The sequence below is a fragment of the Vigna umbellata genome, chromosome 5 (genome assembly GCF_029865625.1).
Source record: "Vigna umbellata cultivar VRB3 chromosome 5, Vumbellata_1.0, whole genome shotgun sequence".
NCBI lineage: Eukaryota > Viridiplantae > Streptophyta > Magnoliopsida > Fabales > Fabaceae > Vigna > Vigna umbellata.
In genome coordinates, this window is record NC_142169.1 from 60,789,166 (window position 1) to 60,844,463 (window position 55,298).

General features: G+C 32.6%; 6 protein-coding genes across 8 annotated transcripts; 3 read left to right on the plus strand and 3 right to left on the minus strand.

Moving 5' to 3' along the window:
* Positions 1–9,149: 9,149 nt before the first annotated feature.
* LOC124830136 (peroxygenase 2-like) lies at positions 9,150–10,778 on the minus strand. Its single transcript, XM_047303775.2, has 6 exons — positions 10,467–10,778; positions 10,137–10,286; positions 9,903–9,988; positions 9,731–9,825; positions 9,539–9,664; positions 9,150–9,442 (listed from the first exon to the last, which is right to left on the minus strand). The coding sequence occupies exons 1-6, from the start codon at positions 10,576–10,578 to the stop codon at positions 9,289–9,291; spliced, it is 723 nt and encodes a 240-aa protein (XP_047159731.1). The 5' UTR covers positions 10,579–10,778; the 3' UTR covers positions 9,150–9,288.
* Positions 10,779–13,197: 2,419 nt separating this feature from the next.
* LOC148198763 (uncharacterized) lies at positions 13,198–19,762 on the plus strand. Its single transcript, XM_088114813.1, has 3 exons — positions 13,198–13,477; positions 17,775–17,930; positions 19,105–19,762. The coding sequence occupies exons 1-3, from the start codon at positions 13,373–13,375 to the stop codon at positions 19,249–19,251; spliced, it is 408 nt and encodes a 135-aa protein (XP_087970939.1). The 5' UTR covers positions 13,198–13,372; the 3' UTR covers positions 19,252–19,762.
* A 3,985-nt stretch (positions 19,763–23,747) lies between these two features.
* Positions 23,748–27,129, plus strand: LOC124830133 (protein PHR1-LIKE 1-like). The gene is made up of 8 exons (XM_047303772.2): positions 23,748–24,018; positions 24,545–25,097; positions 25,502–25,646; positions 25,735–25,811; positions 25,900–25,939; positions 26,237–26,294; positions 26,539–26,608; positions 26,681–27,129. Exons 2-8 carry the CDS (start codon positions 24,567–24,569, stop codon positions 26,999–27,001), a joined length of 1,242 nt encoding a protein of 413 aa, XP_047159728.1. The 5' UTR covers positions 23,748–24,018; positions 24,545–24,566; the 3' UTR covers positions 27,002–27,129.
* Positions 27,130–27,966: 837 nt separating this feature from the next.
* PEX12 (peroxin-12) lies at positions 27,967–32,424 on the plus strand. Of its 2 annotated transcripts, none has more exons than XM_088091389.1 (9): positions 27,967–28,262; positions 28,339–28,478; positions 28,569–28,806; positions 29,007–29,116; positions 30,131–30,205; positions 31,244–31,330; positions 31,682–31,768; positions 31,971–32,108; positions 32,212–32,424. In XM_088091389.1, exons 1-9 carry the CDS (start codon positions 28,049–28,051, stop codon positions 32,236–32,238), a joined length of 1,116 nt encoding a protein of 371 aa, XP_087947515.1. In that variant the 5' UTR covers positions 27,967–28,048; the 3' UTR covers positions 32,239–32,424. The 2 variants fall into 2 exon arrangements, with proteins under 2 accessions (XP_087947515.1, XP_047159727.1); XM_047303771.2 differs by having other exon boundaries at positions 27,969–28,262; positions 32,234–32,424.
* Positions 32,425–32,670: 246 nt separating this feature from the next.
* On the minus strand, positions 32,671–34,772 carry LOC124830131 (uncharacterized). 2 transcript variants are annotated; one of them, XM_047303770.2, is made up of 4 exons: positions 34,538–34,772; positions 34,380–34,465; positions 33,137–34,301; positions 32,671–32,828 (listed from the first exon to the last, which is right to left on the minus strand). In XM_047303770.2, exons 1-4 carry the CDS (start codon positions 34,613–34,615, stop codon positions 32,739–32,741), a joined length of 1,419 nt encoding a protein of 472 aa, XP_047159726.1. In that variant the 5' UTR covers positions 34,616–34,772; the 3' UTR covers positions 32,671–32,738. The 2 variants fall into 2 exon arrangements, with proteins under 2 accessions (XP_047159726.1, XP_047159725.1); XM_047303769.2 differs by having other exon boundaries at positions 34,380–34,474.
* A 2,293-nt stretch (positions 34,773–37,065) lies between these two features.
* Positions 37,066–41,574, minus strand: LOC124830130 (Ankyrin repeat family protein). The gene is made up of 3 exons (XM_047303767.2): positions 41,191–41,574; positions 38,913–40,920; positions 37,066–37,826 (listed from the first exon to the last, which is right to left on the minus strand). Exons 2-3 carry the CDS (start codon positions 40,584–40,586, stop codon positions 37,437–37,439), a joined length of 2,064 nt encoding a protein of 687 aa, XP_047159723.1. The 5' UTR covers positions 40,587–40,920; positions 41,191–41,574; the 3' UTR covers positions 37,066–37,436.
* Positions 41,575–55,298: the final 13,724 nt, after the last annotated feature.

The window sequence follows — 55,298 nt, forward strand, 5'->3', positions numbered from 1 at the left end:
TTGGTTATTTTTTTCATAAAAAAAATTATAATTAAGTGAGGCAATTCATTTAACCCACCAATCTATGGTGGGTCGAGCCGAGTTAGGTCGGATAGTCCATTTTGATAGTTCTACAAATAAGGAAAATAATTTTATAAAATATTTTATAATGATGTATGAATAATTTTTTTACAACCAAAATATATATTAATTTTGTATGATAAAAATAAATGACAAATAAAATATTAAAAAAAATTATAAATGATAAAGCATGTGTCTTAAAAATAATTTGATATATTTATGATTGATGAAAAGTACCTACTTTGACACATGTGAACGAAAACTTTTTAGATATAAAAAATAGTTAAACTATTGAGAAATAATGAAAGTTGTTTTAATGAGAAAAATTCTTCAAACAAAACAAAAAGGCTTAATTACCTACTTAGTCCCCATGTTATGAGGTAATTTTCTGTTTAGTACCCGGTTTTAAAAATGTAGGCATTTGGTACCTATGTTTTGAAATTTGTATCAATTCAATCCTATCCAGTTAACGGCGTTATAATTGATGCGAGAAATTAAGGACGTTAATGAAGATGCATTCAAACATTTGATAGCTATTTCACCCAGGCTATCATTAACGTCCTTAATTTCTCGCATCAATTATAACGCCGTTAACTGGATAGGATTGAATTGATACAAATTTCAAAACATAGGTACCAAATGCCTACATTTTTAAGACTGGGTACTAAACAGAAAATTACCTCCTAACATGGGGACTAAGTAGGTAATTAAGCCAAACAAAAATTAAGGATCAAAGATAATAAAGAAAATATATTTATCTAATCTATGCTTATTTGAACCTGAGTATCCTTTGGAAGAATTAGGAATTCTTGTAAACACCTACTCAGAATAAGGGGGCTATGTAGGTGAAATGGTGAATGATCATATCAAATGGAGATTTGGATCTTGAAAGGATATGGTGTTATTCATATTTTACAAGAGATCTTTAATTATAAATTTGATCATACTAAAACATGCTAAGAAGCATTGATGGTTATGTAAGTCTTGAATGAGCAATCAAACAGATTTTGGAGCATATGTAGTCATGGAATTAAATCATTTCTTTATTTTTGAGGAGAACTTTTTGAATTCATATGAAGGAAGCTTAATTGTACTAGATATGAATTTTATACAATGATTAATAAGTATAAAAATCAATAATTACGAATTCGATCAATTTCTCTTCAATAAATAATTGCTTGGACAAAAACAATCTTAGTTAATGAATGGTGAGCAAAGTAACAAAATTCTATATTTTTCATTATAAAACCAATAAACTTTAAAAATTAGGGATTAAAGAGAATGAACATAAATTTTTGTATACTACTTACCAAATGAAGGATTTAATCGAACATTTGTAATTGAGAGTAAAACATTTTCATCTCATATGAAAAAAGATAAATAATAAATAAAAATATTAAAACAGACTAGAGATAATTAAATAGCATACCTAAAACTTATTTACTGTAATTAAGGTTGTGATAAGAGGAAAAATATTAAGGTTGTGATAAAAGGAAAAATATCTTAGAAATATATATTAAATTTGTAGATATAGAACAAGTTAAACAATTAAAAAGGTCAAGAAAAAAAGTTACTAAAAACAATGAATTTCGAAATTCTACAAGATTTTGACTAAATTTCGAAATCTTTTAAGGCTTATTTTTTTGAAATTGTTTTTTTATTCTTGTCTTTTTAATTTTTTTAATTTTATCTTTTTTTTTTTACTTTTATTATTTGATTAATTTAGTGTTTTAAGATTTGATAAATTTGTTTATGACAAAATGACAAGAACACAATGTGAATTTATGTTTTGGGGAGAGAATTCTTCATAGGGTGAAGGGAGAATGAAACCTAAGATATCAGTTCGTAGAAGGTAGCTTGAAGAAGCTGATACTGATGTTCATGAGGATACTATGATGTTATTGAATAACAACATCATGTTATTAAGCACTAGGAAGATGTTGTTCAAGAAGAAGTAGAAATTGATGGATTTGCAGGAGGTCCACACGATACATCACTCTTGACTCACTATGCAAAGCATGTTGCATATGTCTTGTTGCAGAGCGAGATTAGTATAGTGCTTGAATCTTACCGACTAATGAGTAGTTTGAATGAATTTTATATTAATTATTTTTGTGTAGGATCGAGGGAAGATCAAGTTGATCTTCCATGGGGAAAAAACAAATAAATTTGGACAATATCATAAGGCAATTCAACATTTTGTGTTGAATTCTAGTTTGATGCCCCTAGTTGATATTTCCTACGACTACACTTGTAAATGTTTGATATTGGCGTTTGTAGGGAGATGTCATTTTGAAACAAACATCTTCCATCTCTCGTGGGTGAGATAACTGTCACACTAGATGACATGTGATCGTTGTTTCACCTACCTATAGTGGGAAACATTTGTCCAATCGAGTGTTGAAATTTGAAGAAGCTTGGTTTGTTATCATGGATCTTTAGGGCATGGATTGTGCTATCATTGAAATTGAGATGACACAAGCATGTGGTCCCAAAGTTTAGAGTTGGTTGAGAGATGTTTATAATGAATGTTGTGAGCAACCAAAGTGGGAGTGCGTCGCACGAGTGTACTTGTTGCATCTAGTTTGATGAACTATTTTTATGAATAAGAGTGTCACCTTGATTCACATATCGTACTTGGTGCTTTTTACAGACTTTCAAGCATGGAACAAATATGCTTGGGGCGTTGCTGCACTAACCCACTTGTACAAGCAGCTCAGAAATGGTAGCTTTGCTGTGAGAAAGCAAATGAGTGGATATCTGACTCTTGTACAAGTACACATATATCTTGCGGTTGGATTTCATTTATTTTTTCATTTTTCACCAAGCTTTAACTAATTTTTTTATAGAATTGGATTTATGAGCACTTCTCTAGGATGAGAAAGAGGCATGTGTTGTCCACTTACGATGAAGACAACCCTCGTGTTGCACATTGCGTCACTAGGAGGTAGGTTTGCACTTAAGGCCAGATCACATTTGGATGGACTTACATATGATGAAGTTATCTAGTGCCCCTATGAGTCACATATGGCTAGTCGTCCACTTCTGGCCATCAATTTGTTTTCTAGTTGGATTAGAGTTGGTGACATGGTTCACCGATATCTTCCTAAACGTGTGTTAAGGCAATTTGGAAATAAGCAGTTGATCCCACGGTCATCACATACTTTTCTAAAGGTCATCACATAATTTGGGATTGTACTAACAAGGCCTTGCAAATAGCTCGTGCGTGAGTTGAAGACATTCATCGACCACTAGAGGTTGTCAACATGTTTGTGGAAGACGATCATCATCTTCATCCGAATAACAACCTCTTCTACTATGTATTTTGTTTATTAGGATTTTTTATGTAATATTTTGATTGACAGAACATTTTTTCTTTGAGAGTTTAGCACTTTGCAATCAATTAAAAACAATTATATTAAATGACCATTTGTATGTATGGTCACATTACACAAATTCAAAGACTCAACAAATGTTCGCCCACGCCTCGGGGTAAAAATGAGTTAAGGATATAATGTCCACCATGGGTAATGGACAACATTCCTGCAAGTAAACTTGTAAAGTTAACATTAGTAAATGAAACTTATTTTATAATGGAACCAAAGAAAAATAACTTTATCTATATGAAATGACATCCACTAATGTGTCTAATGCATATCAATCGATGTTGTATGATATCAAAAGACAGTGAACTGCATAATGGGAATATCATAGTAGCGTAGCCCATGTTTGATATAATCATTCATTTCTCCACATTAGCTTGTAAGTAATGAAATAAATTGCTATGAAACAAAAATGTAACAAATAATAAGTAAAGTGTCAGCTAGAGCAATGCGTACCTGTGATTGATCGTGGACCACCAAAGATTGCTTTAGTTGTTCTAATCAATCATAGCTTCCCACTAATCTTGCATACTTACCACGTCACATAGTAAGTTCTTCATACATGTTATGTCAGATAATGGGTCATGACCCTTCAACTGGACCCAATGAAATAGTAATGCATCAAAATGACCATTATCTACGACATCAACAACATCGAGAATTTAAGGATGACAAATTGGATGAAATTTATCTAACATTGGTACTCTCATTCGTTGCACAAATATAGCCTTGGATTTCACTTGTGCTTTTTGTGATGAAGATTTGGTCATGGAATGCAAGACATCTACGTGCTCAAAATATGATAGGTCATAATTTGTAGACCTTTCAGTTCGTTAAAGTTTACTCTTTTGTGAACCATTGGTTTTAATTTTATGCAAATTGTGGTACCATATATGTCATCGCAGGACAAAGAATTTCAAGTAATTTTTGCTTGATGTTCACTTCTCCTCCAATGTCAACCTCTTTGAAGCGGTCTTGAACCATGTTAAGTTCATGTTGAATGCATAACTTTGGCTGTGATGCATTTGATCAATATTTAAAAAGCTCAATATGGTCCACATGATATTTAAAAAGCTTAATATTTTAGTAAGAGAAATCATCCTAGGGTTCTATTGTGCTAATTCACAAGCACAAGGTAGACCGTATGTTCATCTCAGAACACATCCACAACATCCATTGTTCAATCTTATATTTTTTACTCTTCGAACTTCTCAATAATGGCCCCCTAAACATAATTCAATACGCGTTCAAACGACGCCTTTATCTTATTATGTTGGAGGATAATGACGTTATAACATCCTAACATGAACAAAAGTCTCTCTCATATTACTCCCCAATATTTTCTTGAGGTTCTAGTGAGCAAACTCAACCCTGATACAAATTACATGAATAATATTATAAAACATATAACATAAATAACTAAATAAAATAACATTAAAAATTACTTGTTTGTTGATGTGTTATGTAAATGCATAACTTTGTTTGTTCACATCTTTTCGAAGTGTGACTTGCATTTGACCTACAACTTTGGTTTTTAGCTCTAATTTTCAATTTTTCATGCTCTATGTTGTTTTCCATGATTTGTCTTGCTTATACATTGTGTTTTCTACTATGTGAACTTATGATTTTGCACTCTAATGAATGTTTGTTGCAAATAGATTTCTACGTTGATTGCTCACATTTGACACCTTTTGCTTCAATTTTTTTTTTTGCAAAAAATGGCTTCTTCCTTTGGTTCCAAAAGAATGAAGACCACTGCCGCAAGCACTAAGCGGGGCCAGCAGACGAAAGAAAAGATACATTTGAGTTAGACTTGGAAGCCTTTGTAAGTAGATTTTCAAGAATGTCAATATCAAACATATGACTCTTACAAGATGAACATTCAACAGGTTGTTCATTTGCACTAGACTCAAACACTTTAGTTTCTAGATTACTAACTTTATTTCTTAATACTACTTCTTCATCTAGCACTTTTTCATACTTCAGTTTCAGTTCATTGTGCTCTTTCTTTAGCTTTTTATGTGCAGCATCAAGTTTTTCATATTCATTCATTAATTCAAAGAATACTTTTTGTAAATCTAACTCACTAGATTTAAAGCTAGAATCACTTACTTGACTTCGAGCGTCTTCAGTCAACCATTAAGCAGAGATTTGTTTCTTCATCTGAGTCACTTGAGCTTGAAGAGCTAGAAGCATTTTGTCCCCAAGCTATATAAGCTTTCTTCTTCTTTGAGAACTTTCTTTCCTTCTTTTCTTCACTTTTCTTATTCTTAGGACAGTCAGTCTTCACATGTCCTCTTTCTCCACATCCATAGCACTTGACGCTTGATGGAGAACCTTGATTTTCTTTCCTTTCTCCACGGTATTTATCTTTTCCTTTTACTCTCATAAATTTAGTAAACCTCTTTATCATGAGGCTCCTATTTTCCTCGTCATCATCGGAATCATCATCTTCAATTCTTCTTGAACCTTTTCCTTTAGAAATTTCATATTTGAAGGCAAGCGTCTTTCTTTTGCCTTGATCCTCTTCTGCAGTTAATCTTTTCAACTCAAGCTCGTGTTCATGAAGCTTTCCAAAGAGAATTGCCATTGGCATCTTAGTGAGGTTTTGAGACTCCGAGATGACAGTCACCTTTGGTTTCCAAGACCTGTCCAATGATTTTAATATTTTTACATTCAATTCATCAGTGTCAAAAGTCTTACCCAACCCTGTCAAGTGGTTCACAATGTGAGTGAAGCGCTTTTGAACATCTGAAATTGTTTCTCCAGGCTGCATTCTGAACATCTCATACTCCTGGATGAGCGTGTTCTTCCTTGCGCGTTTCACGTCATTTGTACCCTCATGTGTGACTCTGATGACCTCTCACATTTCATGTGCTGTCTTACAAACTGAAATTCTATAGAATTCATCAAGTATAATAGCAGATGAAATAATATTGTGAGCCTTAATATCAAATTGGGCTCTTCTATTTTCCTCAACAGTCCAGTTAAAGTATGGTTTTTCTTCTTCTACACCATCAACCGTTCTTTTAAGAATATAAGGACCATTTAGTACGGCTTCCCAGATGGCTCTGTCAATAGACCCCATAAAAATTTCCATTCTGACTTTCTAGAAGGCATAGTTATCACCAGTAAAAAGTGGTGGTTTGTTGATGGAAGCACCCTCGGTGAATACTTGATTTTGATGACCGGCCATTTTTGAAAAAGTTTGAAAGAATATCAAAGCAAGCTCTAACACCAATTGTTGGTTAAAACAACCGGTATCGTCGAGTCGTGCAGCGAAATAAAATAGTAGAAAGTGTGTTGCGGTCAATAAACAAGATAAAATAGTCCGTTTAAAAATCTCGATTTTCTTAGAGAAAATTTATCGAACAGTTGATGTACGAAAATATAAAGAGTGTAAGGAGTAGAAAAGTCACACAAATGATTTTTATCCTGGTTCGAATCAAAAGATTCTACGTCCAATCGTTAATCACTATGAATAATGATTAACCTTTTTCACTAAAAACAGTTTTACAGTTACAATATAGTGAATGCAATAATAAGGATAAAACCTTCCTTCAACGAACGAATCGGAAGGGTGCTTCCTTCGACCAACGAACCGGAAGCGAGCAACCACACTTTCCTTCGACCAACGAACCGGAACAGTGCAGTCATAATCTTCCTTCGACCAATGAACCGGAAGATAGCAGCGTTGCCAACTCGAAGAGAACCGCTCCGACCTTTGACACACAAAGCGCGAGCTTCTCCTATTCACGAGACCAAGCAATGCAATGAACCAGCTTTTTAGAACTTCCTCAGTTACACTATATTCTTAAAAAGCTCAGAGTTATTTTCTAAAGTGTTTAGCAAAGGTATTTAAAGCCTACTGGTCCGAAACTGAACAGACGCATTACAACTGCCAGTGATAATTAATTATATGTGAGACTTGGAACAGTTTGGATTTTTAACTCTTCAACCGATCAACTCGAGTTCTTCATCTTCTGCCGCTCGGTTTGATTTGTTACAGCCTCCTGTCGTTCGGTCTTCAACTATGTTTGGGCAGAGCCCTTATCACCTTTTTCGTTCGACTTGGTTACTTATATCTTTCCAACGTTCGGTGCTAGCTGCTCGGTCTCAACCATTCCTCGTTATCGCTCGGTCCGAACTACTTGGTCTCACTCAAGTCTTAAACCGTTCGGTCATATGCCTTGAAGTGTTACAAACCGTTCGGTCTTTTACTGATATGCTCCATTAAGCCTTTTATCAGTATTCAGCCTTCAATTGTGTTCAACACCGTTCGGTCTTTTACTGCGTTCGACCTTCAATTGTTACACTTCGTTCGGCCTTCAATTATTACGACCGTTCGGTCTCAGTTATGCCTTTGCTCTCAACTTCAGCGTTCACCCACTCGGTCTCATTCATGCCCCACTTGATCTTGGTCATGTCTTCTACTGTTCGGTCTTAAACTGTGTTCGGCCATGAACAGTGTCCAACCATAAACAATATTCGGCCTTTCTCTGACTGTAGTCGTTCTGTCTTCGTATATACTTGTGTCGTATATACTTGGCTAAACATCAGGTTTATATTTCTTGTATTTTTCACCCCTTTCACACCCTAACAAGATAAATGTCTTTATTCCAAATTCACCAGTAGTTATGTTAAATTATTACGACAATAAAGCAAAATCAAATGTATTTTCTCAAACTCATTCAATTAAGTCATGATGTGAGAAAAATATTTGATCAGTTCTAAAATTATTTGTGTAATCTTCTTCCGTGATGAAAAAAAATATGACACAAATTTTAAATTTATTTATAAATCTATTAAACCAAATAGATAATCATCCATATTAATATTAATAATAATACCAAAAACAATTCTAACATAAATAAAATTACAAACACAACTTAAGTAAAAAAAATATATAAAGAAACTACCCGGTTCCAAAATCCGGAAATTTCTTAATTAAATTTTGAAAGTTAGTTAAGGTGAAACAGATTTTCAAATTCGTTAAAATTTTAATCAAATTCGCTGAATTTCGTTGGATTTTGAAAAGTAATTAAAATCTTGTCAAATTTTAAAAAATCATATAAGTTTTAACGGACTTTTAAAATTCGACAAGTTCTTAACTAATTAAAGGTTTAACAAATTTTGAAATCCAGTTATTTTTGAAAATTTGGTATTTTTAACTTGAAATGGAAAGATGAACACAGTTCCACTAAGGAATACCAATAAAACTCGACCAGCAGGACAACTACAGTAGAAAAGGGATTAAAATTATAAACCACCAGGAAGTAGGAAACCATGACATAGGGGACTAAGAAACAGCAATAACAAGAACGCAACAAAAAAGAACGAAGAAGTAAACAATAAAGAAGGTCTAGAGTTAGTAAATATACTGGCACTGATAATAGTGTTGTAAATGTGATCATAAATGTTATCGATGCTTAGCTTATTAGATTGTTTTGAGTATGGTAAAAATATAACCTTATTGTAAATATATAGGCTGGAATAAAATTTAATTCTATGTCAACTTTGGTGGGTGTGAAATGAAGTAATATTATTAGATTATTTAAATTGCAACCTCATTGAATGTTAATTTTATTTAATCAAGTTTTGCGGATTTGTTAATTATATTTAAAAGTTTCATCGCATGGTTTCTTTCAATTCTGATTTTAAGTATGTGAAAGATAGAGAGAGATCAGAGAAAAAGAGAAGAAGATCAAAATCAGAAACAGCCATTACCATTCTATAAAAGAACACACATAACTGGTAAACGATTTGGTACTAAACAAACCAAAATTTTGGTTGCACAATGGTTATCCAAAAGTGTTATACTAACAGTGAAAATCTGAAGAAGCTGTTAAGCCATCTTTCCAGCAGCACCTTTGCGATGTTTAGCACAATACTCAAACAAGCTCCCATCAAAGCAACGCCTCACAGCTTCTTTTGTGAGATACCCTTGTTCATCTTTTGCAAGGACATACAACACTCCCCACTCAAATTTGCTGGCAACCCTGCAATGGTTTCAAGAGATTCACCCATTTTCAGTCCAGGATTCTCGACATTTGTTGTGCATGCAAAAAGGTTTAATAAAGAGGAATAAAGAGGACCATCCAAAGAAGTCAAATGCAACTCTGTTTGCTTCAGTCATGTGCCACAGTTCCCTCAGTGACAATTTATCAGGCACTTCTCGAGCATACTTACTGAACATGAATTCCAGATTTGCTGGCATGAACCTGCAATGTTGTTTTAGCCACAGCACAGTTCTATATAACATTCAACGAATCATTTTCTTGACTTACCTTCCCTCTGTGTCATAGCTACCACTGTCACTTCCATGCTTGGCCTTATGTATGTTTTTTATGTGAATTGGGAAAAAAGGTGAAGGTAGCCATGTCTGTGAAAAAACCAGAACATGTTACAAGTGGAAGTAATAACAATGGTAAGATAAATCATACAGGAAGAGTGTCTCACCGGAAGAGTAGGATAACTGAGAGCTACATGAATAACAATCGAGAATATGAACGAAAGAATTACGTTGAAACCCAGTGAACGGAACCCTACAAAATCACAAAAACAACAATCAAAGATGTGAACTTTGAGTCATCAGAGGTTGAACAATTTTGGAATTACATGCTTAGTTGCAGCTAATTGAACCAAAATCATATAAAAAAAACATATACAAAAAGAAAAAAAAAAAAACATTACCCTTGTACGTCTCCCATGGGTAAACCACACCATCATTGTTAAGGTCGAAGAAGGACACATGCTGCTGAAGTACTGACATGTCGTTGTGTTTGTAGCCCCACGTTCCATCCACATTCTCTGTGTCAGGGGCAATCAAAGCTCTTGGCAAATCTGAATTTTAGAAAAACAACTCAAATTCCGCACTTGCAAAAAGGTCAAATTTGATCAAACCCCATTAAAGCTTCCTCCTTTAGAATCCTTAATTGGATTACATGATAAAACCAGAATGCCCATAAACGATTAATATCATTAATTCAAACAAGAAAGCAAAATAAGAAGAGAGCGGATCACATGGTTTGGGAAGCTTGGTGTCCAAGTCCTCCGGGACCTTTCTCTGAGCAGTTACCGGAGCCTTGTCTGCCACAGTTGCCATGGATTCCTTGGCTGCTTCCACCGTTGACATGTTTGGGAAATGCCTTTGTTTTTCACTTTGGTATTGGTTGCGATGTGAGTGAGTTTTGTTAGTGTTGGAAGTGGTGGTTGCAGAGTAATAGGGAAGACGAAAGAAGTGTTGCGAAGCGAGGAGAAGAAGGGACACTGAACGCTAACAGTGACAGATTCTTCCTCGTGACTCGCGATTATTGGACACGTGGCATGTTCTTTTGGACATCTTATGTTGTTACTTTTTTTGTAGCTCTTCAGTTTCAATCATATGATTTCTTACGCAACAAAAAAGGAAACTTGACGTGGTAATGCAAACTAGAAGCGTGTTTTCGAATCACGTCATTGTCACTGTTAAACACAAAACCTTCAAAATCCTACCTTTTTATTATATCTTCTTTCTTACTATTTAGATTGATATGATTTCGTCACCTATTTAAATAATACAGTATTATTTCAACTTAATTTAGTCAAAGCCTTCGATTTCATGTTCAAAATATGTAATTAAATTTAATACTTAAAGAAGAGTTTTTTCACTGTCCAACTAATTTGTTTTTTCTATTTTATAAGCAACAAAGGACCAAATTTGGGTCTATTTGGCTCTTCTAGCAACCAGTGATTTATTCATTTTTACATATTTTTTTCTACATCTTTACATTCCAAACATATTTTTAGGATTATATTTTTCTAGATTTTTTGAAAGATTTTTTTTAACCAATTTTAAAATTTTTAATAAATTTCAAAATTCATTAAAACACAAAAAATGAAATGTAGAATTTTTTAAATTACAAAAAATAATTTTAAAATTAAAAAAAAATTGTGAAGGTACACCACAAAATGTGTAGAAGTGTAGGAAGAAACATTTCTTTAAGAGAAAGTTCAACAAGTTCAAAAGACCTCTTTTTTAGACTTTTGGATTGTGAAAAAATTCATTAAAACACAAAAAATGAAATGTAGAATTTTTTAAATTACAAAAAATAATTTTAAAATTAAAAAAAATTTGTGAAGGTACACCACAAAATGTGTAGAAGTGTAGGAAGAAACATTTCTTTAAGAGAAAGTTCAACAAGTTTAAAAGACCTCTTTTTTAGACTTTTGGATTGTGAAAAAACTTGAAAACTTACAATACATTTTTCATCTGAAAGTAAAATATAAAATATAAAATATCACACTATAAAACTTATAGTGCATTTATTTATTATGTATAGTCTGGAATATGTTTTCAATCTCAAGCAATACATTAACATGTTCCGGACTGTATAACTTAGAATATTTTTTTATTGTGTAATTAAAATATATTTTTAGATCTTAGATTTATAATTTTTTAGATTGTATGATCTCAAATATATTTTTGAATTTTAAATTACAGAATTCAAATTGGATTTTGCAATTTAGAATACTTTAGTTAGAGAAAACAAATATGTGGGAATAAATACAAGTCCTTTATAGTTTTTCGTTTTTTTTTTCACGTATTATATATACGTTGAACCCATCTTGGTCTACCATTTAATCCGTTTGGTTTGAATTAGTGAAAAGTGTTTTTTAAACCTGTTGGAAAAGCATAATAGAAAAATTAAATAGAGTTTTTGCAAATCAAACTTATTTTATAGAAATTAGAATTAAAATTTAAAAAACTACATGAAAAAGTTTATATATACTACTTTTGGTTTATGGAGAAGTAAATTTTATTGCTCCTTTGATTTTATTTCTCTCAGAAAAATTTCTGAAAAAACTTATTCAAACAAACATCATATATATATATATATATATATATATATATATATATATATATAAACGTCTTAAACTATTGGTCGTTTCTGATTTTCGTTCCTCTTTCAAAATAAGGTGTAATTTGGTCCTCATTCTTTTCGAAACTCTAGTTTTAGTCCTCGAAACTTTGGTTTTATTCCTTGAAAACTAACCTAAAAAACTACCACATTTTTAACGGTGTTAGTTTTCGAGGACTAAAACCAAAATTTTAAAAAGAATGAGGATCAAATTGTACCTTATTTTGAAAGAGGGACGAAAACCAAAAACGATCAATAGTTTAGGGACTAAAAATATATTTAACCCCAAATAATTTATTCTACGTGAATACGTATTAGTTTTAAGTATATGTTATAAAAAGAAATGATTTAATATTTACTTTGTGGGTTAGATATTTTAGTTAGGAAAATGATACTTGAACAACCATTTTTGACAACATTTAGACACGCGCACACGTGTCAAAATCTGAGTGGTCCATTTTCATTTAATTTTTCCAATTGTACCACTCAGATTTTGACACGTGTGCGCGTGTCTAAATGTTGTCAAAAATGGTTGTTCAAGTGTCATTTTCCTTTTAGTTATGGTTTTTCCCTGTAAACTAATTCATGAGATAGAAAGAATCATACTCGTAAAAATAATAATAAGTGTAGGTTGCTAGATGTAGCTATTGAATTCACTTTCTATGGTTATTAAGAAATCCTATGTTTTTAATTATCTACTTTATTAGCTTACTGTGAAGGTTTAAAAATTATTAATTAATCAATAAACAATAAAATAATATAACAACGGAAAACGACAATATTTGGTTAATAACGGGGTAATATTTAATTAAAATCCATTAACAAGATTTTCGCATCCATATGTTCCACGTCATTTCTCTTTGATGCGCACTGCTCAATTTTTTATCTTTCGTTAAGCGCTTCTCATGTGTTTGTTGTTTTGCCTAAGAGAATCTTCCTTTTTTTGTTTAAGCCCTTATGTTTTCCAATGACTATTTAATCTATTCTGGTTAAAGTGTTTTTGTATTAATTCATTCTCTTTTCAAGAATATGAGATCAGTTCCTTTTCTCCTCTCTGTTTTGCTTTACACTATGAGCACTTTGTGCAATCTCTCTCGTCTTTCTAATCTCAAGAACATGATGCACGTAGATGAGGTATGATATGGTATCAGAGTTCTTCTATTGAAGGCTCTGTTGTGTCAACTCTGATCTCTTGCTTTTTCTTTTTCTTTCTTGTTATTCTTTTTCCCTTTCTTGTTGTTCTTTCTTTTTCCTTCTGTGTGTTTTCTTTGCTACCATGGCAGGAATACAAGACCAACAATCTGTTCAGAGTTTTCTCTACCACCATCCAAATGAGAATCCAGCCATTGCTCTGGTTTCACCAGTCTTGGATACTATTAACTATCATTCATGAGTCGTTCAATGGTTACAGCCTTAATCGCTAAGAACAAGGTGGAATTTTTTCTTGGTACTATTCTTCAACAGTCCACAACTGATCCCAATTTTGCTTCTTGGTCCAGATGCAATAGTATGGTTGATATAGAACGAGCTTGATAATTTTAGGCCTGAACCAGTTTGCACCTGCAAAGGTAAGTGTTCTTACAACATCTCCTCTGTACTGACTCAAAAAAGAAAAAATTGAGGACCAGTAAAAAGATCTGCACTTACTGCAATAGAACATGACACATTGTTGATATTTGCTACAAAAAACATGGGTATCCACCGGGACATCCTCTTCATCGAACCAAGCAGCTTCATGTTCATAATGTTCCTGCACAATATGATTATTCTTCTACCAAAAATCTGCATGACAATGACAACATTCGCCTGACTCCACAACAATATCAAATTCTTGTTGAGCTTTTCAAGAATTCTACTTCTAGTTCAACTGTCCAAATCAACCAAATTGGTTATGCCTCTTCCAACAATTCCATAACTGGTAACATTCACTCCATTTTCCACTATAATAATTCCAATCATGTTTGAATCATGATTCTGCGGCCACTAATCATTAAAAAGATAAAACTCATTCAAATCAGCCTTCCTAATGGAAATGTTCTCTCAACTCATTATACTGGAACTGTAGTCTTTAACTACAAAATCAGACTAGACAATGTTTTATAATGTTTAATATGTACCACAATTTTCTTTTAATCTTGTGTCTATTTCTAAAATTGTTGCTTCTCTTCACTATGATCTTATTTTCTCTTCTTTTGCATGTGTTATATATGACATCCCAATTATATAGAAAAACATATATAATAAAGACGTCATCATGCATAATATAGGAAAGCAGTCAAGAGTAATTAGGATTACAATCATTCTCAAAATAGTTTCAGAATTTAAACTTAAACAAAGTAGAGTCTAAATCCGAAAACTTAAAGGGAAAAGTATTTCAAAATACAGGAAGTAACTCATAACACCCTAAGAGACTAGGCAGCAGCATTGTCCTCAACTTCTCCAAAAGAACCTCCTCACCATCTGCTCCCATCCAAATGGATGATCATTGCAAAAGGAAACACATACAACATGCACAAACAAGCAAGGGTGAGCTAGATATAAAAAGCATGTTATTCAATCACACACGGCATGCAAAATTCACTCAAACATGGTAAAAGACATCACAGAACTTGTTTTATAACCCGACTCGTCCGGACTAGAATGATTACCAAGCTATGGCGGATTATGCACTCGTGGTGGCCTCTACTGCTTTGCAAAGCTGTTGCCAATGGGTTCTATCCTACCACACTCACGAGGTTAGTCCGTTTCGCGCCCTGAAGCATACTGGATGCCTCCAAGACTAGGACCTCCTGCTACTACTCACCACATGATTCAATCCTCTCTACTTGAGAATGATTGATCATTGTAGTTTCAGGAAAACCCCAAAAACTGAGCTACCATGCAATCATTCTACACACCACCAGGGCACCACCATGTATCCTCTCCTTGAGGATCATGGAATTACGTCCATGAACCATACTCTCACTTTGAAACTTAACCCAAGACATGAATAACCAGATACCATCATATTATCACAGTGAATCCAACATATCTCATACATTCACATACTTCCCACATAAATCACATCATACTATGCATTCCAAACATTCCACATACTTGATTCAATCAAAAGAGAGACAAGGAAGAGAGAGGACCCGAAGTATTCGCACAACGCACCCCTTAATTTGCTATGCGAATTAACTCGCTGAGGCCACAGGCCTCAGGTCTTCTCGCATAGCGCATCCAAGTCGCTATGCGAGAGCTCAAACAGAGAGTATACCCCCAAACCTTCTCGCTATGCGCCCAACTCGCTCTTCGAATTAAATGGGCAGTGATTCCAGACCACCACCAATCGCATAGCGACAGGATTCGCTAGGCGAATTTCACAAACAGAGAGCAACCCCATCTGGTCACTCGCACAGCGAGTGACTCAAACAGTGAGCACTCTCTGCAGGGTCTCGCTATGCGAGACAGCTCGCATAGCGAGTCTGCATAATCTGCATGACGCAGATTCTGCATAAGTATGCAACTCACACTCCCTTTACCGTTTTTAGTTATTTTCCCCAACTTCCAACCCTCCTAATTCTTGTTCCACACCTAATTAAACTTGTATAAATGATTATAAACGTTCTTAGCATAATTCTAAAGTGATCACTACCAAATTTTAACTTAAACTTCCAATTTTCACTAACCCAAGGACCCAATTTCGATTCTACCATTTTGTACTTGACTTTACTCAGTTTTATGACCCTAACCTGTTCTAATTGCCTCATCCAAGCTAGCCAAACTGCCCAATTGCACTCAGGACTACCTATGCTCAAATTATCTACCTCAGTTCCTTTCAAAAGACCCAAAATAGTACTCCCTTAACTATTTACCCTTCTAACGCGACTAACACATGATTTCCACCTCAACCACTCCTTACTAACCCAATTGGTCATCGGAGAAGAATCAAATGTCTGAACAAATCAGTCTCACCTTCAGCGCTAGCACATATGACTAGTTACAACTGACTGGATCAGACCAGGGGTGCTCTATGATCAGGGATGTGCCAACTCAGGTTTTTAAGATTCCTCTATCCTACCAACACAGTACTCTCAATAAGTCATAATTTATTGATCTAAGTCATCCAAACTGTCCTATGGTGTTCTAGACTCCGATTGCCCAATTACAATACTTCACTTCCCTTCTTAGTAACCGAAAACAATATATGTACATCCACTCACCATCCATATTAACTATTTTACAGCATTCTTACTCCAAACTAGTAATCCAGTATAGCCAACAAGCTCATCCAAGTCAGAGAATACTCAGTATACCATGGTTACACAACTTTCACATATTCAACAAATGCAGCTCAACATGCTCACTACCAAAAATATCACATAACAGTAAGATAAATCACAACTGATCAAACATGCACATCATATAGTTCAAACAAAATATCACTAGCTCCCCTTACCTCAAAGTTGAACTACCAAGCTCACAAGAACGTTCCTTTACGGTATCTCACACAGCGAGAACTCAACCAAACCCTACAAACCACCAAAGTGGTGACAGTAACAGCTCTTAGAGCTTGACTTGGCAGAAAGTATGAAAATGAAACCCCACTAGTAACATGCAACCAGTAATGTTGCATGCCCTAGGTTCAAAGACAGTGAAGCAGAAGGGGAAAAACGAATTATCAGTCCAAACGAAAATACGATCGGTTCAAAAGGAAGCCTTTGGTGTGGTGAACGGATGAGCACCTTCAAACCCAAGATTGAACGGTTCAGTGAGCTGGAAATCTAGAGAGAAGACAGAGAAGATTTTAGGGCAAAGAGTTTTAGAGAGAGATAAAGGGCTCAAGAAATGAATAAGAAATCTGAGAAGCCCTTCCTAAGGTTAAGTTGGCCTTAGTCTGATGGGCTTGGCTAGCTCACATAAGGCCCAATGGCCTTATATTTTTCACGTTCTTACATTATACACGACATGAGAACCAACTAGAAGATTAGTTTAGTTAGGATGCAAGTTGGCTTGTACATATTTAATTACAATTATTTTCTTGACAATATTGAACATTTTGTGTGTATCTCTAAAAATATAAATATTTGGCACTCTCGGTTAGGTCATTCATCTAACGAAAGATCGAGTATTCTTCATGGCAAATATAACTACATTGTTTCTGATAAAATTCATCTCTGTGATGCTTGCCTTAAGGAAAAACAAAGAAAACTCCACTTCCCAACCAGTCTTTCCTATGCTTCACATAACTTTGATCTCATTCATATGGACATTTAGGGGCCTTGTAATATTTCCATCAATTATTTTCGATATTTTCTAACCATAATTTATGATTGTTCCCATTTTACTTGGATTATTCCCATGCATGAAAAATCTATTGTCAGAAAACATATTACTACTTTTATTGCTAAAGTTGAAATTCAATTTAATGTTGTCATTAAAACAATAGGAACTGATAATGGCCCTGAGTTTCTCATGTGTTTACACCCCTTCCACCGCTACCAGTGATAATGATGCCAATATTCCTCACACCAACAACATTGATACTGCCCTTACTGAGGAGATCTATGCTACACAACCAAGGCGGTCTCTCAGAACCAAAAAGGTACCCACATATCTTCATGATTTTTACACCAACATTATTGTCAGATATCCTATTGATAATTATCTCCAATATACTAATCTCTCTTATTCTTTTAAACACACCATAATGTCCATCACCGCTGCTACTGAGCCACAAAACTATGCTTAAGCTTCCAAAGATACTCAATGGGTGCAAGCATGATGAACTAAACGCCATATGCAAGACAACAAGTCCTGGATCATCACCATTCCAAATGTGTTCAATGAATTTCAAAATTTATTAAAAAAGATCCTTTAAAATCCGTTAAAAGACGATATCAAAATCTCTGTTAAATTTTTTTCCAAAACTTGAATAAAAACTAACATATATATATATATATATATATATATATATATATATATATATATATATATATATATATATATATGTATGTATGTATATGTTAGTTTTAAATAATGTATTCTACGTGTATATGTATTAGTTTTAAGTACATGTTATAAAAAGAAATGATTTAATATTTACTTTATCGGTTAGATACTTTAGTTATGGTTTTTCCTATAAACTAATTATTCTATCGTCATGGATGAGATAAAAGAAATCATACTTGTAAAAATAATAATAAACGTAGGTTGCTAGATGCAGCGCTCCCTATGGTTATTAAGAAATCATACTTTTAATTATCTACTTTATTAGCTTATTGTGAAGGTTTAAAAATTAATTAATCCATCAATCAATAAAGAATAAAATAATATAACAACTGAAAACGACAATATTTGGTTAATAACGAGGCAATATTTAGTTAAAATTAATTAACAGGATTTTTGCATCAATACCTAGTCTACCTTGATAATACGTTCTAGTGACTATTTATTTTCTTATGATTAAAGTGTTTTTGTATCAATTCATTTTCGTTTTCTCTTCTCTGTTTTGCCTTAAACCATGAACACACTGTGCAACCCCTCTTGTCTTTCTAATTTCAAGAACATGATGCACGTACATGAGGTTCTTTCTTTTTCTTTCTTGTTATTCTTTTTCTCTTTCTTGTTGTTCTTTCTTTTTCCTTCTTTTTGTTTTCTTTGCTACCATGGCAGCAAGAAAGTAGATCCTACAAGAATTCAAATAGTAAAAAGATATGAACCGACTGTAATAGAACATGACACATTGTTGATATCTGCTATAAAAAACATGGGTCCAGACCATCCTCTTCATCGAACCAAGAAGCCTCGTGTTCATAATGTTTATGCACAAGATGATCATTCTTCTACCAAAGATCTGCATGAAAACGACAGCATTGCCTGACTCCGCAACAGTATCAAATTCTTGCTTAGCTTTTCAAGAATGACTTCTAATTCAACTGTCCAAATCAACCAAATTGGTTCTTCCTCTTCCAACAATTCCATAACTGGTAACGTTCACTCCATTTTCCACTCTAATAATTCCAATCATGTTTGAATCATCGATTCCGAGGCCACTGATCATATTTGTGTCTCCAAATGCGATTTCTCCTCTTATAAAAAGATAAAACCCATTCAAATTAACCTTCCTAATGGAAATGTTGTCTGGGCTCATTATATTGGAACTGTAGTCTTTAACAACAAATTCAAACTAGACAATGTTTTATATGTACCATAGTTTTCTTTTAATCTTGTTTTTGTTTCTAAAATCGGTGCTTCTCTTTACTGTGATCTTATTTTCTCTTCTTCTGGCAGTGTTATACAGGACATGAGAACCAACGAGAAGATTGGTTTAGTTAGGATGCAAGCTGGCTTGTACATGTTTAATTCCAGTGATTTTCTTGACAATACTAAACATTCTGTGTGTATATCTAAAATCATAAATATTTGACACTCTCGTTTAGGTCATCCATCTAATGAAAGATTGAGTATTCTTCATGAAAAATACAACTACATTGCTTCTGATTAAAATTGTCTCTGTGATGCTTGCCATAAGGCAAAACAAAGAAAACTCCACTTCCCAACCAATCTTTCCTATGCTTCACATAACTTTGATCTCATTCATATGGACATTTGGGGCCTTGTAATATTTCCATCAATGGTTTTCGATATTTTCTAACCATAGTTGATCATTGTTCCCATTTCACTTGGATTATTCCCATGAATGAAAAATCTGCTATCAGAAAACATATTACTACTTTATTGCTAAAGTTGAAACTCAATTTAATGTTGTCATTGAAACAATAGGAACTGATAATGGCCCTCAGTTTCTCATGTGTTTACACCCCCTGCGCAAAACGGTATTGTAAAATATAAGTATCAACATATCTTCAATGTGACTCGTTCTCTTCTTTATCATTCCCATGTTCCTAACATTTTCTGCTGTTTTGCTACTCAACATGCTGTTTTTCTTATCAATTGCATGCCAACTCCCCTGCTCAACAATGATTCTCCCCATGAACGTTTATATGGTTGTCTTTGTGATCTTTCATCTTTACATACTTTTGCTTGTCTTTGCTATGTCAATAATCTCAATCTTCACCGAAAAAAGTTTGATCGCAGAGCCATATCTGGTACTTTTTTGGGTTTCAGACCCAATACTAAAGGTTACTTATATCTCAATTTAAACGACCAAAAAATTGAAGTTTATCGCAATATTGTTTTCTATGAAACTCATTTTCCTTACCACGTTCAAAGTAGTACTTCTCATGACAACAATTCTTTATCTTTACCTATACCTGCAAACTACAACAATGATTATGGCAACCTTGAATCCTCTTTTCCCTTTCCTGATACCACCACTTCCACAGCTAATGATACAACCAACACTGACATCGCTACCAGTGATAATGATGCCGATATTCCTCACACCGACAACACTGATACTGCTCTTACTTAGAAGATCCCTCCTACACAATCAAGGCGATCTCTCAGAACCAAAAAGGTAACCACCTATCTTCATGATTTTCACACCAACATTATTGTCAGATATCCTATTGATAATTATCTCTAATATACTAATCTCTCTGATTCTTTTAAACACACCATCATGTCCATCACCGCTGCTACTGAGCCACAAAACTATGCTCAAGCTTCCAAAGATCCTCAATGGGTCCAAGCTATGAATGATGAACTAAAAGTTCTGCAAGACAACAATACCTGGATCACCATTGATTTACCTCCTGAAAAACTGCCATTGGATATTGCTGGGTCTATAAAATCGAATACAACTCTGATGTCCATTGAGGGTCTTGCTTGTTTAGACACTTTTGCACCAGTTGCTAAACTAACTACCCTGAGACTTCTTCTTGCCATCACCACCTCCAAGAATTGGGTTATCAAACAGTTAGATGTAAACATCGTTTTTCTTCATGGGGATCTTCACGAAGAAGTCTACATGAAACTCCCTCTAGGCTACCCTGCTCAAAAATCCAACGAAGTCTGCAAACTCCAACATTCTTTGTATAGCTTGAAACAAGTTGGTCATCAATGGTACTATAAAATTTCTCAATTTCTAATTTCCAATCTCTATACTTGTTCCTAAGTTGATCACTCATTTTTTAAACATAATAATAACTACACCCCACTGCTATTCTTGTGTATGTGGATGACATCGTCATCACGGACAACCATGTCGAGGAAATCACGACCATCACTGCTCTTCTTCATTCCAACTTTCTAATAAAAAACCGTGGTAATCTCACTTACTTCCTCAGATTCGAAGTGGCTCAAAATCATAGTGGAATGCTCAGAATCCTATGGCTCATTCTTCCTAACTTCATACGACTATACAACCTTTAAACGATGACGATGCTCCTCCTATCGCATGCATATTTGATGTCTAATTTATCTCACAAATACTCGACCCGACATCAGCAAGCAGCCTATCGTGTTCTTCGATATCTCAAAAAGGCTCCTGGCAATGATATCTTTTTCCACAGCAAGACCACCCTCCAATTACAAGGTTATAGTCACTTGTCCAAAAACACGGAAATCCATCACTGGCTTTTCCATATATCTTGGCAACTCCTCGTTTAATGGAAATCTAAAAAACAACATACTGACTCTTGTAGCTCCACCGAAGCTGAATATCGCACTCTTGTAATTCTCAAAGACTTACAAATCCCTCCACTTTCACTTGCAACCCTTTATTGCGACAACAGGTCTGCCGTACAAATTGCTTCAAACTAGGTCTACCACGAATGAACAAAACATATAGAGATCGACTGCCACATTATACGTGAAAAAATCAATCGTGGTTTGATCAAGCTCCTGCCTATCGTGTCTTCTCTTCAAGCCACTGACCTCTTCACAAAACCCCTACCTTCTCAGCTCTTTCAACAGCATTACATCAAGTTGGGCATGAGAAACATCTACTCCCAGCTTGAAGGTGCGTGACAAATTACTGATTATATGACCATTCTCTATTCCACATCACTTTTCTTGGTGCACATCACTCAACTTTTCACCTTTCGTTAAGCGCTTCTCATGTATTTGTTGTTTTACCTCAAAGAACCTTCTATTTCTGTTTAGGCCATTATGTCTTCCGGTGACTATGTTTTGCCTTACACCATGAACACTTTGTCTTTGTCTTATTCATGCAATCCCTCTAGTCTTTCTAATTTCAAGAACATGATACAAATACATGAGATCTAATGAAATAAAAGATAAAATTAAAATTGTTAACCATTTTTTCATAAACTAATTTTTTATTCTAATAATTTTTCATATGATTTCAATTGATTTTAAAAGAGTAAATTAAGTATTTATAATATTTTAAAAAAATTAATATCATTAAATTAAAAAAATTATATCAAATATTTTTTAAAATTTAAGATCAAAATATATTAAAATTTGGAATATAAATGTATTCAGATTTTATTTTCAAGTCTAAGAAATATAAACAAGTTTAATTCTTTATATTATTTTTTTTTAAGTTTGTTTTATTATGTAAAAGGTAACGCTTTCTTTTGGTTATTATTCATCGCATTCAATAAATTTAATAAGTATATAGACCAGTGGTCAATAACACATTCTTTAAATTTTCGTTCATAATAAAAAAATGCATTAAAATAATATTTCTTAAATGTGTGTGTATATATGTATATATATATATATTGTATTTGATGAATTATTTAAAAAATGCATATTCCATTTAATGAAATATAATTTTTGTAATTTGTAATAACTTTTTTATTTACATAGATGGACAGCTCCATAATTTAGACACCTTATCATACGATATTTATATTCCTTTTCCATTCTTTCCCTTTCTCTCTCTGTGTGAACTAACAGTACACATTCACTGCACTTGGACTGCCGAGAATAAAGAAAATTGCATCCAATGTTTGGAAAAACAATCACCCTTTGATGGCACCAATGCTTGTTTATTTTCTTTCCTGTCAAAGTTTGAAGCTTGAGACTATTTGTTAGTATTAGCTGCACAGTGATTACAGCATCTCTGCCATTGAATTTTTTTCAGAAAATTAATAGAGCAGAGAAAGTTGTTGGAGGAAGAAAGTGGCACCATGAGTTGCCAAAAGGAAGTAGAAAGTGACATCATGATGGATTGACCATTTTGGACACTCTCACTTCACACCCAATACATCAGCAGCCTTTCGTATTCATCAGCAGCCAACACCAAGCACTTTACTTTACCCTTTTTTTAATATTTTCCATTTTCCATCTCATTATTTTCTTGGCTTATCAAAGTCAACAACTTGCAAATGGCAACTCAGGACAAAACAAACCCAATCACCTCATAAATGGACTGAAATCTGACGGCCCAGAACCACCCTGTCCCCACACGTGCGAGCCGCAGGATGTTTTTTTTTGGGTTCACCTGTTCTTGCCATAATCATGAGAAGTAGAATCAAAAGCAAGAGCCTTGGACGGACAGAGTTTGGATTCTAAGATTGTTTGTTTGAGTTAAACACGACAAATTCATATACGTGTGCATTACATTTCTTCCCTCTTCCTCCTCCTCTTCTTATCTATCTCCCTCTCTCTCTCTCTCTCTCTCTCTCTCTCTCTCTCTCTCTCTCTCTCTCTCTCTCTCTCTTACCCTCCGTTTTTTAGTTGGATTCCTCGGCTTTTTAGATTCCGTTTCAGGTTTTTCCCAATTCCAAAGACTCATCATCGTCATCCCTTTATAGGTAAGATTTTCTACTGCTGCGTTTTTTATTCCATATGCGCACTTTCAGTTCTTCACCCTTTAACCACTCCATGGCTTGGTTATGTTTTTCACAACCGATTTTCCTTATCTCTTGAAATTCTATGTGCCTTGTTAAATTTTTGTAATTTGAGTTTTTTTAATGAAGTTCTGTGAATCTGGGGGTGTGATTTTGATCTGTTATTGGCTGAATTGTGTGGTCTCAATGAATGGTTATGGCCTGCAAAAGAGGCATCTTGCGTGGTGGGTTCGTTTTCTTCAATTTGTGGCTGCAGAGAGGGTTGTGTGGCAGCTCTGGTGGTTCTGTTCACGGACTACGACACTTGTCAATGCTTTTAACTGACTGCGAATTTCAATTTGATGACCCCCTTAACAACTCTTTTTCTTCAAACCTCCCTTCTTCTGCCAAAGCTGATGCTTAAAACTGAACTTGTTTTCTAATGGCTTAGTGTTAAATTTCATCAGCTTCAAGGCTAAACCAATGTACATACTGTGTTAAATTGCTGCAGATTCACTTGGGACTCCAGAGCTATGTCTTCATCTTCTCGTGTTCTTCCCACTCCCCTAGAAAACAAGTATATGAAGCCCCCAGATTCTTGTCATCTTTCACCTGCCAGTGATCTGGCTGCAAATTCTGTCTCATCAAATTTAATCACAAGTGCTGGGAAGATCATCTCATCACCCTCTGAATATCCTGATGGCACCCCTTTTCCCTATGCTTCACAGCATGATAGGCAAAATGAAGATCTCCCCTTTGTTTCTCAGACATTGGGTGACAATGTGTCTTCCGAAATACACTCAACAACATTCATTTCTCACCCTCATGAAAGCACAGATATTACCTGGGGACCAGATCCCTTTCAGGATATTCTTGGCTTTCCCGAAAATATTTCTGCCCAGCATGATCAGGTGGTAGACAATGCCTGTTACATAAACGATGAGAATGTCAAAAGAACCGATTTTGGGGAGTGGGTTGATCAGTTAATGTCAATTGATGATTCTCTTCACCCAAACTGGAGTCAGCTTCTTGGTGATGACAATGCAGCAGAACCAAAACCAAAGGTATGTTTCTCAAGCTGATTTTTGCAAATACTTGTCACATCTGTGAAGTTACTAGAAGGAGTAGGTGGCATCTCATTTTTGGTTGCCTCTATAGTCTATGAGGATGATTTTTGTACATGAATGAACTAGTCACCGATGCATATGAAAATTAAGTCAATCTTGATCTTTTTATCTTGTTATTACTTGTGACTAAATGATCTCCATAAACTTCCTTATTCCATCACCTTGTACATTTGAATTTGTGTATACAGTTCTTTCCTTCTTCTGTTGTATGATGTATATGGGATTCTTAACAGTTTGAACACTATTTTCATCATGCACCTTAACCTCTTTGCTCTGTTTGTGTATTTATTTTTGTAAAAGTTGCTGAAAACTATCCTACTCCATTAATGCGTTCATTTCAGGTTCCTCAGTTGCTGGATATACCATCTGGAGAAGTTAATGGCAATTCAGCAGCAACCACACCACAGACTAAGACTAGAATGCGTTGGACTCCAGAACTTCACGAGGCCTTTGTGGAAGCAGTCAATCAGCTTGGTGGTAGTGAGAGTATGTTCATTTCCGTGATCTCGTTCTTTCTAACCTTCTCTCTGGAATGTTTATTGTTGTCTCATGATGTAAACTACTTAACACGCAGAGGCTACTCCAAAGGGTGTGTTGAATCTGATGAAAGTTGATGGCCTTACCATCTATCATGTAAAAAGCCACTTGCAGGTACATCTTTGGTTTATCATCCTCTTAAAAAGCTTTTAGGTGTGTCGATTTATTTAATCTCATGTTTTCCAAATGCTTTTAATTTCAGAAATATAGAACTGCCAGATACAAACCAGAGCCATCAGAAGGTATGCTAAAGTGTGATTAGGAATCGTATTGTGCCTCTTCTTCATACTTCCTTAACCTGTTTGCTTTCAGAGAGACAGAATAGGAAGGAAAGAACGTTTTAAAAATTGGGAATTTCTCTTGATTGTTGAAGGAGGATAAAAATTCAATTTTTTCTCTTCATTTTAAAGTTCAAATTATTTTCTCGTTTTCTCTCATCCCAACAAAGAGAAAGTTAAGTCTTTAGGTCACATTGCATTACAAGCATAAATTCCTTTTTCTTGTTTGGCTGTGAATGAGCTGCTTTTCTATGCATGCAGGAACATCAGAGAAAAAGACGACACCAATAGAAGAAATGAAATCTCTAGACTTAAAAACGTGAGTTCTCTCTCTCCCTCTCTGTGCAGGCTCATGCATGCTAGTTATTAGAGAATGTAACGTTTTCTCAGTTTAACTCTTCTCTAATATTATAATTTGAGATATAATTTAAGATTAGTACCAAGTAATTCACTCTTGCTATGATACCATTCTGATGTCATATATGAACAGTTGCTCCTTGAGATTCCTTTCTCAGAGTGAACATAGCAATGCTCAGAAACATACTTTGGTAATTCTTTTGCAGGAGTAAAGGGATCACTGAAGCATTACGATTGCAGATGGATCTCCAGAAGCGACTTCACGAGCAACTTGAGGTTGTTAACTTATGAGTTGTGTTTGGTTGCTCTTTCTTTCTGAGTCTGTAACTGTTGTGTTGTGTTATGCAGATACAAAGAAAGTTGCAAATTCAAATCGAAGACCAAGGGAAACGTCTTCAGATGATGTTTGAGAAACAAAGAGAGATGGGTGGCAAGAAGGTTAATGGCTCCTCCGGAGAGGCAGCTGCTGCCACCGCCACCTCCACCACCCCATCAGACACTGTGCTTCCTTCTTCTCCTCCAGTAGAAACCTCAAATGAAGGACATGAGAAAATGATGCATGAAGAGAAGAATGGAAGCACAAAGCAAAAAACAAGTGAAGGTGAAGAAGTGATGAATGAAGATGAAGATGAAATTGCACCAGCTACAAAACGGGTGAAAAGTTCATAACCGTTGGATTGTTTGATGGTTGTAGGATGATGATTGGGATGTAATTCATTGCCTAGAATCGTTAAATATTCTTGGACTTGTTTGGAATCCATGGAAGTTGTAGAAATATTATTGGAAGTTTCAACGTGCTTTTCGTCTTCTCTTTCCTCTAAAATATGCCATGAATAGTACTGATTAGAATTGAAGTGTTCTCATTGTTGTCTTTTCTAAAATTGGTAAAATTGATTGATTTTTTTTATTAATAATAGGATCGAATTGAATAAAATAAATAAAAAGTAGAATTAAAATGATATTTAAGTCAATTTTTTTTATTAATTTAATTTACAAAATAAACAAAAACATATTTAACTGATCGAACATGTATTGATTTCAAATTATTAATCCAATTTATTTTATTCAATATCATGTAACTCAATTGTTTATCAAGTAATCAAAGAGAGGTTTATTTTTACTTTCCTATATTATTGGAGATTTTTTTGGTAAATGGGGAAAATTTTAGTTTTAATATAGTATGAATTAAATATATTTTTAGCTTTTAAACTCAAAATTAAAATTTGTCTATTTTGATCTTTAAAATTTAAAAATAAATTTATATAATTATTTTAACCTAATTCTATTATTTTTTATTTTTTATATTATGCTTATATTTAAACTGCACGTTCCATTATGATATATTTGAGTTAAAATAAGATAAACTATTATAGTCAAATTAAAATGTTATTAATAAAAAGAAAAAATCTAACACAATTAAATTAAAAAAGTTTAATTTATTCAATTTTTAATTTTAATATCAAATTATATCAAAATTTTAATTTTATATTAAAGTGTATAACTAAAAGTATATTTAACCTTATTATTATTACCATCAATAAATAAAAAATGATTAATTATATTTCCAATTTTTTTATAATAAAAAAATAATTATAATTATATTTTTACAATTAACAAAGAGTAAACAAAAAAAAAAAACAGAGCAGGTGGTAGAAGAGATAAATGGAAACGAGGTGAGCATGGCGGTGGTTGGTGTGGCGGGATTGAAAGAGAGAAATGTTGTTCCAGGTGGGTGGGCAAGGCAGCCGCCCTACCTTCTTCGAGATGGCGGCGGCTCAGCAGCTTCCGGCGAGTCTCCGCGCCGCTCTCACTTACTCCATCGGCGTCTTGGCCTTACGCAGACCTTTCCTTCACAAGCTCCTGGACTTCGAAGACGAATCCTTCGCCTTACTCATGCTCGTACTCGAATCTCACACCTTACGAACCACAGGTACACCCAAAACCACACTCTCCATCACACATAACACCAATTATTTCTGCTCATTCCTCTTATTTCCTCATTCTAGATGCTTCTTTTTCGGAATCTCTGTACGGTCTTCGAAGAAGACCGGCCAATATCACCGCCAAAATTGACGATACTGCTGCTGCCACCGCCGGTGGAGGCAGCTTGCGGAGACGCCAGAAAATTCTTTCAGTTGTTTTTTTGGTACTGTAGTTGTTCTGCTTCTTTGTTTTCTTTTGTCGTGTAACCCTAATTGTTGCTTCTTAATTTCCTCCATTATCATTGATTAAACAGGTTGTGTTGCCGTATATGAAATCTAAGTTGCATTCAATCTACAACAGAGAGAGGGAAGCGAGGCTTCAGGCCACTCTATGGGGAGATGAAAATGGGGGATATGATGATGCCCGAGGAGATTATTCTCCGGTGTCAATGCCAACCTCTGACACCGGTGCCTCCGTTACAATGCGTATCACTAAGAGAGTTCAGAAAATTGTAGGGTTTTGCTACCCGTGGTTGCACGCTAGTACTGAGGGTATGTTAAATGCAAGATGTTGAGAGTTAAGAATTTGTATCCTGATTTTTTTTCCAACGGATAAACCCAAATCGACTTGATTTTAAGAACTCGGTTAAATTTTGTATTCAAGGATATGCATTCGTTCTATCTGTAACGACAAAGTATTCTCTGGAATTTGAATATTTTTCAATGTCTAATGTAGGATATTTGCTATGTAGGTTTGCAATTTGCTTACCAGATGTTGTACTTGTTGGATGCTACTGGATACTACTCGCTAGCACTGCACGCACTTGGGATTCATGTCTGTCGAGCTACTGGGCAAGAGATGGTAGACAGTTATGAATTAGGATATCATTACATTTAGACAAATTATCGTGTTATTTGAAAAAGAAAACATGATCAGCCATGCATTTTTCATCGGTGCAAATATTTAGTATTTTATAACTGACTGTTTTCTAGTGAACTACAATTGTAGTCCCTGAAAATTGTGAAGAGAGGTCATAATAATTCATGAAACTGGGAAATGCAAAATAAATCCTTGAAATTGAAAATACTGTCACTTTAGTCCCTCACATGTACAACTTAATATCATGATTATCCTTAAGTTCTATAGCTTTGTAATACCATTTTAGTCCGTAGTGGAACTATAGCTCATTTCACAAAGGGACTAAAAGGAATGAAAAATTACAGTTTCAGGGATACTAGAAACTAAGTTAATATGAAGAACCGAAATGAGAAGACTGATTTGATCATTTGACTATTTACTCAATTATTTTTTTCGGTTGTTTTTTCTTTTGCACGAGGATACCATCAAAATTCCCAAGGTTGCATATATTAGCAGCCTCCTTGTTCCCAAAATGTAATTGAATCAAATAATAACTTTTCCAGCATTCCTGAGATGTCAACAAATAAAATTATTTTTAATCTTATGGTGTTTGTTAAGTGTTGTTGTGTTATAGGTTTTGTGTTTGTTTGTTTGTTTGTGGGTGCATGTTAAAGTGGCTATGAGTAGAATTATGGAAGAAAAAAATTTATTGGTATAAATTGGTTAGTGCATGATCCTTCCCAGAATATCAAATCTTTTTTCAAATGTGATGAGTTTCTGCACCATCAATCTATCATGTACCTATGATTCTACTGTATGGTAATTGTGCTCGAAACACATACTATTCTTTTATTTGCATTCTTCAGTATATGGAACTCAAATAAATTATTCAATGTAAGAATTTGTGAGTTGCTTAGCAGCTTAAGAATTCTCTAATTGCTTGGTTAACACCAGAAAATAAATTTGTCATTTATGTTTATATGATTGATTTTTTTATTCTCTCTCGTGTCAAGATAGATGGATATGTCTTCTAGAATTTCAAAGATGCGTAACCGTGAACGTGAGAGACTTCGTGGCCCCCAATGGTTGAAGGTATATGATTTTATTATCTGTATGATAACCTTATGTTTTCATGAATTAAGAAGAAACTCAAGAAGCTAGTTATACTCTTTTACTTTATTGACGTTGTCCATGGCTTTCTCTCTTTCCATATTAGACTGACATATAATATTTTCAATTTTTTCTCTCTTTGTTTTGGGCTAATTGAAGTAAGCAATCCAACTTCAATGAGAGTAATGGGAAAGGAAAGGATATTTTGTCAAACAAAAATCAGACAGGAAGCAAAAGAAAATGTAGCTAAAAAAGTGGCGATAGTAGCATATACTCGGCCAGAATTAGAATTTAAAAAATATATCACCAAAGAAACAAGTGCAAAGAACCCATGAGTTGAATGATGGCAAAATAATTGTAGAAAAAAAAATACAGAGACAATTTATCTTAAATGGTTATACAATACTTATTGTTGTTTACACAAGCCCATGAAAACCATTTATTTTCCAGAAATATACTCATAAAACCTTATACATTGATTTATAAATTTAACTCTGTCTGGTTGTGAAAATCAAATTTTTCTGAGATAGCATCTAACAATTACAGCAAGTTCCTCTTACACCAAAAGGAACTTTTGCTTACCATTTATTGGTTACATTTAAAGGTGTAAAATTATTTTACAATGACTAATTTTAAGTCAGTTCTATTTTTAAGCTCAACAATAAGAAGCATGGATTATAATAATACGGTGTTACTTTTGCTTATATTTTGTTTGACATTATTAAATACATAATATGAATGATGTTCGTACAAAATAAAATCTGTATAATGTTGTCCACAAAGTCATTGTGTTCAACGAATTGAGAAGTAGAACTTGTATAACTGGTGCGTTGTACCTGTACCTTTCAAGTATTGGGCCTGCATTGTGAGAAACTTGCTGTGTGCTGAAACCTTTTATGTTAGGTTGTACAGGATAAAGTGACTAAACGCTCTTTATGTATGTAACGCATTACAATGCTGACTATGAATAAATGTTCTGTCTATGCTCCATTTTAATCACATGATGTATTCGTATCTCAGACATTGCAAGGAGCATTGCTCAGCTGTACGTACACTGTTCTTGATTATGCACAAACCGGTTTGATTGCAGCAGTGTTTTTCTTTAAGGTGAGATGGCTATCCACATATGTATGCGTGTCTGTCTATATGTATATACATGTAGTTATGTATATATGTGTATGCATATATTTATGCATGTATATATTTCTTTTTTCATTGAGTACTAACAATATGGTGAAATACGTATAAAAAATATCATAGCTTGGTAGATTTTATTGACCTAGTTTCCAATTCTAGATTTGATCTGTGTCCGCCGGTTTGGTATAATAAATATTGCTACAAACGAGGATGATCACTATTGGCTCAAGCCTCTTGTTCCATTGCTGGCTGGGTTCAGTTTAAATAGGTTTAGCTTTGTATGTGTAATTATTAATACATCACCTATGTGAATTTATGTAGATGATGGAATGGTGGTACCAATCTGCTGAGGAGAGAATGTCAGCTCCAACAGTATATCCTCCTCCCCCTCCTCCTCCTCCACCAAAGGTGAAGATATAAATTATTCTAGACAAACAGATTATAACTCTTTTCAACTTTCATTGTAAAGGTTTATTTTTCACTAGTTAGACTTGCATCCTCTATGATGTACTGTCACACTGTCAGTAAGTAGAATTTAAAAGTAAAAAAAAAAATGTGCTGGTTCGTTGCCTACTATGAACTGAGTCTAATATATTTATAATAAAAACAGGTACAGAAAGATGGGATACCACTACCACCAGACAGGACAATTTGTCCCTTGTGCTCACAGAAGCGTGTAAATCCATCTGTAGTTACAGTTTCTGGGTTTGCCTTCTGCTATGCTTGCATATTTAAGTATATTACTCAGGTGACTGTTCTATCTGATTTCATGGCTAAATTTAAACTATCGGTCTTTTCCTATGTAAACAATGTTAACTAACCGGCCGCACTTATTTTTTATCTAATGCTAGATTTTGGTTTTCCACATTACAGTATAAGCGCTGCCCAATTACTTTAATGCCTGCAACAGTTGACCAGATTAGGAGACTCTTTCATGATGTCTAGGTCTCAGTTATCTTTTTTTGTGAATCTTTTCTTTTGTTGAATACATGGGGCAACTATTCATGTACTAATGTATGTATATATATATATATCCCAATAATTTTTTGGCATTGTTTTCTTCATCTTTCTCTATGTACTAAGTTTGTATATATACATCGTCATCTCTAAGTAGCTGTTGCCTATGAATTGTAGCCAATACAAAAAAAAATGGAAATTGAGACAATGTTTTTTATCTTTCTAGACCGTGATTTTATACCGAATAGCGAAAGTAAGAATTGAGACAATATCTGCGTACAGCAGCAACTGCGAAAGTAAGAATTTCAATGTAAAAATCTGGGCATCAAATGATCAAAGATCTCAAAACAAGCTTCTACTTCAGAAAAAAAAAATGGTCTACGCTTTTCTCATTAATATTCTTCCAGGGCTAAAACAAAAATCACGCCGTTGAACCCATTGATACACTAGCATCAAATGCACCTTCTAGTCTTGTTTGTAATGCCGTTGTACTCCTCTTTGGTGTTACATCCTGCAATAAAAGCAGTTAAGATCTACTCAGCCTTGTACGTACACTAACTAATTAGTATTTTCTTTGAACTAATTAAAAAAACATTAACTATTATATTTGTAGAGACTAAAAAAGTACTTCTATTTTAATGTAGTAGTTTTAAAATTTGACGCTTTAATATATATATATATATATATATATATAAACAAGGGTATAGCAGAAGAAACATTTTAAGTTATCTTAAATTGTAAAATAACTATAATTTTACTACAAAACAAAATTGCTAGAATAACAGCAGTTTTGAATTATATATCCATACTTCATCTTACCTTTCCTTTTTTGTTGAACTGCAAATCCATGCTCTGTTCTGTGTGAGTCCAGTAGCTTCCAACAGTACCTATGATGGGTGTCTCGTCGGGACTCCGGCTTCTAGACCTTCTTGAAGATGCAGATAAAGAATACATCCTGATCTCTTCAACTGTTAAGGCTCCCAAAATTGGCCTATCCTCGTGACTCCACGGTGAACCTCTTCTTCCTTTTGGTGTATGTTCTCCCACACAACTGTTACTATTAATGGAAATAGGCGTGCTTTCCGATTCAACCAACCAGCTAGAGAGGCTGGTCTCTACCCCAATTTCTTCCCTTCTTTTGCTGTCACTGAATTGCCTACCCTTGCGGTTTGACAGCTTCAAAGCAGGCTCTGAACTAACGGGTATGTTACCATCTTGCACTACCAAGTTTATGTTTTCTTTATCGATCTTCAGTGGATGCACCTCTCTTGCTTTCACTACCCTCTCCATTGGATTCAGCAATGAGCAAACATCTGGAATCCTCCCTTGTGCTTCTTTTTGTGTGATGTTCGCTGACACTAGACTGTCCACTTCATTCTCTGCTTCTACTGATGAAATTCGTATTCTAGAATCAGCAGACAGAGAAAACAGAGATTCCGAAGACTCTTCTTGAACCCATGTTCGTTTAACAACAGCGCCTTCTTTCCCCCTTTTTCTCTTCTCACTCTGAGGATCGTCATTTTCTAGCGTAGAATCAAATTCACTTGTATCTAAATTAACGTCGTCGTATTCGTCATCTGGGCAATCTCTATACCTATACTGTAGAACAGGGTGAGTCACTTTCCCTTTTTCTCCTTCCTTATCGTCCTTCTCCTTGGATGGATTTTCATGGGTAAATTCTTCAACTGGACTCAGAACGGACGAAATATTTTGAAGTGGCGCATTTGGGGATGACCCAAATGCTTCAGGTACCTCTCTTGTGCATAATTGCATCGGACTATTAACTTCAGGCTCGACTGCTTCGGCATCTGAAACTTTTTTTCTTGAACAAACAGACAGAGAGAACAGTGACTCCGATGACTCTTCCTGATGCAATCTTTCACTGATCTCATCATCTCTTTCACGGTCATTCCTTTTCTCATCTATCTGAGGTGCTTCCTTGGTTTCAACACTGTTATTATTTGATTGCTCTTCATTTCTTATTCTGAAAGCGTAAAGATAGCTACATATGTAATCAAATCAAATTAGATAAAAAAAAATCATAACAAAATGGATAGCTTACTTTGATTCTGCTATGCAATCAATGAGTTCTTCAACAGCAGTCTTCTGCCGTGCAAGAGGTTCAACAGCTCCTTCCCCCACATGGGTCTGTGACAACTTTTGAGAAACTTAGATTAAGATAAAAGAGACAGAGAGAGAGAAAGAGCAAAGTGAGCTTACTTGTGTGAGAGTTGCATCCTTAGAACGCAATTGGTTACGACGTTTAGAAGTGCGAAAGCATGGTAGAAAGCACCTCATGATTGATTAATGAACTGTGTTGCGTAAAGTGACTTTGGTGCTAAAGAAGAGTGAGATTGCTTAGGAAGCCATGCTATGATGAGAGAAGTAACTACTGAGAAGAGATTTTGAAAAAAGGGATTTTTAGAAACAGAGAAACAAACGGTCATGAAAAAGGTTTCAGAATCTCGGAGCGCAACTTTTTCAAATTTGACCGTTAAGATTCATTCCCACATCAGTTTTCGCTCCTAATTCCACTCTACTAGTTGACTATTTCTTCAATAAATGAATCACTCAAAACAATTAAAACTACTCAATAAATGGAATTCAATATCCTTTAACACCCTGTTCAAATACAACAAAACGTGCATGCATATATACACACACATTAAATATTATAAATGTGTGTTTTTATTGATAAATAATGAAAATAAATTAAAAGTCATTAATATTAAGAGTAAATTTAGTATATTATTTTAAAAATTCAACCAAATTAATTACTTGTATTGATTATGTTAAAAGGGACTTATACTAAGGATTATAGGGAGTTTTTTTTAACATTGATTATTTGAATAATATGTTTCATATGCTAAATGTTTCTATCTAAAGAAAGAAAGTTCTTAAATTAAACAATAATATATTTTTTCTGGAATTAACAATGGAGTCACTTAAACTTAACACCGTATTTTCTTGTTTTTTTTTTTCTTTCAAACATGTGCGTAGTGATAAAAGTAATGTTAATATACATGTATTAAAGTTAATTCGCAAAATTATTAATATTTTACATAAATGAATAATTGTCACTATTATTATTATTACTTGCAATTAGATGAGATATTAAAATGAATCAAAATTGTTTAGTTTTGTAAAGCTGAATTGATAAATAAAATTTTATAAAAACTGACATTGACAGGGACATAATTATAAAAGAAAAAGTGGGTTTAATCTTTTAATTTTAAAAGGAGCGTCTTATTAACACAGTGTACCTTGTAAATTAACTGAAATGTTGTTGAAATTGAAACTTAAATTTCAGTTTTTTATCATTTGAAGAAAAATTAGGGATCACAGTAAATAAATTGTAAGGGTAATTTAATACTACACACTATTTAAAAGGAGCGTTTTATTTTAATGTAGTAAATTAATTGAATTCTTTCGTTGAAATTCCAACTTTATATTTTTCAAGTTTGTGATCATTAGAAGAAGAAAAAAATGAGACGATAATACTTTTATCTGTTAAATGAATATTACCTTATTTGTTATGAAAGAAAAAAATAATAGTTATGTAAATTTAGAGGCAAAATGATAATTTTGTATAAATTAATGGAATAATTTGATAGATGTAAGAGATAGAAATGAATATTTAACTTGCCAATTTTGTGTCCAAAAACTAAACGGGCAACTCTCAAAATCTTTTTATTTACTTCAATTTATGAAAAATAAGAGGTGAAAGAAATTATGCACGTAAGACTAATTTAAGTTTTTTCCATCAAAGGCTGTGTAAGGATAAGTTTCTGTTTGATGTATAGGATAAAGTTAGGTACATATTTAATTTACTTTATATGATCTTGAATTGAAAGATTCTTCAATTTTGAAGAACTTAATTCTAGAAAAATCTATTTTTGATATTCGTATATTAACACTAAAAAAGTATCCTAATTCTAATTATTTAAAAATATAAAGAATTGGATAATTATCAAAGGAATTCGACCTAAACTTTTTTTTTCTAGTATTTAATAATTGCAAGATTAGGAGAAAGAAAGGGTACAAATTGAAATATAAGATTTGTTTCTCTCTAGAGAAGAATCCAATATATTTGAATACAGTTTATAGCTTAACTTATGAGATATTTGAATACAGAATTTCATTATCATAATACCAACTACTGTTAGTATTTACAACGAAATGGATGAATTAATTTAAAATGAGTTAAAAGAATTATTGTCAAAGTGAAAAATAATAATAGGAAAATTGTCTATACAAATAATAAAAAAATCATATTTTGAAATAATTGTTTCCTCATTTTATTGAATTTGTTTTACTTTATAAAAAAATTATTTATTTCTATTTTTTTAATTTTCTTATCTTAAAATGCTTAATTTAATTTCTCATCCAGTTCTTTTATTTTCTTATTTTTCTAACATAAACCACGTAAAAAAAATATAAGTTGTTTCACGACTTTCATTTACACTTAATAAATAAAAAAATCGTACCAAAGTCGTGTATCTCATATAGGATTTCAAAGTGTTATATAGGTACAACTTAGGATTTCAAAGTGTTTTATAAGTACACTTTTTTAATTTAAAGTTGTGCTTAGCATGACTTACTTATCATTGTAATATTTTTTAAATTTATTTATTCTATTAATTTTGTGGAGAAATTACACTTAATGATAAATTTTCTGAGTGTTTTATGAGATGGAATGATAGATAGAGGGAAAAGGTAAATGATATTAAAGTAGATAGAAATAGAGATTAGCACTCAGGAAAATGAAAAATGGATAATGATGGAGATAGGAGTAGATACAAATAGTAGGTAGTAGTATCTAAGGACAACTAGAATGAAGCCAAGCACCCTTGCTCTTCAATGGCAATACAACAATTTATAGAAGATAAAGCTTGCTTTGCAAAACGAGGGAGAAAAAAAAAATAAAGGCACCTTTTTCTTAACTAATAACAATTGGTTGCCCAAGAAATTTCTAGTAAATTCTTGGAGAAACCCTCCAACATAGAGCTATAATGTCAGCTGTGGCTGTGTGCACAAAAGAAAGATCACTTTTCTCTGGCAACAATTATCAAAGCCTCAAGCAATTAAACCCAGAGATACCATACCACGATACTACTTACTACTCTTCTTCTACGTCCTCCGTCCTCTGATGCACTCCATCTCCACCTTTTCCCGCTGTCTGCAACTTCTTATGTTTCTTACTTTTCGCTTTCTTTGCCTTCATTCTGCGTTTCTTCTCATTCGCATCTACCCATTTGTAGTCCGCTGGTATGTTGAAAGGATCAACTTCATCTTTATATCTGTGACTATCAGAGTCACTCGACTGCCCCCCACGACTTCCTTTCATCCATGAAATCCACGAACTAGAGCCCTCTGATTCCTTGGATTTGGCATCATGAAAATGTGCTGGGCTTGATAGTGGCGTTGAAAACTCCTCCACAGGCTGAAGCTCCTCAAATTTCGTAAAAGTGACAAGGACCCGGATGGTAGGAACTATCGGAATAGCAACCTGAGTCCCAGAGGTTATTATCATTAAACCAGATGCTTTTATAAAGAACAAGTATGGATGCTGAAAACTGTAATGACAGATAGTAACAGATTGGTAGAAACAAGGCATGAATTGCACCAACACTCAAACAAAGATTGATTTCTTTGAAGTAGATCGGCTAAATGGCCGATCATCTAACTCACAGTCAACTAAAATATAACTATTCAACCATGAGAAAAGTCTAAGTGTGATAGGAGTAACAATAAATCTAGAAAAAACCCTCCTGCTCGTTCCCTTGTCCAGACAATAGCAGCAAATCTCGGCTTTGCCTTGAATCATTTTAGAATAGGCTGGCATAGTTTAAAATAACAATTACAGTACAGGTGTACCGTGCAGATGATATTCACTCAAAAAGACACCTAAAATCTACTCATGCGCAAATACCAGTACAAGAAACAGGAGAAAAGATAAACCCATGTCAGTCATAATGTCATCAAAGTTGTTAAACTTCAAATGTTCTTTAGGTACGTATGTGTGTATATAGGCCAATGAAGGGAAAATCATGAGATTGTAGGACAATCTGGCACGTTTTGGAGGCTGCGGCTTTGATCATTGCGAAATCACTTATCTTGGTCGTAAGATTGTGAGATCATAAATTTTTAGCCAATTTTTGCTAATGCGTCAGGTTTAGTGGGTTGAGTTTCGCAACCCAGTTTGCAAAACAAAAAAAAAACATATGACTTTGGCATTCTGTGTCCATGCCTTGGGTTCTGCTTTCAAAAGTTATGATTTTGTCAACTGGTTATCTGGCCTCTCTCTGTTTTGGTTCTTCCAGTGCTTTTTACGACTTGCAGGTGAACTAATGGATATGAATAATGAACTTTCAATTTAAGTTTTCGAGTTTAGTAACTATCCATTTTATATGATATTCGTGATGCATAAATACGTACTTAAGTATAATTTTGCATTTTCATCATGATATGCAATTTTAGCTGACTCAATGACAACAAAAACCAGCTACAGGAGATATGAACATGCTGTCCTGCAAGAGTGCAGAGCAACCGTGCATAACATATAAAGAACTAGTGGTTATGGTATTTAGATTACCTTGACAGGAAAAGTTCCCTGAGGAAGCTTAGTTGTCAAAAGTTCTCTGAGTCTTCTGATAGCCTTAACCTTATTTGCTAAGATGTCAAGTAGAGGCAGAAGCTCATCAGTTTTCAGAGGAAAATCTGGCGTCAACCACAACACAGGCCTTAAACCCTTTTTATACTCACTCTCATTCTTTGACTCAGTGTTTGTTCCTTTCTTCTTCTTCTTTTTATTGATTTTATCTTTTCCCTTCTTAAGGTCTCCACTATCCTCCTTCAGAGAGTCAGATGCTAACTTTTGCTGATCAACAGATCTTTGATTGCTCCCTTCTGAGCCAAACTTGGAGTTTTTCTTCACACTTTTGGAATCCTCAGGGTCATCAGTGCTGTTCTTCAAACTTTTCTTGTTCCAACCAAACCAGCTCTTCTTTTCTTTAACTGTGCCATTGGCTTCAGAATTCTCAAAGGAAGCTGCAGAACCATTTTCTTGACCATCAAAGGCTCCATTTTCCTCATCCTCGTATGTACCATCAGAGTTTCCCATATGTAGTGCAGAATCTAATTGCATTCTTTCCTCAGCAGTCAGTACATCATCATATTCGTCATTGTTTTCCCCATTTATCATGCTTTCTCCATCCTCCACAGCAAAAAGCTCTTCATCGGTCATAGCACCAGGAACCCTCCTTGACTTCACACTAACCATCACATGAAGCATGTCATAAACTTTTGCCTTCCAACTCCCAACCATCTCAGTCTTCTCCTGCCGCCTCCAATTTAAATGGGGAACAAGCTCAGCCTGAGTAACGTCAATACCTGGTCTATACATATTTGTCTGAGACATCAAGGAAACTTCGTGAGCAACTTCAGACTCTGTTGGCTGCGTACCGGCCCCTTCCAAAGCATTTGTGATTTCCTTCTCCTTATGAGAAAGAGCAATCAAAGAACCAGGTGGCAGAGTTAAGTTGCCCTCCTCTGCAACATAGCCCTCTCCAAGGAACAAAAATGTCTGGTCCGATCGTTGGATTCGCAAGCCATCAAAACCAGCAAGGGTCATATCAGCACGGAGATTAGACCCACGCTTCCAAATCCGATAAGTGTCAGAAGGAGCTATTCGCCCAATAAAAGGAATGACAGAGCTCTCAAAATGAAAACTTATCTCCATATAAAAATCACGAATTCGGGATGCTGAAGCAACAATGCGGGGAAGCCTACGACACCATTTAGCCCACGCCAAAGGTTGATAATGACGTGCTATAATCATGGCAATAGCTTCCTCTCTAGTGCACACTGCTTCTTGCAGAGCACTCCAACCATGCTCGTTCTGTAGACTCCAATCCGCACCAGCAGCCATCAGAATCTCAGCAGACACTGGATCCCGAAGTCGCACTGCAAGGTGAAGAGGGGTCTCCCTACCAGGAACATCACGGCGATCAATAATAGAAGAAACCTCATCCGAATGAAGTTCAGCTGCAAGAGATTCAGCTTCTGTGTTGACCTCTCCAGCCTTAGCCAGCCTGGGAAGGGAGGAAACAATGCGCCTCAGGGCAGCATGGTCGCGCCTGGCAACAGCCAAGTGAGCAGGACTATGTGCATATCTACTTAAATCTTCCATCGATTTCTCTCCCACCTCTCTCTTGTCCCTTCTCCCCGCTCCTAGGTTACTATCATGAATGATTCCATTGCCTTCCATTATCCGTACACCTTGAGTTACGAAGCAGAAACAGCATACACTTCACACATACCTTGACCTTGCCTTACAAACTCAAATCAACAATTGACGCGGTTCAATGACAAGGGAAAACCAAAGAAATGGGTAATCCGAGTTTATTTCCTGCCCAATTCTAACCCTCTTTTCCCCTGCCACAACGAACCAACCTCCACTATCAAATTACAAGATATTACTTCACTTGCATTAACGATTTAGAAGCAATAACGACAAAAAGCAAGATATCACGGACTGTTTTTGCTCCAAACCCCGATTTTGGTCCCGAGCACAAGTATGCAGTGAGCCGATCCAATCAAATCTGCAAACAAAACGAGTCTGAGCCTAAACCACCGAACAAAGATACAAGCACGGAGTGCCAAGACTTACAATTAAACCCATTTAGCGTTTGTCCATTAAACAAAACGTCTCGAATTGTAACCGCTCCCAGAAAAATAAAGTGTTGTAAAACGTAAATTGAAATCAGAAGCAGAACACAGCGAAGAAAAAAAAAGAGCTAGGAAGGAAAAGAAGGGTATAAGATTAGCGTGTTGGAAAGAATTAAGAAAGAGAGGAAAGAAGAATCCAAGACCTGGGGAGGGCGAGAAGGCGAGGCGAAATTGAGTTGCGGATGCGATCCAATGAGTTTAGAGAGGATGTGTGCGATGGTTGCAGGAGCAGGGTGTGATGGTTAGGGTTCTTCAGAGAGGTTCAAAATCTCCGAACTGAAATTGAAATTGGGAGCAATAGAGAGAGAAAGAGAAAGGGGAAGATCGGACGGTGGGAATGAAATTGGAGAGATGAGATCGAAGGGTGAGGATGGATTGGCAAGGGAGGGACCATTAATGCTGACAAATGACAACACGAGACGACTCAAAAGGATAGAGGACGGAATCGGTCACGACTCGGTCCTCCGCTCTGACTCGGAGGTCCCTCCCCAACATCCCGCGCTCTACTGTTCTCTGTCCGTCTCTCTTTACCCCTTCATTTTTTTTTCTTTTTTTTTTTCTACAATCTTACTTTTCTCCCATTTAACACACTTGCCACCAATCTAAATATACATATAAATAATAAGAAAATAAATTAAATTCAGGATAATTTTTCTTAAAGAAACTTTGATTTTTCTAATTTGTACTCTTTTATTATCTATCATTAAAGAAAGTTAATGGTTTAAGTCCATGAAATATAACTATATTGTTAAAAGTACATTTCAAGTAAGTAATTTCAAATGTGAAGAGCATTTATATAATTAATTAGGTATATTTCTTACAATAAAACTTGACTAAAATTTATTCTTATATTTTTTTTATTATTTTCATTGTTTACGAGAATTCCATTTATTTCTATTGCATCGTCGTAAATATTTTATGAATATTATTTTGACATAAGAAAACTTAAGGAGAAGTTCAAACATTATTTTAAGTTGATATTTAATCATGTTCGGATGATAATAATAGAATTGTTAAATGACTTATAAAATAGAGATTATTAACACGTAAAATATGTTTCAGTAATCTAATATGACTTATTCTACGTGTTAAGTCAAAGGATTATATTCCGTTATTTGAAGACTCGTCAAAGGATTGTAAATATTCGAAGTTGGTTTTATGAAATAAAGTGTTAATTAATTAGGATTATGTATATACATTAGCTAATAACTCATTTGTTAAGAATATGTAAAAATATATACAGTTCTTTTAAATGAGAACGTACCATCAAAACTTATAAAATGATTTCAATTACGAAAAAAGTATATTGTGTACAAGGATTGAAATATAAGGTGAAACTAAACCTCTTACAATTAGTCAACAACATTGAGTGATTGAAAGTTAATTTTATAAAACGTTAAATTTTGTTTCAATGCATAATTCTCATACCGTATTTTAAATATAATTTGTCTCACAAGCCAAACAATTATATCACCTTCAAATGTATTGATAAAGTTTACTAAATTTACAATTTTGTTCTTTATGTAAAACTTTTATATGTAAACTAAAGTTTACAATATGAACATTAAAATTTCATAACCAAAATCACTTATTTCAAGATAACTTGTGTATCAAAACTTAAATTAACGTGTACCTGATTTATGTCTAAAACTAATTTTTGAGTTGTATATCATTATTTAATATATTTAAAATATCTTCATTATATATATACTTGAAAATATTAAGACTTAAATACATAAATTGTATGGTCTGTTATTACACAAATACTCAAGAGGTATAGTGATTTGTTTATACAACACTACATACACATTTTATTCTTCAATCTTTTCAATCAAATTTAAGTTCACCAGGACTGATACAATGTTGAGTTGCATTTTAACATGCAAAATTTCTTTAAGATTTTTGTTTATTTTTGTGTCTCAAGATTTCATGTGAAGTATGAATAAATTCGAGACAAAAAAATAATGTCATTTCAAATGTTGCTTTCATTTATGATTTGAACTTCTCAATTTGTTATATCTGTTGTACCAATAAATCATCTCTACAAAGACAACAACAATCTTTTATGCTTTATTTCTTTTACATACAAGTGTTATGTACGATAATTACTTATTATTCACACTTATTAGAATTTTTTATTTTATCTTTATATAATATATTTTGTGTTAAATTTCATGAAAAGATGTAAGACTTGTATATAGGTTTTATAGATAGATATAATTTTATGTTTTTGCTTTATTTTGTAGAAAAATCAAAGATTGAAGAAGATTAAAGAGATGTTGTCATAAACCACTCGCCTATCGAGACATCAACATTTGTCCAACAAGACTTTAGCAGCACTAGCCTAGTCAATAAGCCTAACGAGTATAATAAGCCAACATGTCAGAATAACTATCTCTGGTTCAACAAGAGGATATTTTGGCCCAACAAGAAATCATATTTTAGTGAAGTTTAAAGTGTCTAAGAGTTGGAGAAAAAAGTAGTTTTGAACGTAAGAACAAACTAAAAGCTCAAAACACGGTTTGAGGCAATTATAAGACTTATGGATTTCATCTTCCTCCATCATTTTCATTATTCCAACCCCTTTTTATGTTCTAAATATATAGGAGTATAGTTAAACTCCATTTTATTGGGGTTGGATGTAATATACCTAAACTTTTTGCAGTTCTTTTTATGCAATAAAATATCTTTCATTATTCTTGCGCTATATCCTTATTCACGTGCATGATGAAATGTCTATGGGTGGTGTCTATAACCATTGAAAAATGTTTTGGGACTTAAACATGGATAAAACAACTAAGAGGTTTGATTTTAGTCATAAACCAAAGCTTTTGGTCGTTCTACACACCATTTCTTAATGCAAATATTGTGTTTGAATATCTAAGGGATTAATATTTTCACATAAGGATTTATAACTTGTCTTTAAAGTTGTGTTCGCTTTAGAAGATTGATTTAGGAGAGAGTGAGCAGTGGATTTGAGGGTGAATTGATTGTTAATTTTTGGTTTAAACCCTTCCTTAGTCTTCATTTTTGTATGAAAATCTCAGTTCGGTCCTCATTTGGGTTATATTTTTTTGTAAAAATGAACACATTTTACCCTAACCGTTAATTGGTCTCAAACAACGTTAAATTAAAACCACGTGGTACAGAGAGAATGTGTTGATGTGTGTTCCTGATTTACGTGTAGAGAGAATGTGTTGAAATCCCTAGAGTGAATATCCTTAAAGTCACATCACCATATTTTCTCTTCAATTTTTTATATTAAGATAATATATTAATTTAATTAATAATATATTAATAATCCAATTTAATTAATAATATATTAAAAAATATATTAATTTAATTAATAAGCCAATTTAATCATATTCACTAGTCATTATTTTGAACTAAATTATTATAACTTTAATTTTTTAATTTTAAAATTTTTATAAAATTATGTGTATTTTAATTAAATATTAATATACAAAATTGTTTATATTATATCAAATTATTATATAAAAATAATAACTTATTTAATATTTTTAGATGACAATTTGAGAGAAAACATTTCTTTTTAAACTAAAATATGTTTATTATATTTTTTTTAAAATTATTTTATTTTTAAATTTAAATAAATTCAACATATATATTATATTTTTAACTTTTCAAAGTAATAAAATTATATATCTAATGATTATAATAAAAAATTATTTTAAATAGTTTTTTATAAAAATTAATATTTATGTATTTATATTTAAAGAAAAAAGATAATATTAAAATATTATGTAAAACTTGAAAATTAAAATATTAAATAAAAATTATCAAATAAATAAAATAAATAATTAAAAATAAACTAATTTAATTCTGAAAAATAACTGTGTTCTAACCCACTATAGGTGGTGAAACTTAAAAAAAAGTCTTCTATAAAGTAAATAAAAAATAAATAAAACTTGGTTTTAAAATTTACAAAAAAATATGACCTAATTCAGACAGATGAAAAAATGAGGACCGAACTGAGATTTCCATACAAAAATGAGAACCAAAGGAGGGTTTAAACCAAATTTTTTTAGTGGATTGGAAGGTGAGTGAAAGTGGATTTGAAAGTAAAGTTTGTGAAAATTAGTGTAAGATTTGACCGATGTGAAAGATAAAAAAATTGTTTAATTGATAGAAATCGAAGATTACCAAAATACCCTTAGTAGTAAAAATAATATAAAATTGTAATTGTTAATATTATATATAATTATAAAAATTATTATAAGAAGAGAAAAAAACAAGGGTTAAATATATTTTTCGTCCCTTAAGTATCACACGATTTTAGTTTTAGTCCCTACTCGAAACTTTATGATTTTTAGTTCTCATAGTTTGAAACTCTTATTATTAGTCCTTAAAATTGCACGGCAATGAATTTAACGTAGTGGAAATATAATATATTTTTTTCTTTTCTTTAGCTAAGTTTATTCGTGTCTCTAATTATAACTCAATATGCATAAGTAAAATTAAAATTTGTATTATAAATTTAATAAAAATACATATTTCTTAAGAAACGTTATTATTCTATTATTTGAGCAATGACAGATTTATCATCTATGAGCCGAGCCGTGAATTACTAAAACTGATTTTGTTATGATACAAATGTTATGAATTGTTTAAAGTTTATTATATAGCAAATTATTAGAAGTTTTTAGATTTAATTATTGCTTTCAACTTAAAATAAAAATAAAAATAATAGTTTAGTTGAAGACAACATCATCACAAAGTACATCATCAAACATAATGTATGCGTACCTTCAAATGCTTGTTTCAAAGAATTCCATACTTGAGAGTTACTACTATTTCAATGATAGAATTTTGAGATAACTTAATTTTTAATTTTTCTACATTAACACCATTCTTTTTAACTGTTAACAGTTATATTATTATTATTATTATCATTGTTTTCTTTTGTATATATAAGAATTATCTTGTGGGTATATTGTAAAATAAAGGAACAGTTTGTATGTGAAAAATCAATATTCAAAGTTTATTAATATATATGTATAGTAAATACTAATTGTTAGTTTTTTTTTCTAGAATAAAAATTCCTAAATTTTCATTTTGAAATGAAAGAAAGGGTAATAAAAATAGTCATGTCATTAAATTGAATCCATTCAATAAATATTAGGTAAACTAATATCATCAATGTCATGCTTATCTCGAAAAACTTAAAAAATAAAATATTATAAAATTAAAAGATAAACATTTTTATTAGAAGTTAAAAAGAAACTAGGTAAACTAATTTGGATAGTTAAAAAGATATTTATGGCAAAAAAACACGTTTAACTTAAATAGAATAGTGGAAGAAAAATTGAAAGATAAATATAAAATAATCATGAACTTAATATATATTTTAAATAAAAAATATATTAATGATTTTGTTCAGGTGAATTTTTCTTTGGTTTTAAGGTGTTATGATTCATGTTTAAATTAACAAGGTAAAGTTTGCTTTGATGAATCTCAAGTAAAAAACTAAGCTGTGTTTTCGTAATTATTCAGATTTCGGTTACGGCTCAATTTAAATGAATGTTGATAATTGGTTGGCTTAGGGTATAGGAATGTTTGACCATATGGTGTGTTATGCATCCATATAATAGTCAAACTTAAAGTTGACGAAAAATAATATACAAAACCCTATCATTGTGATTTCTATTATTATATTAAGAAATAATAATTTCATCTAATAATAATTTCTACTATTACAAAACGAGTTTCTTATTCAAATCACATCAACTATTAAATAAAATACAATAGAACATTATATATTAATCTATTATAAATTAAAATTGTCAAATTTAAATATATATATATATATATATATATATATATATTGTATAAATAATTATTTTTAGCTTTTTTCTTTTTATTTTTTTTATCACAGCAATACAATGATTTTTTTTAATATTGTAAATTGTGTTAACTTTTATTTAATATTTTATATGATTTTTAGTTTTTAAAATTTTTAAACTAATGGTGTTAATTTTCACTACTGAAATTTTTTATTATAATTTTAAATCAACGGTAACTTTAAACAAAAATATTTAATAAAAATGAAAATTTTAAATTAAAAAAAATAAGAATTAATTCAGAACATATATATGTTAATTGTTTAAACGATATTAGTAAAAAAAATTAAATTAAATTGAATAAAAATAAAAAAAATTAATGTTAAAATAAAATAAAAATATATATTAAAGTTAAATTAAATAAACTCAATAAAGAAAAAATTAGTATTTGAGTCTTATATTAATTAATTTTTTTTCTTTTGGTCATGCAAAACATCAATAGAACCTTATGTTGAAACATGTTATGTATATATTCTATTATAACAATGATGGTGTATAAATGCATTTACAAACTTAAAAACAATGCCTCCTCATTTAGGGATAGCGGAACATCTTATGAAATAAGATGATTAGGGTTTTTTCTTCTAAGTGGATCTCAAACCTAATTTTGAAATCAAATTTTACTGGACTTCTTATATTTGTCTTAAAATTGTGACTCACTACATAGAACAACTTTAAATAAAATAATTTCTTAAAAATACATATATTAATTCTATTGAACCACTCACATGGTTAATATTATTTGAGATTAAAATAAAAAAATAGTTTAGTCATGAACTATATACACATAACTATATATACATAGATAGATAGACACTAGTGCAGAAAGAGTTTTAGATGTCTGTTCTTTTGACTTTTTGACGTCCTACCTCCCCCCGACGTCTTTGTGGGTGACGCTAGTCAGACGTCGGGGTATATATCGGACGTCTATATAGACGTCCGATGTGTCAGGCCCGACGTCTATATAGACGTCCGAGGTGTACCCACCGACGTCTACATAGACGTCCGATGTGTCAGCCCCTACGTCTATGCAGACGTCCGAGGTGTATCCCCCGACGTCGATATGCCTGAACGGTTTTGTGCTAGGGATTAGGGGTTGGACGTCGGTTTGTGCACTGCCAGACGTCTATAGGCGTCCGTTAGTGCACTAACCGACGTCTACTGGGTGTTTTTTTAAAAAAAAATTAATTTATTTTTGTAATAAAACCACACCTGAAAAGCAGAAAATTGTCCCAGAACAATATATTATAATATATATATGCGTTTCATATAAAGAAAATTCTACTTAATGTAAAAAATAATCCACTACCAAAACTATCAAGATATAAACTTAAACTAAAACTAAGCAATGCTCAACAACAAATAAAACTATTTCTAACTCCATCTTTGCAGAAGATAAGTTGTCCACTCCTGCCTTATCTGCCTAATTGTGTCCTCTGGTATAGGAGATGTACTCTTGAACCGCTGCAAAATTGAAGAAAGATTCATTATGGTTTCATATATGTTTGAAGATGAATTTGATTTGTAATGTATTCAAGATATACATCATTACCTCATTCTAGTCATCTGTAATGACAGCTCGAATGATGGTCTTAATCCAACACATGACATAGAAGCCACATTCTCATGAATCTAGCTGCTGGTTACACTAAAATGACAAACTAAATAGTTAAGAATTTAGATCATTCAATAACATAGGAAATGAATTAGAACTATAAATGACTTACAATCTTTGGATACAAAATTTGAACTAGTTGACCTCGAGATTTATCAATAACTCTGTACAAATTGAAAACACAAAGTAAAATTAATATAACTATATTTATCATAAAAGTTTAAGGTGAACATCAAATTCAAAGTCATTTTTGGAGAAACACTTACCCTTGAAGCATTGTTCTCAAGTCATTTTTCATCTTCATGTACAACAAACAAAACCATATAATTTTACATTGTTTGGGAATGATGACCATCAGCTGCCAGTGCGACCTATCACGAATGACAAATAGTTATTTAACTAATTAAGGAAACTTTAATAATGAACTTTTACATATAACAACACCTACCCATCAATGTATGGCACAAGGTATACGTTTCTTTTTGACTCATCCATCCATGTTTGCAAATAATGTTGTCTGTTTTCAAGTGTGTTACCAGAAGGTTGAATTTTCTGAGGTTCAACAAATCCATACATGGAAGACCGACCTTGGTCTACAATGATTATGTCCATGTACCTAAAACAACAAAGTTAAGTTGTTAGAAACTATAGGAATCTAAATAAAAGTAATATGAAAGACAAAATTAACTATCTTACATGGACCACAGTTGAATGATGGAAATATTCAACATCTTGTCTCCCCCAATCACCTCCAATGCATCAGGCAATGTGATATATACTAGCACAAGGGGGGAAGACCAAATACTCTCAAATCCCAGTATAGTTCTAATGGTGCTTTCTTCAACCTGGGTAATCTTGTCATTAGCTTTGATAGATGATTATCCTCCACTTCAGCCATGTCATCATCTTCATGTATGACTGTATCATGAATCGGCTGCTTCTGAGGACGTGTGAACTGAAGATAAGAATTTCATCAAAGAGTTATCAACAAATATTTTTAAACTTCACATAGAAATACTAATAAAAAAGACATTATACCTGTGGAGTAGCAATGTGTGACATGATCAATGCTCTAGGCCAGGCTATAAATGATCCTATGGCCTCTCCCACAAAATTAATTTCTGGAGTGGGTACAGGCACCTGAGCTTGGGGATCCCGAATCTCGTCAATCGTCACACGCACGTGGTGGGGTAATATGGGAACACCATAAGTAGTATGTCCTCCCTCAAGCACTCGTCCGACAGTCACAATGTGTGGGGGATCCCCATCAACCAACAACTCATATTGACCGTTATATTGAGTAGGTTCTACAGCAGAGCATGATCCTCTAGTGTTGACACGAGGTGGTGTGGGAGTTTCAGCGGTCCCCATGTTACCTTGCGTCATGGAATCCAGCTTCTCTTCAAGCGCTCTTTGTATTTTTTTTTTGTTCTTGTAGCTGCTCCATGAATCGTTGCTCCATTGATCTCATGCTTTGGTTGAGTCTTTCCTCCCACTAAAGATCCATCTGCCTCAGTGCCTCCTGACTCATTGATTGAGTGGTTTTTTGTGTAGGACCAAAGTAGTCACGAAGACCAATCGCCCCAGGAACTCCACGTACATGTCCTGGGTGCTCGGGCTTTTCAATGGCCGTTGTTAGAATGTCGTCCCTACCTTGGCCAGCAAATGTTCCCTGAGTCTGCTGCTCAACCAACTCATCCTGCACATAAAAAAACCAAGTTACTTAGAAGACATGTTGTGATAGATACATAATCAAACAATGTTTAGAATTTGAACTTACAATTCTTTGTGAGATCAAAACAGCTGAGGAAGATGTCATGTTCCCATCAGATTTAGTCCGAGCAGCCTTCCACAGCTCGTACCTAGTAGGTGCAGGTGCAAGGTCCGGCGACTCAAGTCCCAAGGCATCCACTCTAGACTTTCTAATTTTCTTTTCCAGTTTTGCATAACCACCTCGTGATAACAAGTGTGGTGCATCGTTTAACCTTTGTCTTTCTTGGGCGGCTAACCTTTTACCCTGTGAAACCATGTATATAAATAAGTGTAAAATCATAAAAACTCAATGAAAGACTTTTCAAATGTTAAGAAACATACATTCCATTCCTTAGACTCTTTAGATGCACGAAACTGTATCCAGTCCTCCTCTGTGAAGGTATAATGTTGACATGGATAATATTATAGACGTCGGTCCCCCCCATAACGGACGTTTATGTTGCTGACAGGATAGTTGAAGAGTTAACTTTTTAAGCTACTTAAACGTCCGTTAGAGGGGCCCCGACGTTTATAATATTATAGACGTCCGTCACCCCCCACAACGGACGTTTATGTTGCCGACAGGGTAGTTGAAGAGTTAACTTTTTCAGCCACTTAAATGCCCGTTAGAGGGGCCCCGACATTTAGAATATTATAGACGTCCGCCCCCCCCCCCCCCTCCCCCCCACAACGGACGTCTAAAGTATCACTTATTTACGAATATGTCACCGGTCAATTATTTACGTTGATGTTTTCGTGGACGGACGTCTATTGGGTAACGTTAAAGGCCAATTCTGCACTAGTGAGATATATTTGAGACCATAAATAAAATCATCAATTTAAGCTTTAATTTTAATTAATAACAATAATTTTATACATTTTAAGTATATTTATTATTTTGAACCATATTAGTATTATTTTGTCCCATTCTACTTTTAGTATGACTTTATTGAACATATACATGAGAAATAAACAATTGTTATGTGATGACCCAATATAAATAACATTTTGAATTACAGAAAATAATTGAAAGATAGAAAAATGATATTAGGAGAAAATTATATTAAAAGTGATGATTATTTACTTAATCTAAGTTTTGACAATGAGATACCGATTATGTGAATAATAAATATCTAGATAGTAAACTCATATAATTTCAACATAGATAATGATACTTTAACAACATTTTAACATCATTTAGGTGTCATTCTTTGATTGGTCCAAAATTACTCCACAATCAATAATAATAATTATAAGCACCAACATAGATGATGTTAAAATATTGTTAAAGTATAATTATCCTTTGAATATGTTATTACGTATTAAGTATGGAAAATATCATAAAAGTTGACGAATTTATTGTGCATTACATTAAGTTGTTGAGAATTTGATTTTGATTATTAATTAGATGTTAATTCAAATAGACTTATTCAAAACTCGGTTATGTGTTTCAAGACAAAAATAATATAATCCTTGACTTAAATAGCGTAACATGCAAGTAAAAAAGAGGACTTAAAATTTGAGAAAAAAAAACATTTTTACCCTAAACAAAGTTTTCATTGTGTGACCTAAGTTTGCTCTTGACTAAAACATGAAAGGAGGGAGAGGAAGAAAAACTCTTTAAACTTACATAGGGAAATCAAAGAAGAAAGTTATATAGATACAATGAAATAAGATAAAAAAACAAATTATTTATATTTTTATTTATCACCTTAAAAATAATATTAAAACATAATTACCTATGTATTATATTATAATTTAGTATGATTTTCATATATAATTATTAAGAATATTTTCAATTATATTTATGGAAAATTGAACAAAATACATGGAGTCTAGTTCTATTTAATTACGAAAGTCGTTGTGTTTATTATACTTTACAATGGTTATTATTTCCTACATTGAGTTGTCATTTCGCACTATTTTAATGTAAGAAAGATTTCCATCTTTAAACAATATCTTATTCATCCAAATAATTTTTTTTTCATTCATTTTTACTATATAATATGGATTAATGTAAAGTTATTTTATGTCACAATGTCAAAAGATATGTTCTTTTTTATGTCACTTACTTCTACGTTGAGTCTTGAATTTAAATAATTGACATAAAGCTAACTATTTTACTATTTTACTATTTTACTATTTTACACCAGTGCATATCCACCACGATTAAAGTTTAATCTAAATAAATGACATAAAACTAATTATTTTAGTGCATATCAATCACTATTGAAGTAATATATAAGTGTGAGTTCATAACAAACATTTATTACAAATGAACAAGTGATTTCTAAAAGTTTATATAAGTCTTCAACAAATTTGAGATAGATGGTATAAATAATATAAGAAAATCCAATAACCTTTCATTAATATATACAAATACACAAATGATCATCATCAATAGATGATATGCTACATACCTTAAAAGTCAATTTTTATGTTATGAAATATAAGTATAGCAAAAAAGAAAAAAAATGGAAGATGTTGATAATACAGTCGTCTTCGTGTCAAAACGAAAATAAAGACAGAGTATAAACTCCTAAATTAATGGATAATGATACTTTGATAATATTTTTTTAACAATATTTTAATATCATCTAAGTGTTATTACGTGATTGGTTCAAAATTACTCCACAATCAATAATAATAATCATAAACACCTACATGAACCAATCACATAATAATACTAGATATATAATGTTAAAATATTGTCAAAATAATATTATCAAAATATCATTATTTTAAATTAATAGAAGTTATAAACCATCAAGTATGAACAGCAACGACGTTGTGTAGGATAGGTAAACATGAAAAATTTACCATATTTAAATGTCATATATTTTACTGTTAACAATAACTAATTCAAAACTAGTTTGTACAAATTATGTTAGAATATAGGAGTGGTCCTTACTGTGAGTATGAGTCAGAAAATGAATAATTTTACAATATGTTGTGTTTTTTGTTACACCTACCATCCGACAACTTTGGGTGCCCAAGTTTTGGTTTGTAGCAGACATGGTTTCTTAAACTGTGTTTTGGTCCCCTTTGTCCATATCTCTATGGGATTTTACTTTCCTTCAATAACATCTTTTCTTCTCCATTATCTTTCTTGCTTTGCAACTTACACTATTCTCCAGTACAAATTAAATTAAAAGACAAAATAAACAAGACTAATGAAGCAGTTTAATTAGTTTCTAAACTTTTTTAATTATACTAATGTCTATAAAAATTGTGACATTATTTGTTACTTTATTATGTGTTTCAAATATTTGTGAAAAAATAACAATAATTCAGATTAAAATTATAACATTCTTTGTTATTTTACAATGTGTTTTGAAAAAACTTTTGATAATTCAGACTTTCTCAACTGTTATAAAGAAACAACCAACCATACTTTTACAAAAAAAATTGTCATTTTGTCCAGTTTTGGACACACATGTACTTACTATTTCAACAGTAGATCTTCACTTATAATAGGTGGATGTTTTATATAATTTTTTTTAAATTATAAAAATTATTTTTTTATCAAAATTTTTAAATATATAAAGATGAATAAAATATTTTCATTTAATCGATTATATGTAACATTTTAATATAAGAGAATGCATTATTTTTTATACCGTGTTGTTACCCAATTTGATTTTTTTTATTTAAATTTATAATTTACTTGTTCTTTGCAGATAACTTACTTTTATAACTTATTCCATTTCTTAGAAAATACTATAATTATTTTTTATAGTGAATAATAAACAAAGAGTTTTGGTGTCTTAGAATTAAACACATTGTTGAATCAATAATAATTGATATTAGAGCCACATAAAAAAGAACTGTATTTAATTGATTAGTATATCTAAATTAAATTTGACTAATTTTTTAACACATTTTGGTTATAGTTAAAAAAAATCTTAAATTGTATTTTATTTATTGTTTATCAATTTCCACAAGAATACCAAATACTTTTTTTCTAGTTGTGCAAACTCTTTTTATAATATAATGTTATATGTCTTATCTAAACACAGTACACAGAAATACATTAATCCAAATAGACAACTAATAACTTATAACTTCACAATTTTACAATCTCAAATATTTTTCCAGCACTCATCCTTTTGTATTTAAGTATTCATTATAAATAAGTAAATATTTTTAATTTGTATGAATATTGATGTTATAACTTACTATTTATACTATTATAATTTTAAATTTATTTATTTATTATATTAATTTTTTAAAAATTATTACCAAACTTATATTTTAATATATATGTACATGCAAATAACTCAAATATATACACAATTGCTGTAAGAAATATTAATAATGGAAATGTGTTAAGTTGTTTATAAGTTTTTATATTATAATCTTCTTTCATGAATCTTAAATAATGCAATATTTTTTAATTTGAAATTCCTGTAAAATTGAAACAGAATATATATTTGTATATTTTAAATGATATAAAAAAACATATTTATTACAATGACTTTAATAAATAAAATAATAAATTTATAAATATAAATATTTATATTTAGGGAGAAAATATTTTATTTTATACATAATATACTCATGTCATAATGTCTGTTAAAAATACATTCTTGGCCATAAATGTTATGCTCAAATGAAAATCCTTATAAATACTTTATATAGATATATATAATGACCTAATACACACGCATACACACACACACACACATATATATATATATATATATATATATATATATATATATATATATATATATATATATATATATATATATATATATATCATTAATTAGAAATATATTTTAAAAAGTAATATTTTTTATTTTTCACTCTCTTAATTAAATATTATAAGATTTTTATTTCACGCACTAATCTCACATCTCATAATTTTTTTTCCAATAATCTTGTTTTATTTTTTTAATTTTCATTATTGTGATTTCTTTTTCGTATGTTTAGTTTGTTTTGTTTTATTAATATTTATAAATCAAATTTTATTAATATTTTTTTAATAGTTAAAAGTAATCTTATATTATAAGATGAATTA

What these genes read in the sequence shown, in the direction of transcription:
- LOC124830136 (XM_047303775.2), bottom strand. Translation starts at nt 10,578, where the DNA reads ATGTCAACGGTGGAAGCAGCCAAGGAATCCATGGCAACTGTGGCAGAC. An exon ending in CACCAAGCTTCCCAAACCAT is followed by an intron (nt 10,287 to 10,466) that starts GTGATCCGCTCT and finishes TCTAAAATTCAG; the next exon opens with ATTTGCCAAGAGCTTTGATT. An exon ending in CCCATGGGAGACGTACAAGG is followed by an intron (nt 9,989 to 10,136) that starts GTAATGTTTTTT and finishes GTGATTTTGTAG; the next exon opens with GGTTCCGTTCACTGGGTTTC.
- LOC124830131 (XM_047303769.2), bottom strand. Translation starts at nt 34,615, where the DNA reads ATGAGGTGCTTTCTACCATGCTTTCGCACTTCTAAACGTCGTAACCAA. An exon ending in AGGATGCAACTCTCACACAA is followed by an intron (nt 34,475 to 34,537) that starts GTAAGCTCACTT and finishes GTTTCTCAAAAG; the next exon opens with TTGTCACAGACCCATGTGGG. An exon ending in AGTTCAACAAAAAAGGAAAG is followed by an intron (nt 32,829 to 33,136) that starts GTAAGATGAAGT and finishes CTTTTATTGCAG; the next exon opens with GATGTAACACCAAAGAGGAG.
- LOC148198763 (XM_088114813.1), top strand. Translation starts at nt 13,373, where the DNA reads ATGAGATCAGTTCCTTTTCTCCTCTCTGTTTTGCTTTACACTATGAGC. An exon ending in ACATGATGCACGTAGATGAG is followed by an intron (nt 13,478 to 17,774) that starts GTATGATATGGT and finishes TTAAAACAATAG; the next exon opens with GAACTGATAATGGCCCTGAG. An exon ending in GGTCTCTCAGAACCAAAAAG is followed by an intron (nt 17,931 to 19,104) that starts GTACCCACATAT and finishes ACATGGGTCCAG; the next exon opens with ACCATCCTCTTCATCGAACC.
- LOC124830130 (XM_047303767.2), bottom strand. Translation starts at nt 40,586, where the DNA reads ATGGAAGGCAATGGAATCATTCATGATAGTAACCTAGGAGCGGGGAGA. An exon ending in AGGGAACTTTTCCTGTCAAG is followed by an intron (nt 37,827 to 38,912) that starts GTAATCTAAATA and finishes TCTGGGACTCAG; the next exon opens with GTTGCTATTCCGATAGTTCC.
- PEX12 (XM_047303771.2), top strand. Translation starts at nt 28,049, where the DNA reads ATGTTGTTCCAGGTGGGTGGGCAAGGCAGCCGCCCTACCTTCTTCGAG. An exon ending in GTGGCCCCCAATGGTTGAAG is followed by an intron (nt 30,206 to 31,243) that starts GTATATGATTTT and finishes TTCGTATCTCAG; the next exon opens with ACATTGCAAGGAGCATTGCT. An exon ending in CTCCTCCTCCTCCACCAAAG is followed by an intron (nt 31,769 to 31,970) that starts GTGAAGATATAA and finishes TAATAAAAACAG; the next exon opens with GTACAGAAAGATGGGATACC.
- LOC124830133 (XM_047303772.2), top strand. Translation starts at nt 24,567, where the DNA reads ATGTCTTCATCTTCTCGTGTTCTTCCCACTCCCCTAGAAAACAAGTAT. An exon ending in TCAGCTTGGTGGTAGTGAGA is followed by an intron (nt 25,647 to 25,734) that starts GTATGTTCATTT and finishes CTTAACACGCAG; the next exon opens with AGGCTACTCCAAAGGGTGTG. An exon ending in AAATCTCTAGACTTAAAAAC is followed by an intron (nt 26,295 to 26,538) that starts GTGAGTTCTCTC and finishes ATTCTTTTGCAG; the next exon opens with GAGTAAAGGGATCACTGAAG.